The sequence below is a fragment of the Garra rufa genome, chromosome 10 (assembly GCF_049309525.1).
Source record: "Garra rufa chromosome 10, GarRuf1.0, whole genome shotgun sequence".
Classification (NCBI taxonomy): domain Eukaryota; kingdom Metazoa; phylum Chordata; class Actinopteri; order Cypriniformes; family Cyprinidae; genus Garra; species Garra rufa.
In genome coordinates, this window is record NC_133370.1 from 7,316,966 (window position 1) to 7,388,626 (window position 71,661).

Sequence of the window (71,661 nt, forward strand, 5' to 3'; positions counted from 1 at the left end):
CATTTAAATAAATAATTCGGGAGCACAGGCAAAATTTCAGGAGCACCTATTAGACTCAGTTTCTACCTCTGTAATGGCATTTTTGGCAACTTGTCATCTTTTATGTATGTATGTAATTTTTTTTTTAGAAATTATATTTTTTAACCTTTTTAAAATTTCTAATTACAACAACAGAATTAGAACAAGTAGAATAAGAATAAGTTACCAATCAAATTAAATTATTATTAACACAATTTATTTGTACCACAGAGGTGGCACAGAAGAACACAAAAGTGGCTTGTAGGTGTATTTTCATGTTTAATGAGGCTCAGAGGTGGCATGAGTGCAATCAAATGAATAAATTCATGTTGAGATTAATGTTTTAAATATAAAATTTAGAATACAGAAATATTAAATGATTTAAATAACTGAAAAGATACTTTAAAATTAAATTAAAACTGCCAGCAGTTTAAAAATGCAGGTTAGTTCATAAGCGAAACAGTAGGTGGTGGCAAGTCACTGATTCACTGAATCATATCATTCATTTGATTCGTTCGAACAGCTGATTCATTTAGGAATAAAGCAAGTGACAGTCTTTATGAATGGGAAATTGAATCATTGACTCACTAGATTTGTTTAAAAATGCAGGTTAGTTCATAAATGAAACCCAGCTGTGTTTGAATGGAGATGCGCAGCGGCTGAGTTGTTTCAGACCATTTTTGACAATGAAATAGAGCAAAATCCGGCAATAGTGATTTAGTCAGACAATGTAAGTCACTTAATATTAACTTCTTGTTTATTTAACTGTTGAATTAAATCAATATCTCATTTACAAACAATAAAGCTGTCACTCATCTTAGTTCATTGCGATCTCACAAAGTTCCATTATAATCAATGAAGCTCTCAACACTGCAATCAATCTCTATTTACACTCTCTCTACAGTTTGCTTTATGTAAGGATTTGTTAGATGTGTCTGTTATACATTAATTAATGTTGCAAAAACACGTAGAAACCTTTGAAGCTCCCCTCAGCACAAACACAAATATGCTGAACGGATCAGTTGCACATCGGTCTAAATCAAAAAAGAAGAGTCAATATTTGTCGTACAGCAAGAGAGCTATGAAATGAATGCCAGATCATTTGGTCTGTTTGAGTTCGTGTTAAAACCTGTGAATTTAGATCGCAAATCTGAGAACTGTTTGAGATTTTACTTGTCTTTAGAGGTTTTAAAATGAGTGATTGTTGGGATCAAAAATCTCATGAGAACAATACTTGCATCTCGATTCGCTGTCCGTTTAATCTCCTTTCTGTTGAGGAGAAACAGTACTGCTTTATGAGAAGGTAGTCCGTGTCTGCTTTATGTTAGAATGAAAGGAACAAGTCTTAGAAATGTGGGCAGCTGGTTGTTGAGAGTTTGGAATTTGGAGATTGTGAGAGAAAAGTCTTGAGAAAACAGAAGAAAACATGTTGAGGGGATTGAGCACAAGGCCATTTGGAAGAAACACATGGTTCTCATTTTCAGTGTTTATTCAACGTCACTTGGACTGAATCCACATGCAGGGTCCGCATTCCTATTGGTCTTGATTGAATTTTTTCTGTGGCAAAGTACTAGTGATCACTGATCATTTGATATTATATATTTTAATGGCACATCTGTCAATGGAAGCAATGCTGGGAAATTCCTGTATCTTTAAACAGCATGCTTAAGTTTACGGCCCATGACCAAATAGGCAACTTTAACAACACCGTAGAGAAACACAGAAGTATGGGGATTTTTCTTTCCATGGTGGCTTTCACATGCTGCTGAACTTTTGGATTATGTAACATGGGAGAAAGCGTGTTTGGAATGGAATGCAAAAATAATTATTATTATATGTGACCCTGGACCACAAAACCAGTCTAAAGTAGAAATATTTGTAGCAAAAGCCAAAAATACTTTGTATAGGTCAAAATGATCATTAGGATATTAATGTTTCATGAAGTTTCATGAAGTAAATGCCCTAACGTAAATATATCAAAAGTTAATTTTTGATTAGTAATATGCATTGCTAAGAATTTCATTTGATCAACTTTGATCAATTTGTTCAACTTTTCTCAATATTTAGATATTTTTGCACCCCCTGATTCCAGATTTTCAAATAGTTGTGTCTCGGCCAAGTATCGTCCTATTCTTACAAACCATACATATTTATATTAAAAAAAAAAATACTTATAACTGGTTTTGTGGTCCAGAGTCAAATAAATATACACAGTACACACACATATGTGACCCTGGACCACAAATTAAGTCGCTGGGGTATATTTGTAGCAATAGCCAAAAATACATTGCATGGGTCAAAATTTTTGATTTTCCTTTTATGCCAAAAATCATTAAGAAATTAAGTAAAGTTCATGTTCCATGAAGATTTTTTGTAAAATTCCTACTGTAAACATATCAAAATGTAATTTTTGATTTGTAATATGCATTGTTAAGAACCTAATTTGTAACTTTAAAGGTGATTTTCTCAGTCTTTTTGATTTTTTTGCATCCTCAGATTTCTGATTTCAAATAGATGTATCAATAGAAAGCTTATTTATTGAGCTTTCATATGATGTATAAATCTCAGTTTTGTCAAATTTAACCTTATGACTGGTTTTGTGGTCCAGGGTCACATATAGTATACAAACATTAAAAAAATTAGCAGTTCTAATACTGACTAATTTAATTTCCATTACCATTTGTATCAAGTTTGATTGCAATTATTGCATTATGCTTTTATCTAGTGTGTGATTCATACTAAATGCATGTGTATGATTCTTATTTTGATCTTAATGAAGTGCTAATTAGTCACACCCACATTGCTCGGGAAAAGAAATAAGGCAAAGGGCCTTAACCAATGAAAAATCTCATACCTTAGTAACCTTACTATTCTTTAAGCCACACCTATATCTATATGCAACATTGTAGTTGCTTAATTATAGGAGTTGCATCCAGTTACTATCATAAATCCTTTATTTTGCATTTTGTTAAATCAATTTTCAGTAAAAAGTTTTTATTTTGTGCAAAATTTTTATTATGGCATGCATTTAATGAGTTGTTCTTTTTAAGTTTGTTTGCAATTATTGCAATATGCTTTTATCTAGTGTGTGATTCATGCTAAATGCATGTGTATGATTCTTATTTTGTGCAATCTGAAAAGTCTGTTTGACCTTAATAAAGTGCTAATTAGTCACACCCACGTTGCTCAGAACAGAAACAAAGCAAAGGGCATTGAGTTAACTGCAATAACGCAAAATGTCACACCTTACTTTTCTTTAAGCCATGCCTATATCTATATGCAACATTGTTGTTGCTATGTTTCATGAGTTGCATCCAGTTACCATCACAAATCCTTTATTTTGAATTTTATTAAACCAGTTTTGAGTAAAAAAATCTTATTTTGTGCAAATGATCATCTCTTGATGAATGAGAACATGTTAATTATGGCATGCATTTAATGAGTTCTTCTTTAATAAAATAAATATGCTGACTAATTAAGGGGAGACACTGCAGGTGAATAGGGTAAAAAAAATTAACTAATAGTTACCTACCCAGTTGATTGATTACATTGATAATTGCAAACATTTTTTGTATTACAAGTTTTCTAAAATGTTAGGTTTGAATATGCAAATGAGGCATTATTTAATGAGATATGCGCTAATTTGCATACATTTCTAGTACAAAAATCTAAACACTGGATGAAGTCATTTTCAAAATTCTTGTTTAATTTTTTTGACATATTAGAGTCAAAAGTTTTTACAGAGGGAATTTTGGGTATCTTATTTTGTCATGCCATAATTCAGAAAAAAAAAAACAGAACAGACAGGAAACATTTTTTTACCATTTTTTTTAGGAAATAAAATGTATAAAATCAAGCAAATCATATATGAACAAATCCCTCTGAAGAAACCTTCAGTTTGGTGTGTGTAAGTGCTACTGAAGTGGAGATTTATGACCCTGTGCAGAAGAAAAAACTAATTTTGAGAAAACAGCCTTTAAAAATATGTATTGTAATTGAAATCTATTGACACAAATAGATAAAGTCCTACAAAAGAAACACTTAACAGTGTTTTTTGGATGTTTTCTTTCCGCTAGTCTGAAAAAACACTTTATGAAAAACCAAAAAGCCCAAAATCTCAAACTTGATGGGTGCATGAATAAACAGCATTTTTTCCCTGCAGTGTCTCCCCTTAATTTCCAATATTTGTATTTCTGTGTGATTCATAATGAATGCATGTGTATGATTTTTATTTTTTTCAAACTGAAAAGTCTGTTTGACCTTAATGTAGCGCTAACTAGTCACATGCACGTTGCTCGAGAACAGAATTAAGGCAAAGGGCCTTGGTTAAAAGCAAGAGCAAAAAATGTCACACCTTACTTTCTTTAAGCCACGCCTATATCTATATATAACTTGTTTTGTTTCATTTCAAGGCTACGAATGTCACTCTTGACTCTTGAGAATCCCATGTTCATTCATTCTCTTTAAATTCACTTTGCAATTAACCATTATCAACAAATGCATTGCTAAACATATGTTGTCTGCTGATTCCAACGTTGTACAGCATTTTCCATCTCTTTATTTTGTATGATGTCTTTCAGGATGCCAGGTGAAAGATTGTCAATCCGAGATAACTCCTCTGTCGGCCGTTTCCACGGTGTTTCTGCCAGCAATGGTGAGGCCGTCCCAGAGAGACACACTGAGTCCACAAAGAAGAAAGAGGGCGGATGCCGACGTTGGTTTCGAAAAGCTTGTCCATGTTGCATTCGGCGACAGAACAGCTCTTATGATGTGACCAATGGCACGGATGGTGTGGTTGTTGGAGATGGAAATAATGAAGGACCGACGACTCCTCTGACTGTCACTGGAGATACAGAGCTGGACGGTCAGGAGTTCAATATTAGACAGACTGATATTGACATGATATTAGAAGTTCCACAAACTCAATCTTTTTCTTTTTCTCTCCATCTTTTCTCATCAGAGTTGACTCTAGCGGTGCATTCTGTGAATCTGCTCAGCGGGAAATCCGATCGGAACAAGAAGGAGCATCACACGGATGAATACTGCAGCGACGAGCTCATCATCCGCAGAGGCCAGACTTTCCAAATGGAGCTTGACTTCTCACGACCTTTCAACCCAAACACAGATAAACTTCACCTGGAACTGAAGACAGGTGAGCCTGAAGTTTATCTCAGTTAATATATGGTCAAATTACACAAATATGTGCTTTTGTCAGATTTTTTTTATTTGTAGCAATAGCCAAAAATACATTGTATTAGGTCAAAATGTTCAATTTTTCTTTTATTCCAAAAATCATTAGGATATTAAGCAAAGATCATGTTTCTTGAAGATATTTAGTAAATTTCCTACTGTAAATATATTAAAACTAATTTTTTTATCAGTAATATACATAGCTAAGAACTTCATTTGGACAACTTTAAAGGCGATTTTCTTTTTTGTTTTAATCATAAATAAATATATAAATAGATATAAATATAATTTAAAAAATATATATATTTTATTCATTTAATTATTATATTATAAATATTATATGTAATTCTCCAAAAATACATCGTATTAGGTCAATATGTTCAACTTTTCTTTTATGCCAAAAAGTATTAGGATATTAAGCAAAGATCATGTTTCATGAATATATTTGGTAAATTTCTTACTGTAAATATATAAAAAAAATTTTATTAGTAATATGCATAGCTAAGAACTTCATTTGGACAACTTTAAAGGCGATTTTCTTTTTTGCTTTTAATCATAAATAAATATATAAATATAAATAAATATAATTTAAATAAAAAAAATTATATTCATTTAAATATAAAATTATAAATATTATATGTAATACTATTATATGTAATACTTTTACTGTTTAAATGTTGCTGAAATGCCAACTTAACAACTTGACTAACATTAAAAATTCATACTTCAAATTAAGATAATATTTGTCCAAATAAGTGTAAGTGCCCCACTTTGTGTGAACCAGTGTTCAGTGAACCTGGGTGATACTGGTGAAAACACAGATTTCACTTCATGTTTAAAACAACATACACAAATAATTGTGCTACTTATGACTGTTTTTTTGGTCCAGGGTCACATATTTTGTGACAAAATGCCCCAATTGAGTGTCTATCAGTGTTTATGTACTGTTCCTGGTCAGTAACAGTGGAAATATTCAAAACACTGTTGTTAAAAGCTCAAAGTATTTGACATTCAGAAATGAGCGCAACATGAAAGATATTCACCAGAGTAACAACTAAGTGTGACATAAGCCCCTGGCCCGTTCATGATGACCTATACTTGTATGCTCATGAACAAAACTATTATATGTTGTTTTTCTTCCTACTGTTATTAGTTTTAGACTAGCAGTGCTCATCTCAGCCTGTTACTCATCTCAGATAAAGGTGTAAACACACATGTTTGAAATTTCTTTCTCAAACCACACCTATTGATACATCTCACCTCTGGTGCAAAGACAGAGGAAGTCAGGGAGTGAGAGATAAGAAGGAATTCATTCCTGAAGCAATACAAACCACTTCACACTGATAACAAGATAACTCAACTCTTGAAATCTGATGTGGTTAGGTTCACTACCCATCTCACTTCCAAATTTCAGATTGAAACTTTCAACCCCAAAAAACTGTAATTTATTGGATAATGAAAGTAGTGTTTCATCAAGACACAACTTGACTCTCCTTTTTTCCTGTGAGGTCATGTGCATTCATTTTCAAATAGACAGCTATTTTCATGTTTCACGTCTGACATGCACACATTTAAACGCATGACGTTTTTAGCTATTAATAAATTGTAGATTTCATGTGCATGAAAACAGGAATTGAAAAAGGAAAGATCAGGTTTCATATGTGCGAGTCTTTTTGTGTTATATGAATTATTTTGGCTGGCCATGTGTGAATGAGTCACAGTATTTCAGTATTTCAATCTCAAAAGACATGCCCCTAGTAATCCCTTTCACCGGCCATTGACCACAAAACGAAATCACGGTCAATCTCAAAAACGGCTCGTTTGTCGAAATTATGCTTTTAGATATAAGTTTGTCTCGTTTACAGTAAAAAAAAAAACAGCCCAGGTTGCATTTTGCAGTCCCTCCAGAAAAACGCGGCGTTTTTTTGTGATTGTTGCGGGCAAAAATTCTTGATTATGCGGCACGTTTTCTTAAAAAATGCGATTGAATATGCGGGATATTTATGCAATTTTATGCGATGAAATTGCGGGAACTTGCAAAAACTGCGGGAACTTGCAAAAACTGCGGTTTGGTGAAAAAGAGAGAAAAAAGTGATTCCCCCAACACACTTATTGCCAGATGTAGCACCGTAAGGGGTGAATTTCGTTATTCTGGACTCAATTATAATAATAACATCAACTACTCCACCCTGGGAATCTCTCCCAGGGAAATAATGGTCAAAGACACCCAGGTCTGTTCCCACAAGAATAGAGCAGAGACGTGAATATAGAAAAAAAGATACAATATTTTATTATTACTGGGATCAAAGCTAAACACAGAGACACAATTTAGGACACAAGGGGTTAATATGGCTTCCAAATCAAAACAAAAAAATAAACAAATTAGACAAATCAAAAGTAACACATCAGATGGCAAGGAGAAATAACCAACCTACCCCAATTCCACTTCACTACGCACTTCAAACGTACACTAATGTACTCATTTTACCACAAACACACGTGTATTCAGATGACACGTGTAAAAATCAGAAGATCAAAATCACTCAGTGAACAAGGGTACCCATTAACATGGACCTAGAGTGGTCAGCACTCCTTAGCCCGTCCAACAAAATTAACAAAATCAACATCAAATTGACACAAATCAATAAACACACACACACACACACACACAAAAAAAAAGATTACAATCAAATAGTCATAAGTCAAAATCATCTAAACACACACAAAAAAATAAATAAAATGACCATAAATCAAATCAAATCAATTAAAAAACAAATAAAATAAAATAAAAAATAGATCAACAAAAATAGAAAAGCAACAAAATAACAGATGCAATCACATTACACCTGGTCCATCAACAATATACACACAACAAAATTTACTCCATAAGATCACGCAAACTCACAACCCTTAGTACAGATTTCTCACGCTCACACACTCGTACATATACACACTCGCACACGCTTCCAACAATAAACAAACAGACCACACTCAAACCACTCACATCAACTTATAATTTCATCCACACAACAATCTAATGGTACCATACGAACCCCACAAACACAGTCCTCCAGTTGAAACAGTGCGGGGATGGCCAAACGGCCACACGGATTAATATTCGGGTCTCACAATCTCTCGATGTCCAATACACTAGATGTGGACTGGTCAGGCTCGCGAAAATGAAGTGAGGCAAGACAGAACGTCGCGGCAACGCGCGACCACAATAGTACTCGAAAGAACGAAGACAAAGACCCAAACGGAAATGGGATTATGAAATCATGCAAGCCCGCATATTTTGCGCGCGGAAATCTGCAATTTATGCGGCGAAAGTGCGGCGTATTTGAAAAAATGCGTCCCCCGCATAAATATGCGGACTTTGGCTGATTATGCATGGAATCATGCGATCGCATAATCGCGTTTTTCTGGAGGGACTGATTTTGGCAATAGTTATCCTTTAATGTTTTAGTATTTTTGGTATGTTGTTTTATCAAAATAAAATATGTTTAATTTTGTTTCTATTTTAAAGGAGAAGTTCACTTCCAGAACAAAAATGAACAGATAATTTACTCACCCCCTTGTCATCCAAGATGCTCCTGTCTTTTTTCTTTCTGTTTCTTGAGGGGAAAAAAAAAATCAGGATTATCTCCAAATAGTGGACTTTAATGGTGCCCCAAAGTTTGAACTTCCAAAATGTAGTTTAAATGCAGTTTCAAAGGGCTCTAAATGATCCCAGCTGAGGAAGAAGGGTATTATCTAGCAAAACAATCAGTCATTTTCAAAACAAACTGACAATTTATATACTTTTTAACCTCAAACGCTTGTCTCGTCTAAGTCTCTGTGAACTCTGTTTTTCTGGTTCAATACGGTCAATACAGTTAGGATATGTCGAAAAACTCCCATCTTGAACATGAACGTGAACATGCAAAGTAGATTAAATGCCCTTTACAAAAAAAAAGGTAAAACAGTGATGTAAGATGATTTTGGCGTTGAAGAAGAAAACAAGATGGGAGTTTTTTGACATACCCTAACTGTATTGACACAGACAGATGACACAAAACAAGCTTTTGAGGTTAAAAAGTATATAAATTGTCAATTTGTTTTGAAAGTGACCAATCGATTCGCTCAATTCTTCCTCGACTGGGGTCGTTTAGAGCCATTTGAAGCTTCATTTAAACTGCATTTTCGAAGTTCATACTTTGGGGCACCATTGAAGTCCACTATATAGAGATAATTCCTTAAATGCTTTCCTCAAGAAACATAATTTCTTATAAACTGTATAAACTGAAGAAAGAAAGAAATGAACATCTTGGATGACAAGGAGGTGAGTAAACAAAAATCTGTACATTTTTGTTCTGGAAGTGAACTTCTCCTTCTCCAGTTTCAGTGAACTACAATAACCTTGATTTCACCATAGTTGTGTTTGGAAATGATTCAGCTAGAATCCTCCCTTGTGTAATAATTTCCCAGAAATTGGAACCAAATTCATCACGTTCTTCTGAAGGCCGGTTGAGCCTCTCCTTAAACCATGTGTTTCATGTCATCATTCAGGGCCGCTCCCACAGGTGTCGAAGAAGACGCATATCATCATACCGCTTGTGGATGAGCTCCAGGACGACCGATGGGAGGCAAAAATTGTGGAGCAGAACGTCAAACGGGTCAAGCTGTCTGTCAACTCCCCCGTCAGCGCTGTTATCGGAAAGTACAAGCTGACCATCGCAACGCAATGTCAGAAGACGGGCGAAACTACCACGCATGACCCCAACAAAGACATTTACATGCTCTTCAATCCCTGGTGTGAAGGTAAAACCAAATAGTTCACCCAAAAATTAAAATATGCTGAAAAAGTACTCACCCTCAGGTCATACAAGATGCAGATAAGTTTGTTTCTTCTTAGGAACAGATTTAGAATATGTTTGCTCACCAATTGATCCTCTGCAGTGAATGGGTGCCGTCAGAATGAGAGTCCAAACAGTAAATAAAAACACCACAATAATCCACAAGTAATCCACACCATTCCAATCCATCAGTTGGAGAAGTTCACTTCCAGAACAAAAATTTACAGATAATGTACTCACCCCCTTGTCATCCGTTCATGTCTTTCTTTCTTCAGTCGTGAAGAAATTGTTTTTTGAGGAAAATGTTTCAGGATTTTTTTTCCATATAGTGGACTTCTATGATGCCCCAAATTTAAACTTCTAAAATGCAGATTAAATGTGACTTCAAATGATCCCAAATGTGGTTGTAAATAATCCCAGTGGTGGAAAAAGGGTTTTATCTAGCAAAACAAACTTATTTTTTTTCTTTAAATTACAATTTATATAGTTTTTACCCTCAAATGCTTGTCTTGTCTTGCTCTTGCCTGAACTCTGTTTTTTTCCTGGTTCAAGGCAGTTAGGGTATTTCGAAAAACTAATTTTCTCCTTCAACTTCAAAAATGTCCTACATCGCTGTTTTACCTTTTTTGTTAAGGGTTTTTGATCTTTTTTGCTTGTTCACTTTGCAAACACTTCTGCAGCGATGTAGGATGATTTTAAAATGATTTTTGAAGTTGAGGGTAAAATTAAGATGGGAGTTTTTCAACATACCCTAACTGTCTTGAACAGGAAAAAAACTGTGTTCAGGTAGATCAAGACAAGACCAAAGTTTGAGATTAAAAAGATAAAAATTGTAATTAAATGACCCTTCTTCCTCAGCTGGGATAGTTTACAACTGCATTTAGGATAATTTAAAGCCACATTTAAACTGCATTTTGGACTTTCAAACTCGGGGCATGATAGAAGTCCACTATATGGAGAAAAATCCTGAAATGTTTTCCTCAAAAAACATAATTTTTGTCAAATATACAGATGCAAATAGATAAAAGTGCCATAAAATGAACACTTCAATATGTGTTTTAGATGTTTCTAGTCTGAAAGAAGTATCCCAATAGCCCAAAATCACAGTAGTGTATTACCTTAAGATGATATTTGATGCACTTTTCTGTATAAACTCAGAGAATGCAACATGTTTGCGAATTGCGATATGCCACATGCAGTGAGGCATGAAATCAAGCTTGTGTAAAAACATGACTCCACACCTTCCTTTTAACCAAACTCATTCACAGACGAGAAGCCAACGCACACCTCCACTGAAGCATGTCTGGGAAACACTGATATATTTAGGCTAAAATATTGCACAGGCAGCTGTTGAATGCAATATAACATGAAGGTGAAAGTTTCCATTTGCATCCCAGTGACTTACGTCATTCTTCAGGAGGAATGAACGTAATCTTCCAATCCATTTGTGTTCCAGCAGGTTTGATTAACAGCTGCTTTGGCTTTGACACTACTACTGGCTATAACTCAACTAATCTTGTCATTACAAGAAAAGTCGATTTTAGTTTTACAACATCTGTCAAGCATACAGCTTTTGTAATGCTTGAGTTGCTTTCTGTATGATTGTTTTTTGAAATATAAGATTAGATGATGGTTGTTATGGCCATTTTGTTAATTTACTTTAATGCTTTTCCAATTTCCATGTTGATTCCACTGCAAAATGTTTATTTATACAGACTTTTAAATAACTTTTTACAGTTTTAGAGGTGGTGAAGTTTAACTATATATTAAATAACAATAAATTAAATAAAAAATGTGCATATATATTTGATTTATAAATGTTTTTATTAAATAATACTTAAAAAAAATGACTGATCTCTGTTACAGTGTTGCATTTGATAAGAATCGTACTGTAAACTAGATAATGAAATAATCAAACATTAATGATCAAGAACAACTAAATAATATTAAAAGGTGAACTTATTCAATGCATATAGTAATAATGTAACATTTGTATATTTTTAATTCTATATTAAATAATCAGAATGCAAAAGAAATTACACTTTTAAGCTTCATTCTGCATTGTTTCGAAGTGTTTGGTTCTGGAGTCCTTATTAGTCTGTTATTTTAAAGCTAGTTTTCTTGGGTGGTGCAGGCTTGCATTCCTGCACTGGATGCCAGAGATGTTTTGTAAGGAAAGAGAGAGAGGTCTGCCCAATCACCTTTCACTCCAAACATTGTAATCTTTTCTCTTTTACAGCTCCACCTCATCTGGCGATTCACATGTCAAATATATCTTCCCTCTCCCGCGTTCTTTCTCTCCCTCCTTGGCCCTTTTTTCTCTCCAGGCCCCTTCCTGTCATTCTTTACTGCTTTCTTTCAGACTGTTGTATAACAATTTTTATGCTCTGTGCTTTTGTTGAAAGCTGCTTGGTCATTCCTGTCCTGGAGAACATGGTAAACTCTGTAACCCTGTATGAATGTGTTTTAATTCGAGGAAGTGTTTTAATAACAGGGTGTTGCTGACTTTAACTTGACATAACTTGATTATATACTCAAAGGCAATAAAATTTAGATGGTGCCTTAGAGGATGCAAATAAAGAAGTAAAGTTAAGCATTGCTCACTTGGTGTCAAATTGATAATTATGGACCTTTTTTGTAACCATCTGTTGTCATTTTAATATAATTTTTGTTAAAAATGTGCTGGGTAGGTATGTTTTGAAGCAAGGTGGATGATTTGAGGAGGTTGAAGCTGGTCCTTAGTTGGTCATGAGTTGGTTTAATATGGTCCTGAGCTGGTTATAAGCTGGTTATGAGCTGGTCCTAAACAGGAGATAGTTGTTAAGGACCAGCCCATGACCAGCTTAAACCCGCTCAAAAACATCTTATAAACAGCTCAGGGCCAGCTTAAACCAGCTTTCATGCTTCAAATGATACCTAACCAGCATATGCTGTTTTTTTTTCAACAGGGATCATACTGATTTCTGTAACTTTATCTAATCTATCACTAATATTTACTCATGTTTATTCAGTTTTTCTTTCAAAACGAAGTCACTTCTCGGAGGATAATGTCATTAGGAACTAGCTTGTGTTTATTAAGGTTATTTTACAAAAGACTAACTAACTAAAAGCATGTAGGAAAAAGCTATTAATAAAACAAGTGACTAATTCAAACAATATTCCCATGAAAACATGTTTATTTTGATTTGAGAATACATTTTGATTAGAAAAAGGGGAAAAATAAAGACTAAAGGTCATTGAGTAATTTTCGTATAAGCTTTTTTTTTTTTTTTTCTCACATATGTCATCCTTTCCTATCAAAATGCTTGTTATGGATGCGAAAATTTAGAAATTCTAACCTGATCCGATTTTTTTTATAACAGACAAAAGTTTCTTACTCAGTTTGCAATGACCTTTAGACTAATAAGAAAAATTCTTAATTGTTTTCAGATTTCATTTAGATTTTAGTTTTAGTAATTTGATGTGCTTTAGTCATATTTTATTTATTTATTTATTTAAATTTTATATCCTTTTAATTTTTATATTTAAATTTGAAAGTAATTTTAGTACAATGTAAAAATTCTAACTAAATAAAACAGGGTTATTGGAGAATGTTTTACAAGTGCATTATTGAATAGAAAATTCAGTGTGTTATAATTTTATTTGTAATAATTTGTAAACATTTACTAGCAATTTCAGAGTAAATTTTTTATTGTACTAAACATTTTATTTTGGTTTGTTGCGAAATTTTTAGTTGTTAAATTTTAGATTAAAAAGTAAATTTTTTTCATCTAATATTTTTGTTTGATTTTATTTCGGCTGTATTTAAATTAATATTAAGCAAAATAAATAGTTTTAGTTTTAAATAGCAATTACAACACAGTTTTAGAATTTGTAAAAAATGTACAAATGAACATTTCATTGTGATATTGTGTTGAACAACTAATATAATTTACATCTTTAAAAAACAAAGTTTACTGTCTTGTCCAGTGTGTAAAATCTCCAACATAAACTACAGTATGTCTAAGCCTGCTGCGTTTTTCTATCTCATTGCTTCACTCTTTCTGGCTGCTTTCCATTACACTTTCTCAAGCCATTTTTCCAGTCATTTCGTAATCTCTTCAGTCCTCTAGTATCTCTTACAGTCATTTCCGATACTTTATGCTGCCCCTTTTTTCCCTTTTCCCATTTGATTGCACAGAACCTCCCTCTTGTTCAGACCACCGCCCATGTGTAGAACACAGAACATTCCATGGAAACAGAACAAAACAGATTCCAGACGCCCTGCGGTGGCTCACGTTGATGACGTCACTAAAACACTGCTTGCTTTTAAAATGACCCGAACAACCCTATCAAATCCTGGAACTGTATGTTCATGCTCACTCATGACTCTGTCTCTCGCTCTCTCTCTTTTCAGATGACTCGGTGTACATGGAGAATGAGCAAGAGCTGAAGGAGTATGTGTTAAATGATACTGGAAGAATCTACTATGGCACTGAGTTGCAGATCGGAGCTCGTACGTGGAACTTCGGTCAGGTGTGAATATCAAAATAAAGCACTTTCTTTATCTTTCTCGCAAGAACCGTCCACATAGACAGGAAAATGCATCTTATAAAGGACCAAACCGTAAATCTGGCATCAATTATAGCATAATTGTAGACTGGCTTGGAAAGAAACATGTGATTACAGTTCTTACAAAATGGCAAAACTATTTGGGAACCAGAATTTGTTTGCTTAACAAAGCCAGTTTTGGCAAATGTTAATTCCGGACCCAGTTTAGACTTGAGATTTTACCTGATTCTCTTGTTCTCTCTCTCTAATCCAGTTTGATGAAGGAATTCTGGAGGCCTGTCTGTTTGTCCTGGATAATAGTGAGGTTCCTCCCTCAGGTAGAGGAGATCCCGTCAGTGTGGTCCGAGTTATTTCTGCCATGGTGAGTGTAGTGAAATCAAGTAAAGAGTGCCAGATTATTCTGATAGTCTCAAAAAGGACTCTTTACCCACCCTGACCTCAGAAACCCTTATTGAATTTATCTGATTATGTGTCTTAGATCAATTCCCCGGATGACCGTGGCGTTCTGGAGGGAAACTGGTCTGGGAATTATGTGGGTGGGACGTCTCCCACAGCCTGGAGTGGAAGTGTTGAAATTCTCAAGCAGTACCACAAAGAAGGAGGAACGCCCGTCAAATACGGCCAGTGCTGGGTGTTTTCAGGGGTCACGACCTCAGGTGTGTGTGTAGATAACAGCCTCCGTTTGCCATTCTCTACAGTAGTAAAATGTGTGTTTAGGTGTAAAAATATCAAAATTTCATGATACAATAAGAAATGAACAGTTTGTACATTTTAAAATTAAATTCTTCTATCTAATGCACTTTGAGAGTTGAAAATTAAGAGCTCCAACCGATGTTCTTAACTAAGAAAACTTAAGTCAGAAAAAAGTCAGTTGACTTGTACCTAAACTTTAAAAGGGACTCAACCGTCTTTCTATTTGTGGTATACTGTCTCAGTCTAAATTGCATTCACACTGGTGTTTTAGGAAGACAAACAAATTAGAATATAATAATGACATCAATTTTTAGGAATGCACAAATGTTCGGCAACCAAAATTATAAGCAAAAAGGCTGAATAAATGATACCGAAATATGATGTGACGTGATCAAATAGAGGCGTGCACTAATGCAGCGAACATGTTGGCAGTGCGGAAGCATTTAAAACTGTCAGAGAAAGACGCAAAAATCACTACAAGCACTGACAGCGAGAGACTGAACTGCATTGCATATCAAAGGGGTTGTTGTTGCTGTTTACTGTATGATGTCTGAAATCGAAAAATGTCCTTAAACCATTAGTAAATAAACTATGCAACATTATGTTGTGTAATACACACACCAATTGTATGTATTCTAACAGCTCTGCACAAGCTCCTTAGCCAGGGTTCAAAGTCCAAAGCGTGAGGAAAATCTGCGCTGAAACAGCGTAATGAGAATCATTCATAAATTTTATTTTGATGGAAACAGCAGTAGAGCTTTTATTTTGACGGAAAACTCCAGCTTCAAAGAAAACAGGCTTACAAAAATGTCTCACTATAAATCTAGTGAAATCCTGTAATCATTTGTGTCGAAAATAAAACCTAACTGGTGGCCGTTGCGTTTCAATAAACAAATTCACTGCATTCACTGTGAACTGAGCCATTCTAAGGTGTGGAATACACCGGATCACGAGCTGATCGCCTGAACGAAGGACATGTCTTGCTTTGAGACTTGATGAAGGGATATTGTGCTTTTGGTTTTTGTTCATTTGACAAATACTGTGTCAAAACATAATAGCCCTTACCAAAAAGAAGTATGCTTCAAGTATACTTAAGTAGTAAGTATACAAATATCAGTTCACTAGTTTATAGTGTACTATTTCAACACTCCTTGGGATTAAATTGGCCCACTTTCTAGTATATAAAAGTATGCCTTTAAGTATAAAAATAGTATACTTTGAGTATACACAGCTAGTTTTCAGTTTGTACTGCAAGTATACTCGTAAGTTTTCTTTAAGTGAACTTTACGTCATACATTAAGTATACTACTATGTCTTTATTTAGATATTAATTTGTATATTTTGTTATATGAATATCTGTACATACAAAATATCAAAAGAAATAACATATAGTGTTTAACAATGAAAACACAGATTCTCAGACCACAAGTATAGCTCAAATATATATTAAGACTTTTTCTAAGTATAAGTGAAGTATACTTAAGTGTCATTCTAAGTATATTTCTGAGAAGTACATAAAAAGTAGACTGAAAGTATACTTTTCTATTTTAGTTTAAAGGAAGTATACTAATAGCACACTTTAATAAACTTCCTTTTCATAAGGGAGTGCAAACCACAAGTTTAAATACCTTTTATGTTAGAATAAGAAGTTTAAATATATTTTAAAAACTGAAAATCATTTAATAAAATCAATAATATTGTGACAGTTTTGCTATCGTGATACCACAATACTGATAATACCTTTACTAGCATTGATGCTTTATATTCCACAAAAGGATCTTTTACATGATTAAAATGTTCTTCATACTATGAAAACTGGTTCTTTAAAAAATTGTTCCCTGAAAGGTTATTTGAGTATCCAAAAAGCATTTTTGGAACTTTTAATTTCAACAAAAACTGTGACTGTAAAAAAAAAAAAAAATCACAAATAAGTGCTGTATGTATGTAATGTAGCCTTTCAAAACCCCACCCTCTGAAGTGAAACCTGATATCAGCAAATCTGAACACAAAAGATAGCAATTGTGATTGGCTTAAAAATGTGCAGGCCACACCCTTACTTTTTTCTTTTAGTCTAAGATCACAGTAAATCACAGTTACTTTAATCAGACAAATGTTTAGTGAATATTCAGTGAGAATTACTTAGAGAAATGAGGAAAAAAAAATTAAGTTTAATGAATTGTGTTATTGTGTCCAAATGATCAATTCATGCCAAAAATGACTTTGTGACAAAAAATGCTGTCAAGCCATAATTTTAGTGATATCTGCCAGGATATCTGAGGAGATTTTATACGTTTTTAAAAATCATTTGGTGAAATATTGCAATTTAACCATGCATTTCCTTCAATTCCTATGACAAGTCAGCTGCCAACTAGTCTGGCAGACTGACAGACCAAAAAGCATTGTGTCTTTCCATTTCCAGCAATTTCCTTCCATTTCCTGCATTTGACATTTTACACACCATGGTGAAATATAATATCAGTGGATTTTAGGAGGGTATATGATGTCATAGGAATTCACAAATCATCAAAATATGCTATTGTTTACAAGTGTAAGTAGACCCAGGAATCCTGAGCTGCCAGTCGCAGACTATCTTTACTGCGGTCAGAGTCCTGTGACATTCATAGCTGACCTCAGTTAACAGCACTGCGACCCCATAGGGAATTTAAAATACTCTCGTCTGCATACTATTCATTCCGCACACAGACATTAATAGTATTCGACTGCTTGAGACTTGTGCGCTCATGTGGGTATCACAATATTTTTGTTTGGACGACATACACTAAAAGTTTGTCTGTAATGCCTGTCAAGGCTGCATTTATTTGATCAAGTATACAGTAATATTATAAATAAATAATAATTATTTATTTAAATATATTTTAAAATGTAATTTAATTTTAAATTTATTTAAATTAATTCAAATAAATATTTGAAATTCTAATTATTTTTCGATGAAAGTATTCAAGTGAATGTTTGAATTTATTCCTGTGATCGAAAGCTGAATTTTCAGCATCATTTCTCCAGTCTTCAGTGTCACATGATCCTTCAGAAATCATTCTAATATACTGATTTGCTGTTCAAGATTTGCCATTGCTGATTTATATTTTTAATGCATATACAGTAAAAAAAAAAAAAAACAGCACTTATTTGAAATATAAATCTTTTCACTGCAAAATATGCTTTTCTTTAGATTTTTTGTCTTGTTTCCAGCCTTAATATCTAAAACTTCTTAAATCTAGACAAGTAAAAAATTGTCTTGTTTTCAGAACAAGTGAGTTTTTGGTTAAAACAAGCTAAATAATCTGCCAATAGGGTAAGCACAATTATCTTACTTCAAGCAGAAAACTTATTTTTTTTGCTTACCCCATTGGCAGATTATTTAGCTTGTTTCATTTTCACTTTTTTCTAAAAACAGACAATACAAGACAAAAAATCTAAATAAGAAAAGCATTGTTGAGTTGTGACATTATAAATGTCTTAACTATCTCTTTTAATCAATTTAATGCATCTTTGCAGAATAAAAGGCACATTTATTTTCCAAAAAAGCCTGAAATTTTGAACAGCAGTGTATATTATTAAATTGAATATATACAACAAAATAAATAACCCATGCGCTCTCTCTCTCTCTCTCTGTATCTGTCCCAGTATTGAGATGTTTAGGTATTCCCACCCGTTCCGTAACTAATTTCCAGTCTGCTCATGATACGGATGTGTCCCTGACAACAGATGTGTATTTTGATGAGAACATGGAACCAATCCATCATCTCAACTCGGACTCTGTATGGTGAGCGTTTGTGCTTTTTCATGGAATAATTACATAATATAAGTCTGAGACTGCTGTTATATCGGTATATCATTATTTCTTTCTTTTATCAAATCTGTCTAAATCACTGATTTCCTCCCTCGTCCTACAGGAACTTCCATGTTTGGAATGATTGCTGGATGGCCCGTCCAGATCTGCCTCCTGGTATGGGAGGCTGGCAGGCCGTGGATTCTACACCCCAGGAAACCAGTCACGGGACCTTCCGCTGCGGCCCGGCTTCACTGGCCGCTGTTCGCTCTGGACAGGTCTACGTTAAATTCGACACACCTTTCGTCTTTGCCGAGGTAAGCCCAGCCACATAAATGTTCAAATTGTCATTATATATGTGACCCTGGACCACAAAACCAGTCTTAAGTCGCTGGGGTATATTTGTAGCAATAGCCAAAAATACACTGTATGGGTCAAAATTATTGATTTTTCTTTTATGCCAAAAATCATTAGGAAATTAAGTAAAGATCATGTTCCATGAAGATTCTTTGCAAAATTCCTACTATAAATATATCAAAATGTAATTTTTGATTAGTAATATGCATTGTTAAGAACTTAATTTGGACAACTTTAAAGGTGATTTTCTCAGTATTTTAATTTTTTTGCACCCTCAGATTCCAGATTTTCAAATAGATGTATCTCGGCCAAATATTGTCCTATTTAACCTTATGACTGGTTTTGTGGTCCAGGGTCACATATATGTATATATAACACTCAGAAAAAATCATCCACATTCCCTCTGTCTAGAAAAGTTCATGTTTGTTTAATACTTTACTGCACACAAAAAATAAAAATTAAATTGGTACCAGTTTCTTTTTACCATATTTTTTTTAATATAAGCCATCATTTTAATCATCTTAAACATGCTGCGACTTATATTCCAAAGCAACTTATATTCAAATCTATTATGGATATTTAAAAAATAGCTCACACTTTGTGTTTATAATGTTATTTATAATGAATGCTCTATAATGTTTGTTTTTAGTCATATATTTTAAATTCATGTTCTGCTCTGAATACGATTAATGTTTTAAGAAGGGAGAAGAACTAAATTAAATTCTTATAGTGTTTATAATATTTTAAAGGTTTTATTTACAGGTTTTTCATACTATTTCTGAATTTTAAAATAAAATGTGGCATGCACGGATGTGACTTACCTGTGTATGTTTTTTTAGCAATGCAATTTTGATGGTATGACTTATTTTCATGTGTGGCTTATTTGTGCATGTTATTTCTTTTTATTTAAAAAATTGCATTAGAATATAATAACTTGCTCCTGTTAACTTCTAACTTCTTAAAACAATCACCATATTTCTTATATATTTCTTATATATGAAATATTATATTTGGGTGTGTTGATTTATCTTCTACTATTTTAGTATGTATTAATAGTTAGATTAACTTTAATTTTTATGTTTTTATTTTATTTTATTTTTTGGAATTCTATTTGTTTTATTTCCATTAAACTTAAACTTGCTTCATTTCAGTTAGCTGCAAAGGCAACATTAAAGTTGTTTAATTTTACGCTTTTCATCTAATATTTATGTTTTATTGTGTTGCAGTTGTATTTGATGACTCCAATTTTTATATAGTTTTTAAGAAACAATAACAACAATGGACATCACAAATTCTTATGTTTTCATTTGATGATATACACTAAAAGTTTTTCTGTAATGCCTGTCAAGGCTACATTTATTTGATTAAATATATAGTAATATTATTACATTTGTTTTTAATTTATTTGAATATATTTTATTTTAAATTTAATTTAATTATTTAAACATTTATTAAAAATGTAAATGAATATTTTAAATTCTAATCATTTTTTCGATGAAAGTATTCATGTGTTTATGACCCCCAATTTTTTATTGTTTTAAGAAACAATAACAACACTGGACATCACAAATTCTTATGTTGTCATTTCCTATTGAACAGAATCACCTTTCTCTTATTTTTTTTCATTAATTAAGAAAAGTGTATAGCTGTTTTACTCACAGTACAGAAGTTAAAAGACTTGTGCATGCTGTTAAATGTAAATGTGCTACAGAACAGGCCGGTCCTGACGTGTTGGCATTCCTTGTTAATATTTTCTTTATACCCTTTAAAAGATCCAGTTTGAAACCTGCTCTTATCTTGACAGACATGTCTTTTTAAGGAGTTTCGGCTGTAAACCTTCTGCTTTTTTCTGCTGCAGGTGAACAGTGATAAAATCTACTGGCAGAGGAACCTGGATGGCACTTTTAGTCAGATCCATAGCGAGAAGAAAGCTGTCGGCCACTGCATCAGCACTAAGGCTGCGGGCTCTGACGAACGTGTCGACATCACAAACCTTTACAAATATCCTGAAGGTGAGAGACACACACTCACACATTTCAGACGTCAATCTCAGTGTCTCGTTTTGCCTGTACCTGAATGAAATATACAGACTATAGCTGTCAAAAGAAGATTCAATGGGTTAGATACAAAAGCCAGTAGAAAAAAAGTATGAGAAAAAATTCTCACAAAAACTGAAGAAATTTCATATTACTACCACAAAAAAAAAAAGAAAATATATTTTTTGTTGCATAAAGTTTTTTTTTTTTCATAAAAATAAAGAACCCAACTTTGGATTACAACTGTAAATACACAAACATATTATAATTATAATATACACATATATATATATATATATATATATATATATATATATATATATATATATATATAAAATTACTTTTAAGAATAAAAATAAATATTTTTTACATTTAATACACATAAATAGATCTAGATAAATACATTTATATATACAAATGCAGTATCAATTATGTACATACAAATACATAATAAATAAATAAATACATAAATAAATATTTTGTACTGTAAGTTAGGTAACACTACAATAAGGTTCATTAGTTAACATTAGTTAACTACATTACTAAACACGAATAATCATTTATTAATCTTAGTTAATGTTAATTTTAGCATTTACTGATGCATTGTTAACATAATATGAACAATAAATGACTGTATTTTTATTAACTAACATTAACAAAGATGAATAAATAGTGTAATAAATGTATTGTTCATTATGGTAAAAGATGCTTAAAATATAATATTAATTTAACAACTAACTAATAATAATTTTTTAATTAATATATATTTTATTTTAATTTATTTTTATTTCAGGAGTTAAATTCATGTCCTTAGTCAATGCTTACCAGAGCAACTTAAAACACCAAGCAGAAATTTAAGGCTAATGGCAGAACAGTGGCAGCCAAAAACACACAACACCCATTTAAACCAGTGATAAATGTTTTAACATTCCTCTACCGTAATCACTCAGCTTATTCACCAAAATACCTGTCATTATCTCCAGACTAGTTTATACTTAACCGAGTTCCACCCACAGGAAACAATATCAGCATTGTCTCAGTTACTCAGCTACACAAAATATAAACAAATGAAGCAATAGACTTAAAGGGACAGTCCACCCAAAAATCTACTGTAAATTCTCTCATCATTTACTCTCTCTAAACTTGGTGCAAACCTATATGAGTTCCTATATTCTGCTCAACACAAAAGATTATGAAAAATGTGTGAAATATATACATACCTGTTTTTTAATCTCTCACATCAGGTTCAGAGGAGGAGCGTATTGCAGTGGAAACCGCCTGTCGCTATGGCAGTAAACCGGACGTCTACTCCAGTCCCATTGCTGAGGATGTGCGGGTGGAGGTTAGGATGGAGGGAGAAGGTCCTCGCATGGGAGGAGATGCTCAGCTAAAGATCGTGATGAAGAACACAAGCTCTCAGCCACGCAGAACCACCCTCCACAGCCAGGTGGCCGTCATGTACTATACCGGCGTGCTGAGGGACACCGTGAAGAAGGACACGCTCAATGTGACGCTCAATCCAGAAGAAGGTGAGTTTGGAATTGTTCAAATCATGGCATACTAGTATACTATTCATACTACTGTAACAGTATGCATACTGTGTGCAGTATATGGTGGAAGTTTTTTCTGCCATGAAATAAAATATAAAACAAAAGTAACTGCAACTTTTTATCACAAGTTACAAACTCAGAATTATGAATTTACATCTCGCGATTTTGACTTTTTCTTTTAGAATTCTGAGTTTACATCTCATAGTTTAGTTTAACTGCATGTTTATATCTCACAATAGCAAGTTATACAAATAGTATACAAATTTTCTGCTTCCATTTATGATAAACCATATTTAACGTCATCTTTAAAATCTTTTAAAGTCTGTATTTGGACTGCCAAGATATTTCAACAAAAAAATGTATGCTAATCTCATTCATTTAATTTATTTTAGTCATTTTTGTACTTAAAAAGTTTAAACAATGCATTAATTTTTGAAATAACTTAATGCAATTTGCTTAACATACAATTAAGCATGCATAACATAATGAGGTTCATGTGACAGTGTATCATACAAATTGTGAGATTATTTTCATGAAAATGATAATCCACTCACATTTGTATTACTATTGTAAATGCATACATATTTGCTACTGTAAATTTAAAGTAAATTAATTTTTTAAAACTACTTTAAATTAAATAATAAAATAATAAAAAATAAACATTAATGAGCCAACGATTCATTTTCTAATAATTTTCTTTCATATGCATTTGTATCAAATTGTAAAAACATAACCATTGCAGTCTATTTTACATCCTTTTAGAAAATAACTCAAATTTGTATTACTGCTGTAAATAAGTGTATACATGTTTAAATTGCTACTATTTTTATTACTTTATTTATTTAATTCACATAGCATTTAAAAATAGACAGCACACTACCAGTCAAAAGTTTTTGAACAGTAAGATTTTTAATATTTTTAAAGCACACCAAGACTGCATTTATTTGATCCAAAGTACTGCAAAAAAGAGTAAAAAAATTGAGATTTTTATTATTTAAAATAGCTGTTTTTTATTTAAATATATTTAAAAATATTTTATATTTTAATATTTTATTTTATTATTATTTTAAAAGTCATTTTTGGGGGATTCTTTAATTAGAAAGATTCAAAGATCAGCATTTATCTGAAATAAAAAGCTTTTATAACATTATACACTATTCAATTAAAACGCTTGGAGTTGCTACAATTATTTTTTGGGAAAGAAATTAATACTTTTATTTAACAAGGATGCTTTAAATTGATCAAAAGTGATGGTAAAGACATTTATAGTGTTACAAAAGATTTCTATTTTAGATAAATGCTGTTCTTCCACCCCAAAACATTCTACTCAGCTTTTTAACATAACAATAATATATATATATTTTTTGCAGAAAATCTAAATATTAGAATGATTTCAGAAGGATCATGTGATTGAAGTAACGATGCTAAAATTCAGCTTTAAAAGCACAGGAATAAATTACAATTTAAAATGTATTTAAATAGAAAGAAAGTTATTTTAAATAGTAAAAAAAAAATCAAAATTGTACTGCTTTTACTGTACTTTGGATCAAATAAATGCTGGCTTGGTGAGCAGAAGAGACTTCTTTAAAAAACAAGAAAAATCTTCCAGTTCAAAAACGTTTGACTAGTAGTGTATATACTGAGGAATCTCTCATCTAAAGCTCATAAGCATTGCTGATAATCTCTTTCATCTATTTTACGTCTTTTAGAGAAGATCATTGAGTGGGTTCTGCCATACACGCAGTATCAGAATCAGCTGGTGGACCAGGCCGCGCTCATGATGACTCTGTCAGGACGGGTCAGTGAGACCCAGCAGGTTTTGGCCAATCAGACCAGCTTTAGGCTCCGAACACCTGATCTCAACATTGAGGTGAGACATCCAGAACCTTACCATATTAACCTAATGAAATTGAAACAGGTTTGTAAATATGCTTTGTTTCTCATTGTAGCCTATCGGAGAGGCGTACGTGGGTAAGGAGATGTCCGCAAAGATCACCTTCACAAATCCTTTGCCTTGTGCTCTCCGTAATGTGGTTATCCGAGTGGAAGGACTGGGGCTGAGAGACCTGCATCTCATCAAAGTCGGGTAAGAATCTCACAATTATCCAAGATTAGTCATCCAGATCGGAATGTGTGCTGGATTCTTCTCAGAATCTACCATTGGGAAACAATCCTGAAGGATCCTAGTGGGAGTTTCTTACAGAAACACAACACAAAACCTTGATCCCATAGAACCCAAGATTCTCAAAAGGACTGTCATGCTTATTAATTATTTAAAAAACTAAAAATCTAAAGCTCTCTCTATGATTTCCCTTTTCCAATATCATACAATACAAGTGGAGTTTTGTTGAATGTTTCACAATAACCAATAGGAAAGGAATAAAAATCATACAAATATAATATAAAATAATAATTTCCATTTGTAAATTCCCATTAGAAATGGTCCCAAGTTATGGTTAAAATTTAGACAGAATCCATTGTTATTGTAAACTACAACTAGAATAATTAAATTAAAATAATTGGAATAAATTTAAAATAAAATAAAATGTAAAAATTAGATGAAAAACCAAAATTAGAAGTGAATATGCATTTTAGAAATGTAAGAAATGTTTTAAGTTAGAGTACTAAAACTTAAACTGAAAAAAAAAATCTAAATCTTAATAAATAATATACAAAAAATGAATGAAACAGAACAAAAAACTTAAAATTTCAAAAATAAAATGACTAAAATATAAATTAGAATTAAAATGAAAATGAATATCTAAAAATAAAACCTAATTCTAAATATTAATATAGTAATACTGTACTAGGATAAATCTAAACACTATATTATAAATACTTATTGTAATATAACAATTCAGTTCATTGCTCTTGTTCTAATGAAATTACCAAAAATGACATAAAAATTAGATATAAAAACAAATCTAAAAAAAAGGACAAAAAAGCTTCAAAATAATACTGATAATATAAAAATAAATGCAAATTTTACATATTAGGAAATACTGTTATGTAATAAATATAAAAACTTATAAAAAATTATACTAAATAACAACTGACCTTCAGATTCTGTACACAATTCAGTTCATTGAACTGAAAATTAAATTCAGTTCATTGAAAAACAAATCTAATAAAAATGAAAAAATAAAATTAAAATAAACAATACTGATAATATAAAATACTATTTAATATTATACTATAATACATATAAAAACCATAAATTATACTAAATAACAATGACCTGTACTCAGTTCAGATTTTGTACACAATTCAGTTTGAGTTTACATCTTGCAATTTTGTCTTTTTTCTAGTTTCAATTTTGCAATTTAGAGTTTTTTTTTACTAATTTTCTGCCTCCTTTCCAGTCTGATTGATAAACCATATTTAACCAATAACCACATGTTAATAACCAGTGTTATTGTTAACTAAAACTACAACAAAAATAATTTGTATTAATTACTAAAATAAAATTTAAATACAAAATTAGATGAAAATTTTTAATTAGAAATCAATGTACATTTAAGAAAAGTAACAAATGTTGCCTTGGCGATTAACAGTAAAAAATAAATAAATAAAATAAAATAAGCACCTAGACTGCCTTACACTGCATACTGTTCACAATAATAACTCACGAACTTATGGATTCATTTAATGTGCCTTTTGAGCAAATTATTAATATTGAATTCATATCTAGTTGCATTGGTCTAATGCATAATTCAGTTGTATCTGAACTTAATTTTGTAAACTAGCACTGTGCCTGTGCACTATATGAAGACACTTACACTTAATTACACTTACACAAATATTAGGATTCTTTGAAGGAGATAAAACCATATCTAACATAACCTTTTCTCGTTATGTGACTAAAGCCACTGCCATGGCTTTTCCACATTAAATATGCACTAATCGAATTCATTTCTGAAATAACCATGCAATTTGCTGAATTAATTATGCATAACGTAATAAGGGTCATTTGACAGTTTATCGTACCTTTAGTATATGTTTTGTACACAATTCAGTTCATTGCTCTTGTGTCTTTGCTGCTTTGAATTGCATGAATAGATGTTTATATAGAATTGTTTGCATAGTCGCACGTAAAGAAATCCTCCCTTTCTCTTACGAATGAGTGTGTTGCATTAATCTCTCTCTTCCATGTCTTGTTCTCTTTCTCTTTTCTCTTAGTGATGTGAGCAAACATGCCAATGTGACCGTGACGGAGCACTTCATCCCCATGATAGCGGGCCTGAGGAAGCTGGTGGCGTCTCTGGACTGCAAACAGCTGACGCAGGTGCACGGCGTGGCCGACATCCACGTTCACGAGAGCCAATGAATATAGTCTGCTGTCGGGACTTCGCAGTATTATCAGCATAGCTGCACGTATAAGTAGTTTACGCTGAGCCATGTGGTCATTTCTTTACAGAAATAGCCCTCTTTTTCACATACAACTCCTACTGTATGTCACTAATTTGAAGTTTGTTTTTATTTCATTTTAGACATTATTTATTTAAAAAAAATAACAATACTGTGTGTTTTAACTTACTTTAGTTGATTGAATGTTTCTGTTCGCCACTGAAAAAGCTGAATGTATTAACGTGTGGAATCCAATATTACTTTATGTAATCTATAAAAAGATATATTGTCTTGTGGATAAACACATTTCATTTCTAAGCACTTAACACTGCATACTGTTCACAACGTATTAATATTGAATTCGTATCTAGTTGCATTGGTCTGATCTCTAATGCATAATTCTGTTGCATCTGAACTTAATTTTGTAAACTAACACTATGCCTGTGCAGTTCAACTATGCAACTATGTGAAGACACTTACACTTACTGGCATATTAGGTTTGTATGAAGGAGATACAACTAGTTTATGTATGTTTGTATTATTTATGTAATGTTTTTAGTTTGGTTAAAAAAATGACATTTTATTAACAGCATATTTGTTCTCTGTGGTCCTTTTTTGAAGCTGTTTCTTTCAACTGCTTGACCAAGATGAGACCTGTGTGCTTGATTTGGAACTATGAAGTAAAACACTCCCTTGTTTGCATTTGAACAAATGTCATCTGTCATGAGATCAACCTGCTGAAGAGGTTATTAAACAATCTGCTCACACCAAACAACTGCACCTAAATTAGGAGTTGGATTTCAGATTGTTTACTACAATTTAATCCACTCAACCAATTCACATGGAGACCGTAATGTTGAGTATATATTGCAGTGTGGAATATATGGGATGTGTATTTTCATATATTACATCTGTCAAAAGCATACTGCATATAGTATAAAGTATAAGAAAAAGACAGCAAGGACAAGGCAATGACACCTTCAATTTGATACCTTCCATTCCTACAGGTATGTGCAAAAAAATTTGAATATCGAGGGAAATTCCATTTATTTCAATAATTTGTTTCAAAAAGTGAAACTTGTATGTTATATACAAAGTGAAATATTTCAAGCCTTTATTTGTTTCAGTTTTAATGATCATGGATTAAAGAGAAAAAACAAACAAATCCAATATTTCACAAAATTAGAATATCATGACAAAGTTCAACACTGTAGTCTCCCTGTGTCCCAATCTAGCTAATTAATGCAAAACACATGCAAAGGTTTCCTCAGCCTTTAAATGGTCTCAGTCTGGCTTAAGTAGGCTTTATAATCATGGGGAAGACTGCTGACTTGACGGTTGTGCAGAAGACCATCATTGACAGCCTCCATAAGGAGGAAAAGTCTCAAAAGGCAATTGCAAAAGAAGCTGGATGCTCACATCCAGCATCAAAGTATATTAACAGAGTGTTAAGAGGAAGGGAAAAATGTGGCCGGAAAAGGTGCACAAGTAGCCTTGTGAGGATTGTCAAGCAAGGGCAGTTCAGAAATCTGGGAGCTTTAAAGGGGTGGATTGAGGCTGGTGTCAGTGCATCAAAAACCACCACAAACAGACGTCTGCATGACATGAGCTACAGCTGGAGAGACCATTCCTGAACCAAAAACAAGGTCAGAAGCATCTATGCTGGGTTAAGGAGAAAAAGTACTGGACTGTCATCCAGTGGTCCCAAGTCCTGTTTTCAGATGAAAGCAAATTTTGCATTTCATTTGGAAATCAAGGCCACAGAGTCTGGAGGGAGACCGGAGAGGCACAGAAGTCAAGCTGCTTAAAGTCCAGTGTGAAGTTTCCAGTCAGTGATGGTTTGGGGAGCATGTCATCTGCTGATGTGGCTCCATTGTCTTTTATCAAGTCCACAGTAAACACAGCTGTCTACCAGGAAATTTTAGAGCACTTCCATGCTGTACTTGATTGGCTGGCAAACTCGCCTGACTTAAACCTCATTGAAAATCTATGAGGTACTGTCTAAAGGAAGATGAGGGAACAGAGATGCCGAAATGCAAATGAGCTGAAGGCCAATATCAAAGCAACATGGGCATAACACCTCAACTGTGTCAAAGGCTGATCGCCTCCTTGCCACGCTGCCTTGATGCTGTAATTAGTGCAAAAGGAGGCCCAAAAAAGTACTCAGGACATAATACAGTACATTAATACACTATTCAGAAGGTCAGCATGGGTTTAAGATATTTTTTTTATTGGTCAGATGAAATATTCTAATTTTGTGAAATACTGGATTTGTTTTTGTTTTTGTCTTTAATCCATAATCATCACAATTGAAACAAATAAAGGCTTGAAATATTTCACTTTGTGTGTAGTGAACTAATATAACATACAAGTTTCACTCTTTGAAACAAATTATTTAAATAAATGGAGTTCGATATTCTAATTGTTTGGCACATACCTGTAGTATGCCAAATAAGTCAGAAGAGTAAGAGTAAATAAGTCAGAAGAGTCAATTATTCGAAATTGAGATTTATACATCATATGGAAGCTAAATAAATAATCTTTCCATTTGGTGTATGGTTTGTTAGGATATGACAATATTTAGACGAGATACGACTATTTGAAAATCTGGAATCTGAGGGCGCAAAACAAATCTTAATAATTGAGAAAAGCTGTCCAAATTAAGTTCTTAGCAGTGCCAGTGGATATTACTAATCAAAAATTAAGTTTTGATATATTTACGGTGGGAATTTTACAAAATAATTTCATGGAACATGATCATTACATATTATTCTAATTAAAAAAAAAAGTTTTGTGGTCCAGGGTCACATTTGTGATTAAGGCCATGCTACCAACATACTATACGACTGTTTGAAACATTTATTGTTGCATACTGCAAACTATTACACATGGCATTTTAATAATAGTGGGAATTATAATGCATTTAGTATGCAATGACCTGCTTGCTAATTCTCTAAAGAAATTAGTTGCATTCTTAGCTCAAAGAGCAAATTAAAATAAATGCATCTAGCGCCTCGGTGTGTCACATCATTGTAATCACAAGAGGAATGAGAAAAGCTCCCAGAAACATACCCGAGTACGTTACTGCTGAGATTACGTTTTTTATTGGGTCAAAACTCTAAATTTAGCTTTTAGCACTATTAGGTCAAGCTTAACGACATAATATGCATTAGTTATGCCCCACTCCTGATTTGTTTAGGCTTTATCCATCTTGATCAAATGGCTCAAGTGTTGCCAAGTCCGCGGTTTTACTGTGGAATTGGACTACTTTAAAAATGTTACCGCAGGTTTGCTTTCATGTCCGCAGGTTAAAGCGACCCCACTAACGTGGTATTTGGCACGTGTAATGCAAATTTTACCACGGGACCCAAGCCAAATGTGTATTTTACCCCCAGGAACGCAATTGTATCCCACTTTTTCTTCAGGTAAGAGTGGGCGCAGCCATTTGCAAATTTTATGAAGTTGGCTTCATCCACGTCTAGCGATGTTTAGCTGTACAAAACAGTTCTTTGGTTGCTTGATTTTGCAAATTGGCGTGTCTTACCATATTATATTAATGTATTATCTTATGAACACACTGGTTTGTAGGGTTTGCACTACATCATGGTTTGGCCAGTTACCCACATATGCGGCCATATTGGGATACCCTGATGTCAGCAACAGTATGGATTGCAAGGTAAATCTATTACTGAATTCATTGTTTGCCAAATTATGCTCTTTAAACTGCAGTGGTCAAAACACATGGAAGCTGCTAAATCATACAGGGACTTAGTAAGCAGGAAAGGGTGCAATATTTTGACAAACTAATGTTAATAGGTGGTAAAGATACATACGAGCAGTATTAATTAAAATATTAACTTAATATTTCACCTACCTGACCAGAAATATTAGAAAAACACAAATGTTGTCAAAATTCTATCCCTGGAAATCTTGGTTAGGTTTGGCCAACCACAAACACGTTTTGTTCCTCAGGCAGTTTTTTGCAATCTTCTACTTGATTTGTACTGACTTTTGGCAGTCTATTGTACTTCAAATATTTTCCTGGTCCAACCAATAAGTACAGCCAAAACTATGACACTAATTGACCATTTTCAGCAGCAGTAATCAGCAAAATATACACGTTTTAATCGGTTCAGTGGCTTTGTGTATGTTCTGTGCCGCCAATATGGATAATTAATGTTGCGTTGTGAAAACACTCTTTAAAGACTCTATGAAGAGAAACAGACACCTCTTATTGAAGGTACAGCAATGTATTTAGATATGCACATTATAAAAACAGACTGTTGTTTAAAATGTTAAATATATATTTTTAGTCAATATGACTGTCCCAACATTGTCAATGCATTAATGACACAGGTTTAACAGGTAGCGTGACTTTCTCAGTGCATGATTGAAAAGGAATCTCAATAAAATACATATTTGAACAGTGGTTCTCAACCATGTTCCTGGAGGCCCCCAACACTGCACATTTTGCATCTCTCCTTTGTCTGACACTCCCATTTCAGGTCTTGGAGTCACTACTAATGAGCTAATGATCTGAATCAGGTGTGTTTGATTAAGGAAACATGGAAAACATGCAGTGTTGGGTTGGGTGGTTGGGAACCACTGGGTTAGAAAATACTAATGAAACCAGTTTCCATTAAATCCTGCAATACAAACACAGAACCTTTCCACATTAAAGGCCACAAATAGTAAAACTTGAATATGAAGCATATGTTTCTTTTAATCTGATCCCACAACCCTGGGACAGACCTCTTTCAAAAATAGAAATGCCCACACCCATGAACAATTGTGCGTCATATTTAGTCTACTGTATTACAGATATTCTCAACCACTCGGTTGAACTCTTCTGGTTGGTCGGCGTAGACGTGATGGGAAGCATCTTCAATCAGCTGTAGAGAGAAAATGCAGATTTGATCTAATTTTCATATATTTCTGACCTCTACCATGAATTTAAAACCATCCTGCATTGCAAACGCAATCATTTCTCACCGTGATAGTAGTGAGGCTTTTGTCTCTGATCTGCGCAACTGTGTGTCCAGTGGATGCGTCCACCCAGGACAACGCGCCGTACAGCATGCTAACAGGCATCGACGGTGGCAGTAAATGAACACGTTGAACCATCGGCCTCTTGGCCCAGCCGAGAGACTCAGACATGGCTTTGAAACCCACCTCACCGCTGAGAGGAAAAGACAATTTAATATACAGTTTCTTCTGCATCTTTAGGAGAATGCATGTGTAGAAAAACTGTACCTCGGGCTCTGGGCGTTACAGTGGTAAATGTACTGCGTCATGGTGTCGTCGTCAAACAGATCCTCAAACTTCCTCTTGAAGTCAGGCCGGAATCGGTTCACCAGCCCTGGACCTACATGAACACAAGTGATGTGATGACTTAAATCAAAGCAAATCTTCACTTGCTCTTGTCTCAAAACCTAGCAAACTGCCTACAAAGACAGCATTTAAGCCGTTAAAAGGGAAAGTAGCATTAGATATCCAATTTTCATTAAAGTCTAAGGCATAACTGCATGTGTGATTCATGAAGAAGCCAATCCTATAATGCACTGAGACAGCAAAAAAATACAAAATGGAAGAGGAAGAAAGAAAAATGCTGATAAATATATCCAATTGGACTATTTTGCTAGTTTTGAGTTATGTATTTTTATAATTATTATAGAGCAGTGGTTCTCAATATATATTTACATTTTAAATATACATTTGCTGATACTCACCCCAGGGTCCAGCTGCTCTGATGACGGCCAGCGGGTTGAAGAGGCTGAACACTGACGCCAGAGCTTTCACCCAGCGAGGTGGTGAGACCCTTTTAACCTCTGACCCTTGACCTTCTGACCCCTGTAACTGAGGCTGGGGTCGCTCAGGGAAACCCCAAGCATCCACCAGGATAAGGTGACTGACTCTAGTGGACAAAAACACAACTGATGTTGGTCATGTAGTTTATTACATTAACAATTATAACAAAGTCTGGCAACCAAAAAATATCCTTTTTGTCTTAATTTTAAACAATATATATAGCACTATATAGTTGTTTAAATATCAAATTAATTAAAAAAAAAAAAAAATTTCATAGTGTGCTTGTGGAATATTTCTTTAAAATAATAGTCACTTAATCTGATTTTTGTGTTATTTTATTTTGTTTTATTTATATTTATTTATTTGAATTAATATACATTTAGCCGACATTTTCAACCAACTACAGTATAGCTCAGTAATTTTTTGTTGTTTTTATTATTTTATTTTATATTAATTTTCTTTTTATGATTTGTTTTGCATTTATATTTTGGTATTATACCTTTTTTCTTTTCAGTTTTTTTTTTTACTCTTAAATCTTTTTTTAAATCTTTTTTACTCATTATTTGATCAGACTGCCAAAAGGGGATATTTGTAAACAAAATCTGATAATGCATGACATAAAATCAAACTTTTAAATATTTTATTGTAATAATAAAAGTATCAGTAAACATTCTAACAAACATCTTTTGTGTTCTATGAAAAAAAAAAGATTATTTGGGGGAGTATTTGCATTTTTCTTGAAAGGACTGTGAAGATATGACAGGAAGTGAGTGGGAGAGAGAGAGAGAGATGGGGGCAGGAATGGGAAAGGTCCATGAGGCAGGACTCAAACTCGGGACACCTGAAGCGCAACTGCACCACATGTCGGCACGCTACCCACAAGGCTATTTGCATTGAAAAATCATATGGATTTTACATTAACTACAGCTTAGTCGATGGCAACTATAAACTATTGCCATTATTGTTTTATAAGCTTTTTTTACATACCTTTCGGGATATTGGATTGTATAGGACGTTGCTAGATAACCTCCCAAGCTGTGGCCCAATAGGATCATGCGCTCCAGGCCCATTGATTGTCTCCACTGCTCTATGGAAGTAATAAACTGCTCCTCAGCTAATAAGCCGTCGGTCGGGAACGATGGGCGAGAGCTGCGACCGAAGCCCAGCAGGTCAAAGGCATAGACAGGTCGAGAACGACTCAAAGCGTCCAGATTACGGATCCAGAGACCGACGCCCCCTCCAAACCCATGAACCATCACTAGGGGCGTCTGAGCACCTATAGAAAGACAGAGTCAGAGTGAGAAAATATGAAGTGTGCAAAATACTTTTACAGCCACTGGAGAAGAAGATTAGAAACACTACCTTGATCTTTATGCTTGCGTGCTGATTTATTGGTGACTTTAAGGGTCCATATTCTGTTTTGATTTGGCAACGTCACAAATCTGGACCAAACATCATTCTGGATACCTGAAATAAAATAAAATATTAAAATATTTTAATAAAATGCAATCTCAACAAATATTATTTTTCGAATAAAATGTGACATGGGACCACAAAACCAGTCTTAAGTAGCAAAGGTATATTTGTAGCAATAGTTAGAAGTACATTGCAAGAGTCAAAATTATCGATTTTCTTTTTAAAGCCAAAAACCATTAGGATATAAAGTAAAGATGGTGTTCCATGAAGACATTTTGTAAATTTCCTACCGCAAATATGTCAAAACTTAATTTCTGATTAGTAATATGCATTGCTAAGAACTTAATTCGAGTCTTATGACTGGTTTTGTGGTCCAGTGTCACAAATATTATAATAGGATACCATTTTTAAGTATTCTAAAGGGACAGTAAGGATCTTACAGGCAAGAATTTTAGCCTCGGCACTTTTCAGTAATGACATGGATGTTGGTCTCCAAGAGGGCCACCAAGACCAGTTCCCAGAGGTCTGTCTAAAGAAAGAGAAAAATATAAAGTCAGTGAATGAATAAGAGCAGTAGGAAGGACTATGAGACTCCATGTCATCAGTCTGTGTACATACAGCGTTACGTCAGTCGCCTTTATACACAGTACAAGCCTGTCACCTGCTGGCAATAAAACTGGTATTAATGATGCTTTGAGGGCAGAATTCATATGCAAGCAAACAGAAGAAAAAAATGGTTTAAATAAAGAGTTAAGTCCTGTTGAGAGCATCACTTTATTATACAATTTAAAAAATAAAATTGTATTTATGTTCAGTAATACTGTTCAACATATGAATCAAATTTAGCACAAAAACTTACATTTTACTCTTTATTTAAAAATCATTACTCCAATAATCAATAATGAGACAAAAAAAAAGTTAAATAAGGAGAATGACTTTATTATAAATTATATTTTTATTTATGAGCAGTACTGTACAACATATATTCGGAAGTTTCCATTAGCACTTAAAAGTACATTTTATATAATTTGTATACTTATAGGAGCAAGGTCTGTATTGTACGCCACAAGTTGCCACAATCGCTAAAACTTGAATTTTAGTCTTAGATTTAATAATCATTACCCTAATAAACAATAAAAAGACAGAAAAGATAAGTTAGGGGAATTAACTTATTATGAAATACATTTTTATTTATGGTCAGTACTGTACATTATATATTTGTTCATTTATATTAGCACTTGAAAGTAAATTTGTCATAAATTTATTATTTTCGGAGCATCGCTTTATAAAAAATATGTTTTATGGTCTGTACTTTTTTTGCCATTAGCACAAAAACTTATATTTTATTCTTTATTTAAAAATCATTACTCCAGTTAGCAATAATAAGTCAGAAAAGTTAAGTTAGGGGAGGTTTATTTGGAGGTTTCCATTAGCACTTAAATGTAAATTTTAGTCTTTAATTTATACTTTTAGGAGCATCACTTTATAATAAATTATGAATTAAATAAATAAATTAATTAGGATAATGACTTTATTATAAAATACATTTTTATTGATGGTCACTTTATAAAATATATATATATATATATTTTTTTATGGTCTGTAATGTATGCCATATGAATCAAAGTTGCCATAAGCACTAAAACTTAAATTTTAGTCTTAAATTTAAAAATCATTACTCCAATAAGCAATAAACAGACACAAAAGTTAAATTAGGAGAATGACTTTATTATAAAACACATTTATTTATGGTCAGTCCTGTACATATATTTAGAGGTTTCCATTAGCATTTAAATTAGGGCTGGGACACGATTAATCGCGATTAATCGCATCCAAAATAAAAGTTTATGTTAACATACTAAATGTGTGTTTACTGTGTATATTTATTATGTATATATAAATACACACACATACATGTAAAGCCTTTAAAAAATACTTATATGTGTGGATAGTTATATTTGTATTTAATTTAATTTAGATTATATATAGAATTATAAATATTTTATTTATTTTAATTTAATTTTTATTTTCAGTTTTCTTTAATATACATGTTTGTGTGTGTATTTATACATACATTATATATACACACAGTACACACACATACAGTATGCAATCATAAACTTTTATTTTGGATGCGATTAATCGCGATTAATCGTTTCCCAGCCCTAATTTAAATATAAATTTTAGTCTTAAATGATACTAATATAAGCAATAAAAAGACAAAAAGTTAAGATGTAATGTATTTTAGGAGCATTAGATTATAATAAAATATTTTTCATGGTCTGTACTGTACAACATATGAATAAAAGCTGTCATTAACATTTAAAATACATATTTTTTGTCTTAAATATAAAAATTAATACTTTATGAGAAATAAGACAAAACAATGAAGATGTTTTGTTATGAATTCATACTTTATGAACTGTATTGTACACTATATAAATGAAACTTTCCATTAGCATTTAAATGAGCATTTTAGTCTTAAATTGAACAATTAACTCTCTTATAAGAAATAACACAGAAAAGTTAAGCTGTTCATTACTGTAATTGTTATTCAGCTCAAAAACCGAGATCATCACTATAGTGATGTAACAGCTCAGCATGACTTTGCATAACGTTATGAAATCATCCTGAGCAAGTCAAGGCAGACAGAGTATGAATAATTCCATCACTTCATTTCAATCATTTACTGCACGGATTGTGAAATAGTCGCGTGTTAAACATACAGTGTTTCAAAATAAAAGGAAACTACTTGTTACATGAACGACTCGCATCTCAAGTGTGTAACGTTATTATGATTGTATATTTAAAGACAGTACTCACTCTGTATCAGTCTCGTCTTGCATTGCGGCGTTTGCAGGAGACATTAGTATCAAACATAATACAAGAAAAACCCACGAGGACAAACTGGCATACTTTACATTCGTGTATTCGCTACCGGATCTTCTTCTTCTTCTTCTTCTTCTTTGAATGTTTTATGGCAGTTGGCAAACCAGATAGATGGTGCATTTACTGCCACCAACTGGACAGGAGTGTGGAGCGTTGATTGGGAGTTAGCGAGAAAAATAATAATAGTAATAATAGTAATAATAATAAAGATAAATAAATAAATCATAATAAAAAAAAAAAAAAAAAAAAAAAAAAAATTCGGTATAAATCTATATTCTGTGGATCAATCCAGTTTCTCTGAGGAAAGAAATTAGTACTTTGCAGATCCTAGAATCTTTCTGTGTGCTTTTTAATATGTTCGATACTGTCATTTCCTTAATTCCTGCGTTACTAAGTGATTCTGAAAAGTCCTTTCTTTCCCTGTTGTACTTCATACACTGAATCAGTACATGTTCAATAGTTTCTGGTGTACCACATTGCGCACAGTTACCGGATTCGCTTTTACCTATGGCGTACAATGAGTGTTTAAGGGCTGAGTGCCCTATTCGAAGTCTGGTAATGATAGAGTCCTCCTTTCTACTTCCATAAGTATTTCTCTCAAACCCCACTTTATTTTGAATATTATATAAATGTCTCCCCTTTTTCTCATTATCCCAGTTCTTTTGCCATATTCTATGTAAAGCTGATTTAATTATTCCTTTTATTTCCATTTTACTTAGAGGAATACTGATATCTATCGCAGCACGCTTTAGAAACTCCTTGGCTACATGGTCCACTTCCTCATTGCCTTCTACCCCCACATGTGCTGGAACCCATAAGAAGGAAATGTTCACTCCAATTCTGTATAATCTGTAGAGATGTTGTAAGATTTCACAAATAAGATCTTGCCTAGATGCTGATTTTCCACTAATTAAACTCATCAGAGCTGAATATGAATCCGAGCAAACTACCACACGTGTTGAATGGACTTCTTCTACCCACTGTAGAGCCGTTAAAATCCCAATCACCTCAGCTGTGTATACAGAGGCATGATCTGTAATTCTTTTCCCGATACTGTGCTTGATATGGGGAATAAAAACAGCTGCTGCTACACGCCCTGATTCTGGATTCTTTGATCCATCAGTAAATATTTTAATCATATTGTAATATTTCTGAAGTAGATGTTGATTTACTACCATATTTTTTGATACCCAGACTTCCTTTGATCTCAATTTGACTTGTAATGATAGGTCTACATCTGGTTTGGGAAAAAACCATGGAGGGATTGAAGGTATTACCACCGTAGGACTAATGTTTATGTTCGATATTCCTATTTCCTGGCGCTACCGGATCTGTCAAACATCAGTCATTTTAAAGGCCCGTGTTTGCGTTTTGTAACACTGACGTCATCGTATTTAAAGGAGCCGCGCCACAGAAATAAAAGAAGTGGGTGAAATGTCATAAAACAACTCATGTTTTAATTTGTGAACGTATTTATGTTTAAACGTTGATGTTTCAAATCGTCCGTGTACTAATGAGGTGATAAGGAATAATTTTTGCTCTGAGTAATTATGTTTTGGTGAAAAAATTCACTACCAGTTAAAAGTTTGGAACAGTAAAATTTTTTTAAAGAATTATTTTCTGCTCACCAAGCCTGCATTTATTTGTTCCAAAGTACAGAATAAATATTAAAATATTTTCACTATTTAAAATAACTGCTTTCTATTTGAATATATTTTAAATTGTAATTTATTCCTGTGGTCAAAGGAAAATTTTCAGCAACATTACTACAGTCTTCAGTGTCACAGATCCTTCAGAAATCATTCTAATATGCTATTATGTATAAAAAGTATAAAAATATATACTTTTTTCGACATAATAATAACAAATGTTTTTTGAGCAGCAAATAGTAGAATGATTTCTGAAGGATCACATGGCTGGAGTAATTCAGCTTTGAAATCATAAGAATAAATTACATTTTATTTTAAAAAGTAAATTTGACTGTTTTACTGTACTTTGGATCAAATAAATGCATTCTTGGTGAGCAGAAGAAACTACTTTAAAATATTATAAATCTTACTGTTCAAAATATTTTGACTGGTAGTGTACATTATGAGAAGAGAATTAAAACAAATGCTTAATTTGTTTCACAAGTGTCTTCGGCTGTTCTGACTGGATTTGGACAATTATACTGAGAGAAAATTCCTTTGTATTGAACGCGAACGCTTCACAAACACCGGAACTAAAATTCAGTTCCTTCAGTTCCAGTGAGGAACATTTAGAGGACGCACACCTGTCTCTCTCTTACACGTCATTCATTTCCTTGCTGCTTGATTTTCTGGGGTTTCTGTGTACATCACCTGCAGAAATCATGTCGAATTCGGTGTTTTCAGTTATATCGCGTTTTGTGGAGGAGTACAGGAGCAGCACACCGAATAAGCTGAAGATGATCGACGCGTATCTGTTGTACATTTTACTGACCGGAGTGTTTCAGTTCCTGTACTGTCTGCTGGTGGGAACCTTTCCCTTCAACAGCTTCTTATCTGGATTCATTGCATGCGTGGGATCCTTCATACTGGCTGGTATTTATACTTATTTACTCATATATAACAGAAATGGTTTTATTTTATGTTTCTATGTACGTATGGAGTATGTGTGAATGCATGTTTGGCATATATCATATTTAAATATATATTTCAGAATATAATATCATTAAGAATGCAAAACGGGGCATCTTTTAAATCATTATTTCTTTAAAATACATTGTTTAAATATATATTCATGTATCCTTGGGGAGGGTGGAACTGAGGCAAAGGGTTAAAGAATGCTTAATAAAAGAATGGCAGAAAGGATGGGAAAGGAAATCAAGGGTAGACACTATTTTTCTATTCAACCCAAAGTTAGGAAAAATGATTGTATCTGTCCATCCCTTAAGGACTCATTAAACTGTGTAGATTGAAGTTGGGGCATTGTAGGTTCAATTATTTTTTGCATATTATAGGCAAGCATATTTCTGGTCTATGTGAATGTGGGAATATGGAACACGTTTTCTGGGAATGCAGATAGTATAATGTAGAAAGAAAAACACATTTTGGAGTGAAAGTACATGTGGACGACAGTTATATGCCCAGTAGTGGCTACACTGCCGGAAAGATAAGAAGAAGAAATACATTGTTTTTTTGTGTTTATATGCTTATTTATCTAATTATTATGTAAAAATGTCTTGTCTGTTGATAGTTTGTGTCTTTATGTTCTTCTTTCTTCAGTGTGTCTTCGCATCCAGATCAACCCTCTGAATAAAAGAGATTTCCTGACCGTCTCTCCTGAGAGAGCCTTTGCTGATTTCCTCTTCGCTCACACTGTTCTCCATCTAGTGGTCGTCAATTTTGTTGGCTGAACACATCTGCTCTGTGCCTCTTGAAGCAGGTGCGTGTACCTGTGACACCTAATGAATAGTTCACTTCCATGTGTGTAAAGTTAACACACAGCATGGTACTGGTAATTTACTTATTATATTGCTGCATCTTATATTGGACAATTGCCATATCCTTACTCCATAAGCTTATTCCTTAAAGAATTACGCCACTTTTAGAATAAAAAAATACTAATTTGCTCACCCCCATGTCATCCAAGATATTCATATCTTTTTTTCTTCAGTTGCAAAGAAATAATTTTTTTTGAGTTAAACATTCCAGGATTTTTCCTCCATATAGCGGACTTTAATGGTGCCCAACAGATTGAAGGTTAAAAATGCAGTTTAAATGCAGCTTCAAAGGGCTCTAAATGATTCCAGGTGAGAAATAAGGGTCCTATCTAGTAAAAAAAACTGTACAATTTATTGACTTTTTTTTTTTTTTTTTTTTAAATGCTAATCTTGTCTAGCTCTGAGATGTGCATGGGTACTCTGTGCACTCTGGTTCAAAACAGTTAAGGTATGTCTTAATTTCACCCTACGTCGCTGATGAAGTGCTGACCCAGTGTTTACAAAATCAACATGCAAGAAAAAAAACCCGGTAAAAAAGTGATGTAGGACAAGAGCTAGACTAGATGAGCATTTGTGGTTAAAATGTGCATAAATTATAATTTTTTTAAGAAAATGGCTGATTGTTTTACTAGATGAGACCCTTATTCCTAGGCTGTGGTTGTTTGGAGCCCCTTGAAGCTGCATTTTTAACCTTCAATCTGTTGAACACTATTAAAGTCCACTATATGGAGAAAAATCCTGAAATGTTTTCCTCCAAAAATGTAATTTCTTTGCGACTAAAGAAAGACAGATATCTTAGATGACACGGGGGTGAGTACATTATCAGGAAATTTGGAAGTAAGCCTATGGGTGAGACTTCTGTTTCATTAGCTGCTATAGAGAAATAACGAGAAGAATAACAACATTGAGTAAATGGTGAAACTGTGCATTACAAACCAGTGTGCTCATAATTAAGATAATACATAAAAATAATATAGTGAGACATACCAAGCAAAACGAGCTGTTTTGTACAGCTAAGAATAGCTGGATGCAGATGAGACCGGAAGTCAAATCCACATCCATAAAATGTACAAAATTGGCTGTGCCCACTCTTACGGGAAGACAAAGGTGGATTTTCTGGTGTTTTTGAAAAAGAGTATGTGTTAAAGGTGTTTATGTCTCATAGTTCAGACATCAAAAAAGATAACAGAGCACCAGAATAGCAGATATTGGATAAAGGATCATGCCCAAATCCTTTTAAAAATACGTTTTAAACTGCTTGCTCAGTATAAACTAATTTCTCTAGAAATTTTCTAATTGATAGATAATAAACTCTTGGCTGCCTGATATAGAAGAGTGACCTGATAAAGCAGTACATGCTTCCTCCTTTGTGTCATGTATTAATTTGTGTGCAATGAAATATGCAGACGCACAAAAGTTGTAACCTAAGGTTAACATTCATTGCTTTATTCTGCATTTTGTGTTCATGTTCCTGCATAAGGTTTTCAATTGCCATGAATTTAGAGATATGTAAAACCATCATCATCATTACATTGTCAATAACTAGTTTTTAATCCCTGCAAAAGACACATATATTTTAATAATTAGTGGTTGACCGATATGTAACACCAAAGCCAATATATCAACAAACATTTGACATTTTTAAATGATCAGCATCAGCCAATTAGGTTTTCTATTTGGCTAATAAAAGTGTTGGACGCAGCTTTTATTTTGATAGCAACTGGACAGTGCTAGAAATGCCACACCTGAGGGCAGACGAATCTTGAGGGCAGTCTTGAGAAAGCTTTTCTGTTTGCATTCTATCCAGTTTGCTGCTGTCATATTCAAGTCATATGTTACTGTCTGCTGAGTGGAAGATTGACATTACGTCCTATGTTCCTATTCAATATTTGGCAGAGATACAACTATTTGAAAATCTGGAATCTGAGGGTGCAAAAAAATCGAAATATTGAGAAAATCATGTTTAAAATTGTCCAAATGAAGTTCTTAGAAATGGATATTACTAATCAAAAATTAAGTTTTTATATTTATGGTAGGAAATTTTACAAACTATCTTCATGGAACATCATCTTCACTTAATATCCTAATGAATTTTGGCAGAAAAGAAAAATTTACTTTGATTACTTACGACTGGTTTTGTGATTCAGGGTCACATATGCATTACTTGCTCTGTGTTTGAAATCAAGACTATTTTTCATATTGATTCAGTTTACAATTAAATATTTATAATTGAGCAATTATCTAAAATAATTCTGTATTTCGTTGCAATTAATAAAATCAATCTCGGTCAAATTGTCTTTTACCATCTTCTATAACAATGATAGGATAAATTACTGGAGCTTTAGGAAGAAAAAAAACACAAATGTTTTTGTCAGTTGTTTCCAAATGTATTTTCTTTTAAATTTTTTTTTTTTTTTTTTTTTTGTCAAAATGAACTGATCTGGTATTTTGCGACCAACTCTGATCATTCTTGTTTGTTTTTCACAGATCTGAAGACCAAATGCTGCAGCTCAAGTTCAGAACAACTACAAACAAACACATCTGTCTGCAGATCTCTCTTTGTTAATATATGTTTTGACAGAATTGTCATTTATGATGAGCTCTTGTCTTGTTTCTTCATTTTTCTACTTTTGTAAAACTCTCTGGGAGTTGTTGAAAGAAATTAAATTCCTTTAAAAACAATTTAATTTTGTGGTTTTTATTCTAAGTAACACAACTTGGTTTTTATTTTATTAAAGTGTAAATGAAACCAGAAGCAGATTTTTTGTCTGTGTGTTACTGTTTATAGGCCACTTTCTTTATTACACTGAACACAATTGCAGTGTGGAGCCCAAATGGTTAAAGCGAACTCCCACATCTGGACATAGTTTGGGCAAAAGGAAGTGAGAGTGAACGCAGAAATATTCCTTCTCAGAACAGCTGTTATTAGGAAAGAGAGGCGCTGATCTTGTATCACACTCAACCTCAGCGATGATTCTTCCACTACTTCTAATTGTTCTTGTTCTTTGTGAACTGCCAGGTGAGCTTTAATCATTACTTTTGCAAAAACGGCTTTAGCTTCAGCTGTTTGAAGACATTTTCCAAGCAGTTTATGAAGTTTAGAAAAACAATTTGCAACTAAAATTGGTCATTTATTAAAACTTTCTCTCCTAAGCATTGTATTGAACTGTTTGGAGTTTTAAAAACCAGAATGGAAAGTCTTCTAGCAGCAGCTAAATAGGTTTGCATATGAAGGAAAACACTTTGACCCAAATTCTACAAAGTGCGTCAGAGTGCCTTCAGTTAACTTTTCCAAACAGGACGTTTTTAACTTTTACATTTTCATTAGAATATGCATGTGAAAATATGTTATTTGTCTTTTTTCTGCTTGGATTTTTTGTTTGAAAGAATAATGGACGACAACTAACAGATGTTTTGAATTTTATTAGTTAAATGAAAAACTGTGAAGTAAATAAATTGGCAGTGAAAAGCCGGTCCGTTGCCCACTCGTTGTTTAGTTTTCAATAACTTCAATAAGCAAAACATTTGCTTAAGTTAAGCAAATATGTTTTAGCTTAGGAAGACTTATTCTATTCCAATTATGATAAAGGTCAAGTGACTTATTTGTTTTATTTTTGCTCTTAATAATGCTTCTGTGTAAATGAAACCACAAACATTCTGACTTTCTGGCATTAGTGTGTAATCCTCCATTGCCAATATATTCAGTTGAAGTCAAAAGTTTACACACACCTTGCAAAATCTGTGAGATGTTAGTTAATTGACCTAAAAAGAGGGATCATGCAAATTGCATGTTATTTTTTTAATTTAGTTTTGACCTGAATAAGGCATTTCACATAAATGATCCACAGCTGTTTTTTTGTTTATACAGTAGTTGTTCATGAGTCCCTTGAATGTCCTGAACAGTTAAACTGCCCGCTGTTCTTCAGAAAATCCTTCAGGTCCCACCAATTCTTTGGTTTTTCATCATTTTTGTGTATTTGAACCCTTTCCAACAATGACTGTATGATTTTGAGATCCATGTTATCACACTGAGGACAACTGAGGGACTCATATGCAACTATTACAGAAGGTTTAAATGCTCCAGAATGAAAAACAATGCATTGAGCAGGGGATGTGTATTTTTTTCTAATTTTGCCTAAATATAATTTATTTATTTTTTATTTTTTTTCATTTAATTCTGACTTTCAGAAGATACTTGTTTCCAGAAGACAAAATCAGTTACATTTACCATGATCTTCAAATTCAAAACATTTTCACTCCTGGCTCTTAAAGCATTGGGTTTCCTTCTGAAGCGTCAGTGAGCATTTGAACCTTCTGTAATAGTTGCATATGAGTCTCTCAGTTGTTCTCAGTGTGAAAAGATGGATTTTAAAATCATACAGTCATTGTTGGAAAGGGTTCAAATACAGGAAAATGCTGAAAAACCAAAGAATTTGTGAGATCAGCTGGCAGTTTAATTGTTTAGGACAAACGAAGGACTCATGAACAACTATCACTAAGCAAACAAACAAATAAACAAAACAGCTGTGGATGATTCATGTAACAAAACTGTATTAAGAAAAAAGCATATGTAAACTTTTGAACAAGGTAATTTTTATTAATTCAGCCATTATTTTCTCTTGTGGACTATATGTAAGTGTCTTTAATGTGAAATATTTTATTCAGGTCAGTACTAAATAAAAAAAAAACATGCATTTAATATGATCCCTCTTATTTTGGTAAAACAAGTAACATTTAGCAGATTCTGCAAGGTGTGTGTAAACTTTTGACCTCAACTGTATAGCAACCCCTGTTTCTGTAGGCTATAATAATATTGTTATTCATTAAATCTAGAGTATACACAGTACATTGAACTGTATCTTGTTCTGTCTTTCATTAGGTTCTCACTGCACAGTGAGCACTGTGGGAGATCTGGCTGTACTGGAGGGTGGATCGGTCACTGTCCCGTGTCACTATAACCCGCAGTACATCAGTCACGTGAAGTACTGGTGTCAGGGCCGGATGAGGGAGTTCTGCACCAGTCTTGCGCGCACCGATGACCCCGAATCAGCCCCTAACGGGAAGGGAAAGGTGACGATCGCTGATGACCCCACTCAGCACGTGTTCAGCGTGAGCATGCGGGACCTGACCGAGGAGGACTCAGGCTGGTACTGGTGCGGAGTTGAGCTCGGGGGAATGTGGGTTTCTGACAGCACTGCCTCCCTATATATCAGCGTCATTCACGGTGAGTTAAAAAAAAAAAAAAAACCCAGAATAGAATTTTAATGTAAATAAAACAAAACATCTATTAAAAAAGAAATAATATACAAATAACAAAAAAAAAGTCTCACACATTCTTTGGTTTTTCTTCATGTTCGTGTATTTGAACCCTTTCCGACAATGACTGTATGATTTTGAGACCCATGTTTTCTCGCTGAAGACAACTGAGAGACTCGTGTGCAAATATTACAGAAGGTTCAAACGATCACTGATGCTCCAGAAGGAAAAACAATGCATTAAGAGCCGGGGATGTAAACTTTTGATCAGAATGGAAATGTGTACATTTTTCTTATTTTGCCTAAATATCATATTTTTTTCCATTTAGTACTGCCTTTCAGAAGCTACAGAAGATACTTGTTTCCCAGAAGACAAAATCAGTTACATTTACCATGATCTTCATGATTGACCATTTCCTGTGTGATACGTTTTTAAGGTTTCTTAGCTGAACAGCAATTTATTATTACTTAAATCAATTTACGCATTCTTACTGAATGAAAGTATTAAAACAAAAAGTACCTCACACTTTTGAATGGCATGGTATATTGTTACAAAATATTTCAATTTTGAATAAATTCCTTTCTTTTCAACTTTTTATTCATTAAAGAATCCTATAAAGGTTACAAATTTAGATTCTGATATCAGCATATTAGAATTATAGACTTAGAAATAAAGTCTAGTTTAATACTTTTAAGCGTTTTGCAATGTGACTGTGTTTACATTATGTTCTTAAATACTATTCAATTATATAAATATTATTAATTTAATAACAATTGTTCACATTTACCTCATATATTTGTATTACCAATAGCATTCTCATTATTGCAATGTGACGAAAATAATACAGTTATGTGTTTAAAATATTTTTTTAAGTATTTATAAATATTTTATACATCATGCTAGAATTTCTTGTACTTCCTTTAATTTATGCTAATTTAAAATAATGTCTAAAATAATAAAAAATTAAGATTTGGTGGGGGAGAGGGGCAATTTTATTTAGAAAATATTATTATTATTATTATTATTATATTATTTTCATTATTATTATTATAATTTACTGTATTTGCATTACCACAATGCAACAAAAAATATTATTACCGCAATGTAAAAAAAAAAAAGATTAAAATATTTGTAAATAATTATATTCATAAATATTTTGCACATCATAATTGTTCATGGTTCTACTTATACTGATTTAAAATTATATTAAAAAATGTGGATTTGTTGGGGAAGTGAGGGAATTTATGCATGTATGTTATTTTTTTCATGACAGATGTATTTGTTTTTTACTTTCTATAGTTTATGCTGATTTAAAATTATGTGAAAATGTGGTTTGGTGGCGTAATGCCAAAAAAAAAAAAAAAAAATCCAAAATTACTCCAAAACTAATTGTATGTTAATTAATGACTGTTTATTATTGAATTATATGCAATGTAGCCTTATTTGCTTACAGTATAGGTTAATAATACTGGTTAATATTACCATTTGTTCGTTGTGGTATGCAGGTATGTCAGTGGTGAGCACTATGCTAAATGCAAATGAAGGCGGCAGCGTCACTGCTCAGTGTCTCTACAGTAAAAACCTCAGGTAACCTACTGTATATCTCTAACAGACTCATCTAAGAGATGCAAGATGTATGAATATCACATAACCTGCAACATATTTAACATTAATATATACAGTGTTAAAATCCTTGTACCGGTGCTGTTTTCCCTTCAGGTCCAATGAGAAACGGTGGTGTCGCAGTGGGAACCTGAACTCCTGCATGGTGACGGACTCTGAAGGAACATTCAGCAGCAAAAACGTGTTCATCCATGATGACAGGAACCGCATGTTCACAGTGACGATAGAGCAGCTGGAGATGAAAGACTCGGGCTGGTACTGGTGTGGAGCCGGTCAGCAGCAGGTGGCTGTTCATGTGTCAGTCACAGCACAGACCACAACACGTGCGTCACACAGAGATCACATCTGACACCACAAACTACATTCTTACATATTCAGTAACATGAGTGGTGTACATGTGCAAATAAAGAGTAACCTATTGAAACAGATTGCATAAAAAAATCTCTGCTCAGCATTGCATTTGATTTCTGTACTTATTTCAGTGAGTGCAACATCTCCCATCCAGAATCTAAAGACATCAGTGAAGAATCCAACTGTATTGAGCTCAAATGACCCTCACAGGTGACCTTCTGCTCTAATACCAGCACACTTCTGTATACAATTTTTTTATGAATAGATACAAACTTTTTAGCTATCAGTTGTGTGATATACAAACAGGTATTAATTAAACATTAATTTGGTATTTGATTCACATTGTGTCTGTTTCAGTCGTCCTATTTGGGAGTCTTCTCTTGTGGTGTGTGGGGTCGTACTGCTGGTCATGATTGCGCTTTTGGTACTTTGGAAGTTACGGCAACTATATAGTAAGTTTCCAAGGTTATTTGTAGTTTTGTGTGTGTGTGTGTGTGTGTGTGTACCTGGTATTCATCACGTTGTGGGGACCAAATGTCCCCACAAGGATAGGAATACCAGTAGATTTTGACCTTGTGGGGACATTTCTCAGGTCCCCATGAGGAAACAGGCGTATAAATCATGCCCAATGAGTTTTTTTGAGGAAGTAAAAGTGTGCACAATCTCCTGTGAGGGCTAGGTTTAGGTGTAGGGCCATAGAAAGTACAGTTTGTACAGTATAAAAACCATTACGCCTATGGAATGTCCCCATAAAACATGTAAACCCAACGTGTGTGTGTGTGTGTGTGTGTGTGTGTGTGTGTGTGTGTGTGTTTATAAATCTTTTTTTTTTAAATATAAGTCTTATACATTTGCTGAAAAATTGATGAGTCATTAAAGTCTCTGTATTCCTTTCAGATATCTAATAAGCATGTGTTTTCCTCAATTTTACCTGTTTCCGATCAAAGCATAATGGATGAATTCAATTTTTTCTGTGATTTTTCATTTTGCAGAGAAAAAGCAGAAACATCGAGGGCCAGTTGAAATGAACGACAATCTCACAGTCAGTGCATTTTATCTCTTATTTCTTGGTCAACATTAACTAAAAAATTGGTGTACATTAATAAAAAAAGTAAATAAAAAAAACAATTGGTAAAAAACAATTACAATTTGTAATTGGTGGAAAGAATAATCCGATGCATCTGATGAAGCATTTTAAAAAAGATTCAAGTGAATGAATGTCCTTCCCGCTTTTTTAAAAGTTGGATCACGATTGGATCAGTTCAATTCCTCAATGAACCATTTAACCAGTTCATCGAAAGAATTGTCTCAAAAGAAGTGGGTCTTGATTTCTTCAGTTGGAAATGATATGCTGTCTATGCAATGTTGTAGAGTAAAAAGATATTATGAAATATTATGTTTTTGAATATAGTGAAGTAGAAGTTCATTTTCCCAGAATGAAAATACACTGATAAAGTACAGATGCATTTTTTTCCTGACTGAATGTCTGGTTTCTATTGAAAACATTATGAACGTTAAATGGGTTGTACCTTACAAAAAATGAACCATTGTTTTACAAAAAAAAAAAAAAAAAAGTTAAACCCGAGTGTGTTCAGAGGATTATAAGGCTAAAAATCGGTAGAAACTGTCTTTATGTCTGTGGTCTCCCATGGTTTTCGAATCGGTTAAGATTTGAAAATCGTCTAGTGTGCAGCCAGCTTTAGTGAGCACTTCTCCTTTGCCGAGATAATCCATCCACCTCACAGGTGTGGCATATCAAGATGCTGATTAGACAGCATGATTATTGCACAGGTGTGCCTTAGGCTGCCCACAATAAAAGGCCACTCTAAATTGTGCAGTTTTATCACACAGCACAATGCCACAGATGTTGCAAGTTTTGAGGGAGCGTGCAATTGGCATGCTGACTGCAGGAATGTCCACCAGAGCTGTTGAATGTTCATTTCTCTACCGTAAGCTGTCTCCAAAGGCGTTTCAGAGAATTTGTCAGTACACCCAACCCGGCCTCATAACCACAGACCACGTGTAACCACAGCAGCCTAGGACCTCCACATCCAGTATCTTCACCTTCAAGATCGTCTGAGACCAGCCGACCGGACAGCTGGTGCAACAATTGGTTTGCATAACCAAAGAACATCTGTCAGAAACCATCTCAGGGAAGTTCATCTACATGCTTGCCATCCTCATTGGGGTCTTAACCTGACTGCAATTCGTCGTCGTAACCATCTTGAGCAGGCAAATGCTCACATTTGATGGCGTCTGGCACTTTGGAGAGGTGTTCTCTTCATGGATGAATCCCGGTTTTCACTGTACAGGGCAGATGGCAGACAGCATGTATGGCGTCGTGTGGGTGAGCGGTTTGCTGATGTCAACGCGATGGGGTTATGGTATAGGCAGGCGTACGTTATGGACAATGAACACAGGCGCATTTTATTGATGGCATTTTGAATGCACAGCGATACTGTGACGAGATCCTGAGGCCCATTGTTGTGCCATTCATCCACGACCATGACCTTATGTCGCAGCATGATAATGCACGGCCTTATGTTGCAAGGAACTGTACACAATTCCTGGAAGACATTGCATGGCCAGCATATTCACAGGACATGTCACCCATTGATCATGTGTAGGATGCTCTGGATCGGCGTATACGACAGCGTGTTCCAGTTCCTTCCAATATCCAGCATCTTTGCACAGCAATTGAAGAGAAGCGGACCAACATTCCACAGGCCACAATCAACAACCTGATCAACTCAATGCGAAAGAGATGTGTTGCACTGCATGAGGCAAATGGTGGTCACACCAGATACTGACTGATTTTCGGACCCCCCCCCCACACACACACCTGTGCAATAATCATGCTGTCTAATCAGCATCTTGATATGCCACACCTGTGAGGTGGATGGATTATCTCGGCAAAGGAGAAGTGCTCACTAACACAGATTTAGATTGATTTGTGAACAATATTTGAGAGAAATAGGTCTTTTGTGTACACAGAAAAAGTCTTATATCTTTGAGTTCAGCTCATGAAAAATGGGGGCAAAAAAAAAGTGTTGTGGCAAAAAAAAACATGGCTACTGTTTTACTATAATAAAACTGTCGTTAATTTTATTAAGGGGTGATTGAAGTTTGTACGTTGACATTAAACTTTACACATTACACATATTTTTGCAACTTTGGTACCAGTGTTGCCAAGTCTGCAGTTTTTCTGTGGCATTGGGCTACTTTCATACTGTTGCCGTGAGATGAATTTATTGTCCGTGGGTTGAAACGACCCTAATAACGTAATATTTAGCCCCTGGATTGCTAATTTTTAAACGAGTATTTTACCCCCTGAAATGCAATTGGGCTACTTTTGTGCTAGTTTTGAGAAGCAATTGGGCAGGTTTTGTTGTGAAAACCTGGCAACCCAGTATGGCACTCTCTACAGTTAAGTGTCTGAATTCATCGTTGCTGTCTGAAAAGCAGTCTGCGTTATTCGTGTAACTATCACACATTTGAGAAAGAAATATTCGCCTTATTAAAAGTCATTGTACAATCAGAATGATTTTCAAACTGATGTTTCAAGGTGAATACAGATATACAGTTGCTTTAACAAGAAATTAAACAATGATGTTGTGTCTGGTATCGAGCTGTGGTGAAATGTTTTTCTGCTGTGTTTAATATTGTTTTACTTGTTTTCAGATTTGTCCATGGAGAGAAGGAGACTACAAGAACACCTCTGTGATTTTCCTGAATGCTCCAGCTCAGGCCCAGATGCTCTAACAGAGCAGCTTCATAATTGGAAACACAAACTCATGGACATTAATGATGATAAAGGGAACTGATAGACACTTTGACACTTATGAAGTCTAAAAGAGTCCTGCAGACTAAAGAAACTGGAGACTGGGGTAATATTTGACATTTATTCATGTTTAACAGTTGGATGATCATCTTTCATTCATGTCATGTATTTCACATTTATCTGTTTGTAAGCACAAGCCTTCATGGTGTAAGGATGTTTTGACCGAATGAGCAGTGGTTATTCGCAACTAACTACAGAAAATGTTTAAAAGATGGTGAATGTTTACAAAAACAAACAGGAGTAGCACTGAGAATGTACCCATATCTCACCATATCTCACCAACTCATATTAGAAGCTATTTTTTGTCTTGTCACGTGTTTGACCAGCTTATAAATGATGTACAGTATGTGTACAGAGTGCATTCACATCCTGTTTCAAGTCTTACTAAAATCATGTTCGTCATCTCCTGCATAGGTCTATAAATAAATGTAAGCAACCTACTTCAGCGTCAATCTCAAGAAACATCAGTGGGAAGCATTTTGACTGCATTGCATGTAAAGTAAATCATTCTAATCGGATTAATCTTAAATGCCTCAACCAAATGATGCATTTGTGATTTTTAGCAACATTGGCAATCAACCAATATTAACATTTCAGTGTAAATCAAGTTTTTGTGACAAGCAACCGAAGAGCAAGAAAACTGGAAGTGAAAGTCTGAGACAATGCCAATTTAAGATCATATGCGTCTCATTAAGTGATCAGTTGTTTCTGTAGTAATAACACAAAGAAAAAGTACATGATGAAAATGCAGAGAGAAGAAACATCGCAACTTTTTGACAAAAGGAATGTCAGTTTGAAGAAGTTCATTGTGTGTTTCCTTTGGCTCATAACAGGCAAGTGTCTCTGTTTATAATTCAGATTGATGACGCGTCGTGAAAACACTGTATACGTTTATATTAATTTTGACCTAAAATCTTGTGCATGGTTTGCATCGATAACCTGTATAAGTTATATGCTTCAATGTTAAAAGAAAACTTTTAACTACTAAAGCACTTTTTTGTTCTAAAATGTGTATTGTTCTATCATTAACACTGACAAAAAAAAAAAAAAACTAAAGTTGATCTTTTCTCCATCAAGACCCTGAATGCAAAACAGGATCTGCAACAAGAGTGTTAACAGTTCAGACTGGTGGATCACTCTTTATTCCATGTTATTATGACAGGAAATACACTGAACACAAGAAATACTGGTGCTTTGATGCCGGGTCATCATACAATTACTGCTCTATTCTGGCATATGCTAATGAAACCAAAGGAAAGGTGTCAGTAACTGATCATCCAGATCAGAGTTTCTTTACTGTGACTATGAGAAACCTGCAATATGAAGACACTGGAACTTATTGGTGTGCTGTGGAGATTGGAGGAATAATTGATGTGGATACGACAGAGCAGCTTCATCTCACAGTTCAATCAGGTATGAGATGAGTTTGACACTGAATTGTAAAATCCTACTAATTCCTCAGAAATCACAATCCAAAATGACTGTTGTGTGTTCAGCTCCTGATGTGTCTGTGGTGAACAGCAGTGTATCTGGACATGAAGGTGGTGATATCAGTGTTCAGTGTTTCTACAGTTCTGAATATCAGAATGAACTCAAACGGTGGTGCAGATATCAAGATCAGAGCTGTTACACAGTAGGGAGGACTGACACATCCCAGAATACATCAGTTGAGATCAGTGATGATGGGAGAAGATCGTTCACTGTGCTGATGACTGGACTGAGACTGACTGATTCTGGCTGGTACTTCTGCTCTGTAGGAAAACGGGAGGCACCTGTTCAGCTTAATGTCACTGGTAAAACTCATTCACTGATCACATCAACACAGGGTTTCTTGTTGGACTATAAAGAGAAAAATACTAAAATAAATCTGCATCTTTTCAGTTCCTGATCCACAGGTTCCTGTTCTCACTGTCACTGAACAAAAAACAGGTAATACAAACTTATCCTGAAGGGTTATGGCATTAATCAATTTTGATTTATTCCCATTTATTAAACATTATTTTCCATTCCTGACAGCAACTGTGAGCACAGACACCAGCTCTGAGATGAACATGTTAGTATTAATATGGTTTCATTATTCAGATTCATTAAAACACAGTGTGAGCAACATATTTAACAATCTGTTTTACAGTGCATCCTAACTTGTTCAGCACTCATATTTGCATCTCTGTGCCATTGTCATATCTTTCTACCTATCCTGTCTTTCAGGAGGCACACAGAGGAACGTTTCTGTCTGTCACAGAATTAGATATCACAGATTGTTCCTGAAGGACTTTTGAGTGTCTAGATGTGTCTCTGATTGGAGGTGACCATCTGATTGACATGTAAAGCAACCAATCACAGTTCAGTTTGTATTCAAATGCTGTTTAGGGGCAGGATTATTTGAAATCAGTTACTGTGATAGACACAGATGCAGAAAGATTAATTCAAATAGGGGTGTGACAGACTCACACCATAAAAGCAGTGATTACAGATCACAATATGAAATTTTCATGTGAATTTTCTGAGACTCTTCACAGAATCAGGCTGAAAAACAAAAGAACTATTTGTCTGTCTATATATCTGTTTCCTCAATATATGAGACACTGTATTTTTTCCTTGTTCAATTTGTACTCTTTTCAGTCATTTCTACTAATAAATCCTATTATTTCCATCAATCTCTGTGTAAGGACTGGATGCAGTACTGATAAAATGTCAGTATTTGGAGAGTTTTCCTTTTTGTCCTTTTATGGTCATTAGTTCCTGTTTCCTGTTTGGATGTTAAATTATCATCAAATGATCATCCATATCTCTCATTTTAAGTTCTAGGTCTGCAAGCTAAATTAGGTTGTGTATCATCACAAGTGAATTTGCATAAATAATTTGTTAATCAGCATAATAAAACTGTATGTATAAAAACAACCCCAGGTTTTTAGTTTATGGACTCTGTAGACATGAATGCAAAATATCCATTAGCTGGGAACACTTAAAATAAGGTTCAGTTCATTATAATTAGTTAAAGGGTAATCGGGTGCCACTTTCACAAGTTATTTGAACTGAAATATGTGTTAGGAGTGTGTGTTCACAACCATCCTAGAATGACAAAGATCCACCCAGTAGTTTTCTTTTAATTTAGTAAAATAATTTGCCCTTTCTCATATCGAGCCGTTCTCAGATGCCGGTCGGTGTGACATCACACCGACAGAGGCCGCTCCCATGACAGCTGATAGACAGTCCCATAGTTTTAGCATAGACCCACCCAGAGTGAGAAGTAAACTGCCTAAGCGAGTGTGGAGTACAGTTGTTGGGTGTAACAGCGAACACAGCAGTTGTCATTTACTACCTACATCTGAACCGCTGAGGACACAGTGGCTGATTTTTGTTTCTGAAGGGAATGTGGCTGCCAATCTACCTAAATGGGTAGACTGCTTTATAAACGAGAGTCAGTATAAAGCAGTTTTTGCTAGAAAGCTGCTCCTGAAAAACAGATGTACCAACTATTCGTGTTCCTGCTTCATCTTCACCAGAAGTGAGTGTAATTTATTTTTCTATGAATCTTTGCTAATCGCCTTTTCTAATAATGTGCTAAAAATCACGCTTCACGATGAATGAAAGTGTAACTTACACTCTCGGAGAACATGGTTATGTCGTCTTCTCTATGTACATCCGTCTCAATATAATTCATAATCGCACGTTTATGATGAATAATGCATTAAGGTGATTGTCTAGTTACAAACTGTGTACGTTGTCTTAAAACTACATTAAGCTTAGCTTTGTAAGGCTAGATGGTTTAAAACGGTGTCTGTTAATGATTCGGAAGTCATGTACAGTTATTTTAAATAGTTTTGGATCAGTTATAACTGCATTAAGAATGGTAACTTTAACGCAATACCCGCAAAACAGTGTTTACAGTCTGCAACTGCATATGAGTAAAGACCATAACACCATACACTCACGCATTTATGTATTTCAATATTACGACGGGGTAAGTTAACCGATCACTTATTTGCTCTTGTTCAGTCAGCTATACCTCAGTAAACACATCACGTTCGTATCTCTCTCAGTATACCCTGCCGGTACATACAAAGATAAATCAAAGTGACATTAAGTTTACTAACCATCAAACTTATATGGCTGCACACATGTGTTTTCAAAGCCTCCCGCGACCATTATTTCCCCAAATAATACCCTCAACTGTTGTCTAGGCCAGTGGATTTCAATCCTGGTCCTGGGGACCCACTGCTCTGCACATTTTGTATGTATCCCTTATCTGACACACTCAGTTAAGTACATGGATCTCTCTCCTAATGAGCTGATGATCTGTATCAGGTGTGTTAAATAAGAGAGACACACAAAATGTGCAGAGCAGTGGGTCCCCAGGACCAGGATAGTAGTGTCCTAGCATGGAGTCGCACGCCGATTGAATTCCCGCGTCTCGCCAGAAGATGGCGCCCTCAGCTGAATCATCCATCCGTTCATTTTATAACGCGCTCGTCCACTGCGTACAACAGCGTACAACACAGGTACAAGTTTGTTGTAAATTGATTATTAAATTGTTTAACTAGGGTTTATACATGATTTCCGTGACATAGTTCAAGATAAATCCTTTAATCTTACTATTGGAACTGCCCGTTTTAAATGATTATTAAACAGCAAGCAAAATATTCAAAAGTCCTTCCAGGGCACTTAGTATCCGAATTCACTCACTCGTTTTCATTCACTACTTCAAGTGAACTGTAGGAGTGGACTAATGTAGTACATAGTGAATAGGGTATTGGGGGGCGATATCAGATACAGCCAGAGTCATGCGCCGACTCAATTTCCGCGTCTCGCCAGAAGATGGTGCCCGCAGCTGAATCATTTATCCGTTCATTTTAATGTACTTTAGTGTACTTAGTGTACAAATTTACTCATTTTCATTCACTACTTCAAGTGAACTGTGGGAGTGGACTAATGTAGGGAATAGTAAATAGGGTATAGGGGGCGATTTCAGATACAGCCAGAGTCAGAGGCTTGATTAATCAGAAATGCACAGGTGTTCTTATCAGGATTCAGTCCACCAATCAGAACACAGCAGAATTTTCTACACCAATTATCAGTAGTTATGTAGTTGTCTAATGGAAAAAAAAAACAGTAATTCCTTTGATTACTCGTACTTAAAAAAGTAATGCTGTTAGTAACGTTGTTTATTTATAACAACGTTATTCCCATCACTGTCCATATCTCACTCTTTAACATATTAAAGGATATTTTATGTATCGCCATGCATTAGGCCAGCATATAAATGAACAGCTTTTGTCCATTATAACCTCTGTACAGAAATAGTAATCAAAATGCCATCTACCCTAAATAGTACTGTTCAGTTTCTCGCAAAAAACGATCGTTTCAGGTCGTAGGACATCAATGTATCGTCACGAGTCGCAGGGTGTAATTTGGATTTGTCTGTGCATGTTTTTGTTTACTTTAAAAGGTTTGGTGCCCATCCGCATCCATTATTTGGCTGGCAGACTGCACCGGTTTTCGTTAAAAAACTTTGTTTGTGTTCTGCTGAGGAAACAAAGTCCCCTACTTCTTGGATGCCCTGTCCCAGTCTTTAGCCATTTGAGTCCGAGTTGAGTCCGAGTCCAACTGAACACTACTGTTTGTCAGTATCTTAACCTTGTTTTAACCTTTACAACTAGAATAAGGCAATGACAATTTAAATGTAAAAAAGCAAACAGCTATTGCATATTGCTATTTGGATTTTTGATTTCACACCATCTTATAATTAGTGTCCTGCTCAGCAAACTTTAAAGTCATGTAACAGAAGTTATAACTTATGTATTGTGACATATTTCAGAATGAAACAGCTTTTAGAATGTGACAAATTATAGGGCAGGACAGGACTTGTCTTTATTTGCTGTTATATAGTAAATGTATACATTCAATGGGGTGGGTAGGAAGCTTTGTGAATGAGACCTGAGGAGCAGAAAATTCACCTCTTATCTCTGATTTTGGCTGTTTTGGGTTTTATATGATGAATGTTAAGACCTTAGACAGGGTAGATGGCATTTTGATTATTTTTTTTCTTGGATGAAAATGACAGTTTTTAAGAAGCAGTCTATGGAGGCCATGGAATAAAAGAGTAAAAAAAAGTACATTTGAGTTTATATTTAAAAATTCTGACTTTATTTTCACAATTCCGAGATTATATTTCACAATTTTGATAAGAAATGACATTCTCCCTTTTCCCCTCAGCTCAAAATCGTGAGTTTAAATCCCACACTTCTGACATTTTTCCCCTCAGAAAACTCTGAGTTAATTTGAGTTATAAAGTCTGAAATACAACATATAAAAAAAAAAAATTCTGAATTGTGAAAACCTGAATACTGAATGTCACTTTCGTAATAATGCGAGTCAGTAAAATTTACGTCAACTGTCCCTGGACTCGGCTGGACTCGGCAATTATTCCCGAGTCCGAAAAACTTGAGTCCGAGTCAAGTCCGAGTCAAAACGCATCCGAGTCCGTGACAAGTCCGAGTCCGCTAAAACTTGAACTCGAGACCGGACTCGAGTCCGAGTACAAGTCCGAGTACCCCAACTCTACCTGGGGGTCAGCAGATAAACATCAAATTTTCATTTTTGGGTGAACTATCCCTTTAAGATCTTGTTAGTCATCTACTGCAAAGGCCTATAAATACATGTAACTAACTTACAGCAGTGACCCACTCCAGTAGTTCTATAATTGTAAAATGAGAACTAGAGAATGGAACAGTGTTAATACCATGAAACCTCGGAGGGAAACATTTCGACTGCATTGCACATGAAGTATTAGAATGTCTTATCTGAATAATCTTAAATATCTCGACCAAGTGATGCATTTGTAATTTGTGATTTTTGCAGAAGTGACATTTTTTTGTATTTAAACTTTTTGTGACATTAACCAGGGGATTTTAAACCTGTCCTGTCAGACCCAGCACTGCATTCAGTGTGTCTCCCTCATTTATCACACCTGATTCCATTCATAGGCTTGTTAGCAGAGACTGCAAGACTTGAATTGGGTGTTAGATGAGGGAGACATACAAAATGTGCAGAGCTGGCTGAAGAGCACAGATGCAGGAAGTGACAGTCTGAACAGTGAATGTAAGATCATATCTTATCTCCTTGAGTGATAAGCTGTGTAGTAATAACACAAAGACAATGTACATGATGAAGATGGAGAGAGAAGAAACATCGTCACTTTTTGACAAAAGGACTGTCAGTTTGAAGAAGATCATTGTGTGTTTCCTTTGGCTCATAACAGGCAAGTGTCTTCGTTTATAATTTTGTTTATTCATGCGGTCAGTTGACGTGTTTTGCTGTATGACACGCTATACTCTGTTATGTCTAAAACTATTTTAGACAGTGTTTTGATCATTCTTTTATAATTACAGACTTTATTAATAAAGACTATAATCAATGTTTAATGTTCTGGTTATTTTGACTCAGAGAGGGTTTTCTTTTGGGCGAGAAAAAACAAAAAACAAACTTGTTCTAACTAAATGAAAAGAAGTTGACTAAACAGTTTGAATTCAAAATTTGTTGATAACATAGCATTATAAGAGATTTAAAAAAAAAAAAGTTTTTTTTTTTAGGTAAAGGATCTTCAGCATACCACTAGGGTTAAAATGAATTTAGTGAAGGCAATTGCATTGGTTTTGCATTGTCTTCCTGTAAGTTGTTTAAAATAAAAATACTGTTACTTAAAATAAATCATATATTAATCTATCATCTGTTCAGGCATCTGAACATGATTGATCATTCATCAATATTAACAAAAAACTCAAACTAAAGTTGATTTTTTTTCCCCCACCCTACATCTATAGGTCCTAAGTGCACAACAGGATCAGCAAGCAGAGTGTTATCAGTTCAGACTGGAGGATCAGTCATTATTCCATGTCATTATGACAAGAAATACACTGAACACAAGAAATACTGGTGCTTTGACGCCGGGTCAGCATACAATTACTGCTCTATTCTGGCATATGCTAATGAAACCAAAGGAAAGGTGTCAGTAACTGATCATCCGAATCAGAGTTTCTTTACTGTGACTATGAGAAACCTGCAACATGAAGACACTGGAGCTTATTGGTGTGCTGTGGAGATTGGAGGAATAATTGATGTGGATACGACAGAGCAGCTTCATCTCACAGTTCAATCAGGTATGAGATGAGTTTATTCTGATATTTGTTAAATCCTACTAATTCCTCAGAAATCACAATCCAAAATGACTGTTGTGTGTTCAGCTCCTGATGTGTCTGTGGTGAGCAGCAGTGTATCTGGACATGAAGGTGGTGATATCAGACTTCAGTGTTTCTACAGTTCTGGATATAAGAATAAACTCAAACGGTGGTGCAGATATAAAGATCAGAGCTGTTACACAGTGGGGAGGACTGACACATCCCAGAATTCATCAGTTGAGATCAGTGAAGATGGGAGAAGATCGTTCACTGTGCTGATGACTGGACTGAGACTGACTGATTCTGGCTGGTACTTCTGCTCTGTAGGAAAACAGGAGGCTCCTGTTCAACTTAATGTCACTGGTAAAACTCATTCACTAATGAGATCTACACAGGGTTTCTTGCTTGAAGAAAAAAACTAAATTTTTGTTTTATCTTTTCCCGTGTCTCTAGAAAATCCACAGGAGTCTGTTCTCACGGTCAGTGAATCAAAACCAGGTAAGACAGACTCTTACTGGAGGTTATGGTATAAATATAACAAATCTTTTTAAACTTACCTAACTTCTATTTGACAGCAGTTGTGACCACAGAAGGATTTGAGAGAAACAGGTTAGTAGCTTATTAAAATATTAATGAAAATATCATGGGCTTGATTCGATACTTGTATATGTATCAATATAGTCTAATATAGTGTCTTTCTTAATTTTTGGTCTATTTTTGTGACTGGTGTTGTTGCTTATTTTTGTCTTCTAGTCAGATTAATTTTTGTTCATATTTCTCTTGTTAGCAGAGATGCAACTACTATGTCATCTACAACACCGGTTTCAGTAAACACCTATCAGACAGCAAGCAGTGAAGAGCAGCACAATGAGTATTGAAATAGGATTTTCTTTGCTTAAATAGATTAAAACACCAAAAAGTTTCTCTGCAGCAAGTTTTTGCAGTGTTGAACAGTGTAGCCAATCACAGACCTGCCTGTTGATTTTATGAATGCAATCGTCAATCAGTGGTATTTAAGTTAGTCAAGTCAATTCACTTTTATTTTATAGCATTTTTTGTGTTTGGACCCTTTCCACTTATGACTGTATGATTTTGAGTTCTTTTCAGGATGAGGACAACTGATGGACCCATATACAACTATTATAGAAGGTTCAAATGCTCACTAATGCTCTAGAGGGAAAAAACATGCATTAAGAGGCAGGGGGTGAAAAGTTTTGAATAAAATGGAGTTGTGTACATTTGTCTTTTTTTCCCTTTTATATCATATTATTTCATTTAGTATTGCCCTTCCGAGGCTACAGAAGATAGGTACATGTTTACCAGAAGACAAAATCAGGTACATTTACCCTGTTCTTCATCAAATTCAAAAATGTTTTCACCCCCCTCCCGGCTCTTAATGCATTGTTTTTGCTTCTGGACATCAGTGAGTGTTTGAACCTCCTGTCAGTTGCTTATGAGTCCCTCAGTTGTCCTCAGTGTGAAAAGGTGCATCTTAAAATCAAAGTAATTGTTGGAAAGGGTTCATATACACAAAAATGCTGGAAAACCAAAGAATTTGTGGGACCTGAAGGATTCTTCTAAAGAACAGCAGGCAGTTTAACTGTTCAGGACAAACAAGGGACTCTTGAACAACTATCACCTAACATAAAAAAAAAAAAAAAATAGCTGTGGATCAGTCAGGTAAGAGCACAGTATTAGGAATCAAGGGGGTGTAAACTTTTGAACGGGGTAATTTTTATAAAAAAATATTATTTTCTCTTGTGGATTAACATCTTTCATGTGAACTATTTTATTCAGCTCAGTACTAAATAAACAATAACATGCCTTTTTAACGATCCCTCTTTTTTGGTAAAATAATTAACGTTTTGCAGATTCTAAAAGGGGATGTGAACTTTTGACCTAAACTCTACAGTAGGCATGTAAATGAAGGTCTACATTTCGGTGTCTCTCCATGTTAAACTAGTTAAATGTAAATTAATTTAATCTTACACTGTGGTACATGAACAGTATTGATCTGCGATCAAAACAACCGTAACGTGTTCCTCTCGCTGTAACAAATAAAGTATAGAGACTATCATCATTATAATAGAAGTTTACTTTGCTCACTTTCTATATTTTTATTAATAATTCATAACAGAAAGTGTTGTTTTTAATGCTTCATGCCCTAAAAATGCTGTTGCAAGTAATGACTTCTTTCACTGTGCATTGCTATTCTTGTTTTGGTGGTGCTCAGTTTGGTGGTTCTCTGTAACCATTTATGAAAGTTTATGATGCCATTGCCTTCAGATATTTAATTCCTGTGGTGTATTTCAGACTTTATTTTTATGTGTTTTGCTTTTTTGCTGCTTTTCTTTGTCTGGTGTAGTTATATCAGTGAGCTCAACTTCTTTATTTGCATGTATGTTTATTTTAGTTGTCTATATGTCGATTTGTAGAATTGCAATGTCTTTTTGTGGTGAGTGTGAAATGAGTTCAGAAACAAAACACCACTTTAAGGGTGTTTGGACAAGAATATTTCAGTTATGGTCACACTGTATTTTTTTTCTTCACTCAAATTTCTCAAAGTCTTTTGCACTGTTGGTTATCACAGGGATTTGTATCTGGAGGTGTGGATTCCAGCGGTTGTGCTGCTGATGGTGATTGCGATTGTCATGTCAGCCGTTATTCTGAAGAAACGCAGTCAGTATTAATAACCTTTCTTAATATATGACAGATTACATTAAAAAAAGTGTGTTCATGATCAGTTTATGTACCCGTAGATTTGCACGTATATTTATAAGCTTCTTGTTGATGAACAGTTCCACTAAATAAGTGATAACATTATTTATTTTCTTACTGACAGACAATGAACACATCACAGAGGTGAACAGAGAAGAAGCCAATGACGCAGTAAGTCTGAGTTAAACAATTTGAGTTAAAACTCATAACTGAGAGATTTAGAGCATCAGATGTGTTTATTTTCAGGGAAATAGTGTCAGTTCATCTTCAGCGGTTGCAGAGAATGAAGTGACTTACTCCTTTGTGACAGTACGACACAAAACTAAAGCAGTAAGTGAACACACAATAGCATAAATAGAAAATATCTGATCTCAGTTGTACTGTAATGTAATTTTCAGTATTCCTTATTAATCATCTTCCATATCTCCAGAGAAGCCCAGTATCTGTGGAGGATGAGGTGATGTACAGCTCTGTGCACAAGCAGGTGAGATGTTACAAGTTTTCTGTTTTCAAGTTCTCAAGTTAATAATCACAGGATGTTTTACACACACACACACACACACACACACACACACACACACACACACACACACACACACACACACACACACACACACACACACACATGTTGGGTTTACATGTTTTATGGGGACATTCCATAGGCGTAATGGTTTTTATACTGTACAAACCGTACTTTCTATCGCCCTACACCTACCCTACTCCTAAACCTAGCCCTCACAGGAGATTGTGCAAACTTTTACTTCCTCAAAAAAACTCATTGTGCATGATTTATAAGCCTGTTTCCTCATGGGGACCTGAGAAATGTCCCCACAAGGTCAAAATCTACTGGTATTCCTATCCTTGTGGGGACATTTGGTCCCCACAACGTGATGAATACCAGGTACACACACACACACACACACACACACACACACACACACACACACACACACACACACACACACACACACTAAACATGTGATTTCATCTCACTGTTTAATCTCTTAATTACAGGTTAACCACTAAATACCTGAGCAAAATAGGAACACAATGGTACTGAAGTTGAATCATCCTAATATATAGTTTGTTTTTTTCTTCCAGGAATAATTACAAATAAAGCATGCAAACAACTAATTCTGATGAAATTGTGCTTTCATCTCTTATCATCTGTCAATATCCCTTGTACACTCTAAAAATGCTGGCTTAAAAACAACTTGGCAATTTTTTTTACTTTGAAGGTTATTTTAAGTAATAAAAATGCACTCTAAAATCTGAAGAACAGATCATTTAATGTTATAATTGTAATTTTATTTAATGTTACAATCATAAAATCTTTAAAAACTTCAGTTAAAATCAGTAAAGGTTTTAGGACGAGACAGGAGCAGCAAGAACAGCCAATGAGAATCTGTGGGAAAAAAATTGCTATCAATATGCTGTTCCAGTGCATTAAATGGCTAGTAGCCTACTGGGGGTAACGTATTACAACTAACGCGAGTTACGTAATCAGATTACTTTTTTAAGTAACTAGTAAAGTAACGCATTACTTTTTAATTTAAGAAAATATCTGTTTTTTTTTCTACTTTTTTTTTACTTTGATTTGAGATTAAAGGTGAACATGCAAAAAAAAGTGTAGTGGCATTGTGCACATACTATTGCATTGTAAAAAAAAAAAGGTTTAAAATTAAGTTTTAGTGTTTTACTGAACACTTCTTTAGTAATAAGTGTGTAAATTGTTGTGATGCTTGCTTTTGATTGACAATAAATAAAATCTATATTTGTCTATTTGTGAATGTATTTTGCAATTTCTACTTTTAATCTGTTGAACATTTTATGTATGTAAACATATGAACATGTATGTAAACATGTGAACATGTATATAAACATATACATACTTAAGCCCCTTCACACTTTAATGTTTCAGATCATCAAACTAATTTAAATATTAATCAAAGATAACACAAGTAAACACAACATGCAGTTTTTAAATGAAGGGTTTTCTTTTTTTATGAAGGAAAACAAAATCCAAACCCACATGTGTGGAAAAAGTGGCCAAGTGGTTAAAACATAACTGTGGTTTATCACACCTGAGTTCAGTTTCTCTAGCCACACCCAGGCCTGATTATTGGCACACCTGTTTGCAATCAAGAAATCACTTAAATAGGACCTGCCTAACAAAGTGAAGTAGACCAAAAGATCCTCAAAAGCTACACACCATGTTGAGATTTAAAGAAATTCAGGAACAAATGAGAAAGAAAGTAATTGAGATCTCTCAGTCTGGAAAAAGTTATAAGGCCATTTCTAAAGCTTTGGGACTCTAGCGAACCACAGTAAGAGCCATTATCCACAAATGGTGAAAACATGGAACAGTGGTAAACCTACCCAGGAGTGGCCGACCAAAATTACCCCAAGAGCGCAGCGACGACTCATCCAAGAGGTCACAAAAGACCCCAGAACAACATCTTAAGAACTGCAGGCCTCTCTTGCCTCAGTTAAGGTCAGTGTTCATGACTCCACCATAAGAAAGAGACTGGGCAAAAATGGCCTGCTTGGAAGAGTTCCAAACTGAAAACCACTGCTGAGCAAAAAGAACATAAAGGCTCGTCTCAGTTTTGCCAGAACACATCTTGATGATCCTCAAGACTTTTGGGAAATTACTCTGTGGACTGACGAGACAAAAGTTTAACTTTTTGGAATGTGGCATGTTTAGAAGGCTTGGCAAAGGAAAACCTCTTCTATCTAAAAAAAAAACAGGGCAGCACAGTTTAGGTCTGCAAAGTTGCATCTGAACAAAACATTCAAGTCTTCTAGAATAATGTCCTTTGAACTGACAAGACCAAAGTGGGAATGTTTGGCCATAATCCACAGTACCAAGTTTGGTGAAAACCTAAAGAGCATATCAGCACAAACACCTCATTACAAAAGTCACACATGCTGGTGGAGGGCTGATGATTTTGGGCTTGTTTTGCCACAGGACCTGGACATCTCACAGTCATTGAGTCGGCCATGAACTCCTCTGTATATCAAAGTATTCTCAGATTAAATGTGAGGGCATCTGCTATAAACAGCTAAAGTTGGGGTATAATTGGCAACAGATAAAGTCATTCAGAAAATGAATTACTAAATGAATTACTGCTAAAAATGGATCTACAGGCAATTGACTCATAGGGTGTCCTAACTTTGTCACACATGTCTTTTCCTTTCGGCTGTATTTTTGTTAAAGGGGTCATCGGATGCAAAACTGGCTTTTACATGTTGTTTAAATATTAATGTGTGTTAGCAATTTGTGTACACAACCACCCTACAATGATAAAAATCCACCCAGTGGTATTCTTTTAATCTTCAAAAAGTAATAAAATCAGGTCATTCTCAGCTTCTTGTTGTTGTGGCGAAACACAGTTGATTGACATGAAAGTCTTACCTTAGAACCGCCCTCACCGAGCTGAAACAGTCCCAATTCGATCGCCATTCTGTGACTCAGGTGTAGAGGAAGACTCTAATTGAGCGATTGAGGTGTTCTGTTGTTGGATGTAATCATGAACATAGCAGACCTCATTTACTCCCGACATCTGAGCCTCTGAAGACGCAGAGGATTAATGTTACTTCGTTTTTAAAAGGAAAGCGGCGATCCCAATCTACAAATGCATCTATGTTCGTGCGAATTGTTCCTGATGCAGCTTCACCCACAGCAGAAGTGAGTATAAGGGTTTTTTATGCATCTTTGCAAATGGCCTTTCTTAATAATGTGCTTGTTGGCAAGTTTCGCTGATAAGCGCAGCTAAACGCGGCTAAAGTAAACATTACAGCTCCTAATCCCTCAGCAGAGAGGGGCTGGGCGAGCAGAGCTTATTTGCATTTAAAGGGCCCATGTGTACAATGAGCTGATATTTTGCAGAGCTCATTTTGACAAGGTAAAAGGGTGTTTTTTTACACTACCACTGAGAATTTTTAACCAAAGTATATTACAGACTTTTCATTAAGACCCTAAAGAATCATATGTACTTGTGGAAAATGGGCATCTGATGACCCCTTTAATCGAATCACCATTTGACATGTTTCGGTTTATTAAAACAATAACTCATAAGCAATAAATCAAAAATAACAGCGAGAAAGTCTTCACACACACACACACACACACACACACACACACACACACACACACACACACACACACACACACACACACACACACACACACACACACACACACACACACACACACCACTCCTGGTATAGGTAGAGCTCTTTGGTTTTCATGACAATCCAAGCACAGAGTATGTTTGTCCTTTCATTACAGTATCAAAAATTCAGAAGGCAATTTGCAGTAACTTCTCAAAAGAGCAAGCATATCTATGTCTATTTTAATATATCAATAATAACACCTCTAGCTGCATGAGCAAGGCATACTTATTAGCATATAGCTTTCTTGTTCCCCTTTTACGCCTCCAAAGAACACTTTTATGAGGCTGAGGGGAAAATCAAAATACAAAGTGTTTAATATAGGCGTTCCATTTGCAACACTTGTTGCAAATGCATCACCTAAACAAACCATTTTTGTTAATAAAACATATGTTGCAGTATCATATATTATTAACCACAGGTGAGCTATTCTCACCGTTTGCAGTTTACAAATCATAACTACATCTTAAACAGAGTTTAATTCAAAATAGAAGTAATTCAAAGCAATCAATACTTTTACCAATCTCGTTATTTTTTTATTTCTATCGTCTTGTCTTCTAATCAATTGAATAACTTTCCCTTAGTTTAAAGAGGATTCTCTGATGCTTTTGGCTCTTCTAGATATGTGTAAATATTTGTGTGCAATTTATGCAATTAAAACACATTTCATGACATATAAGCTCTCTAATGGAATGAGTTTCCAGGTTCCACTCCACAGCTGTATGCACATGCAATGCAAATATATATAATCTGACTCATTTTTGCAGAAAGTTCAGACCATTTCCTCTCCTCTGTATGGTGTGACGCTGAAATTCATAAAATACAAGAGGAAGTTGACAGATCCAAATAGCACAGAAATGTGCAAAGAAACATTATTACAACGCTTTGACAAAGGAACGATCAGCGCCATGCAGTTCATTTCAATTTTTCTTTGGCTCATAACAGGCAACTGTTTTCTCTTTCTGTATATTTATTAATTTTTATATATATATATATATATATATATATATATATTGATATTTTTCATAAATGTGTTTTAGAAATATAATCATGCCAACGTAATATTTTGTCATGTTTGCTGATCTTTTCTTCACCCAGGTTTTAAGTGGGAAACTGGATCAGGAGGCAAAGTGGTAACAGTTCAGACTGGAGGATCAAGCATTATTCCATGTTATTATGATGAGACATATGCAGCAGAATATAAGAAATACTGGTGCTTTGATGCAACAGCATCATACCGTTCTTGCTCAACTCTGGCATATGCTAATGAAACCAAAGGAAAAGTGTCAGTAATTGATCATCCAGATCAGAGTTTCTGTACTTTGACTGTAAGGAACCTGAAGCATGAAGACACTGGAACTTATTGGTGTGCTGTGGAGGTCGGAGGAATATTTGTAAAGGATGCTATAGAGCAGTTTCAACTCACAGTTCAGTCAGGTATGAGATGAGTTTTCATTCAAATAAAAATTGTTTTTAATTTCTGATAAATCACAATCTCAAATGACGTTTGTGTGTGTGTGTGTGTGTGTGTGTGTGTGTGTGTGTGTTCAGCTCCTGATGTGTCTGTGGTTAGCAGCAGTGTATCTGGACATGAAGGTGGTGATATCAGTGTGCAGTGTCTCTACAGTCCTGGATATCAGAATAAACTCAAACAGTGGTGCAGATATAAAGATCCGAGCTGTTACACAGTGGGGAGGACTGACACAGCCCATACTCCATCAGTCCAGATCATTGATGATGGGAGAAGATCCTTCACTGTGGTGATGACTGGACTGAGACTACCTGATTCTGGCTGGTACTTCTGCTCTGTAGGAAAACAGCAGGTTCCTGTTCAGCTCACAGTCTCTGGTAAAACTCATTCACAATCAAATCAGCACATGGTTTCTTGCTGGAACATTAAAAGAAAATGACTAAAATAAGTCTGCATCTTTTTAGTTCCTGAGGTCTCTCGAGAAGATCCACAGGTTCCTGTTCTCACCGTGACTGAAGCAAAAACAGGTAATACAGACTTTTCTTGAAGGGTTATGACATTAAGTCATAATCAATGGTTGTAATCTTTGCTTAATTTTTTATTCACCAGTTGTAACCACAGACGGATTTGAGAAATACAGGTATCCTTTTAAAATATAATTAAGATTTATATATATATATATTTTTTTGTCATGGTATTTATTCTATTTAATTTTTTTGATGCATGATAGAGTTGATTTTTTTGTCTTTCTAAGCATTTTTTTGTGTTTTTGCATGTGGTGCTGTCTGTGCTTGTTATTCCATAGTTTTGCAAAACCAGGTAATTTAAACTGATTGCATAACATATTTAATAAATTTTGATTTATTCCGATTTATTAAACATTCTTTTTCATTTCTGACACCAACTGTGAGCACAGACACCAGCACTGAGATGAACATGTTAGTATTATTATGGTTTCATTATTCAGATTTATTCATTTGTTTTACTATGGCCTGGTTTCACAGACAGGGCTTAGGCTAAACCAGGATTAGGCCATAGTTCAATAAGGACAATTAAGTAATTTTTATAAACATGCTTGCAAAAAAAAAAAAAAAAAAAAAACGTATTGGTGTGCATCTTAAGACAAAACAAAGGCACATTTTAAGATCAAACAGTGCAATTTTATTTCAGCTGAAAAAACTCAGACTTACATTTTAGTCTAGAACTAGGCTTAAGCCTTGTCTGTGAAACCGGGAGAGTGTGTCCTAAATCTACATTATGTGACTTAATCAACACTCATATTTGCATCTTTGTGCCATTGTCATATCTTTCTACACATTCTGTCTTTCAGGAGGCACACAGAGGAACATTTCTGTCTGTCACAGAATTAGAGATCACAGATTGCTCCTGAAGGACTTTTGAGTGTCTAGATAAATTACTGAGATTTTGTGAAACTCACATGAGATTTGGTTTTGCTTGATTGGAGGTGACCATCTGATTGACATGTAAAGCAACCAATCACAGTTCAGTTTGTATTCAAAGGCTGTTTAGGGGCGGGATTGTTTGAAATCAGTTACTGTGATAGACACAGATGCAGAAAGAGTAATTCAAATAGGGGTGTGACAGACTCCCACCATAAAAGCAGAATTTTGCATGTGAATCCTTTGAGACTCTTCACAGAATCAGGCTGAAAAACGAAAGACCTATTTGTCTGTTATTGTCATGACTCTGGGCTGTGGGTTTTTCCTCCTCCACCGGAGGTCGCTGTTCTATTCCCTCCACACTCCATGCCTCATCTCACACACCTGTCACTCTGATCACACAGCTGTTCCCCATCACACACAGACTATATTAGTCTTCACTCACCCACCACTCGTTGAGTTTGCATTGTTTGGATTGTTTTGAGTTTGGTCTGTGTTTGAATCTGTCTTGCTTTTGTCTTAAGTTCCAGTAGTGTTGTGCCGTGTTGGCCCTTTGGTTTTGTTTGTTTTATTATTATTTATAATAAATTCACTCTTCCCTGCATTTGGACCCAGATCTCCTTCTCTAAACGTGACAGTTATACAGACAATATTTTGTCTGTACCCACATATCTGTTTTCTCTCTCTATACAAGACACTATATTTTGTCCTCTCTCAATTTGTACTCTTTTCAGTCATTTCTACTAATAAATCCTATCATTTCCATCAGTCTCTGTGTAAGGATTGGATGCAGTACTGATAAAATGTCAGTATTTATAGAGTTTCCTTTTTATGGTCATTAGTTTCTGTTTCCTGTTTGGATAATAAATGATCATGTGATCATCCATATCTCTCATGCAGCTAAATTAGCTAAATTAGGTTGTGTATCATCACTAAGTGCATTAGCATAGATAATTTGTTCATTAGCATAATAAAACTGTATCAACATTTTATTCTATCATTTATTATTCTAAATTTATCTTAATGTGCAAATTTTTAGAAAATAAGGTACAAAACTGTAGTTGGGGTGGTATCCTTTGAAAAACTAGTAATATGTACTATTTAGAGGTAAATAAGGTACAAATACTAAGGTAGACTTTTGTACCTTGTAATGTCCTACTGGCAAAGCAAACACAATTTAAAGGGGAAGTGTTTTCAGTGCATGTATGCTGGGTATAAACAAGGAAACCAATAAAACAGCAGACATACGATACCAAAAATGTATTTTCACAAACTAATGACACTGAACTGAAACAACACACCATGTACAAAAAGTCCTTGGACTGTTAAAAGCTTAGAGTCTGCTGGGTTCTTTACCATAAAACTGTCTTGAGGAAACTCCATGTGTTGACAGTCCAATGTGTTCACGAGTGTTTATGAATTTAAAGTGCAAGTGTTAGTCCTGGAAGGGTAATTGTCCATCAAAGTATACTTCACAATCCAGGTAGTAAATGACGTCGACCCGAATCTTATTGAAGTGTCAGCCCCTTACTAGGTCATGCTGCTCCTTTCATATTTAGCCAGTGAAGTGACGCCACTTCCTAGTTCCTGTCAAATGCTTGTCACATGACAGAAAGAGTCCCATTTTTCTTAAAGAAAAACTCCCCATTTTAAGAGGAGTTCAAATGGACAGGGAAAAATGCAAAACCATTTAAAACCCTGATACACA

General features: G+C 34.5%; 7 protein-coding genes across 8 annotated transcripts; 6 read left to right on the top strand and 1 right to left on the bottom strand.

Moving 5' to 3' along the window:
* The first annotated feature begins 4,579 nt into the window (after nt 1–4,579).
* tgm1l1 (transglutaminase 1 like 1) lies at nt 4,580–27,956 on the top strand. Of its 2 annotated transcripts, XM_073848798.1 has the most exons (13): nt 4,580–4,882; nt 4,979–5,170; nt 9,757–10,008; nt 14,440–14,558; nt 14,848–14,955; nt 15,073–15,250; nt 18,930–19,068; nt 19,199–19,391; nt 21,290–21,443; nt 22,712–22,996; nt 24,727–24,887; nt 24,967–25,103; nt 27,197–27,956. In XM_073848798.1, exons 1-13 carry the CDS (start codon nt 4,585–4,587, stop codon nt 27,342–27,344), a joined length of 2,364 nt encoding a protein of 787 aa, XP_073704899.1. In that variant the 5' UTR covers nt 4,580–4,584; the 3' UTR covers nt 27,345–27,956. The 2 variants fall into 2 exon arrangements, with proteins under 2 accessions (XP_073704899.1, XP_073704898.1); XM_073848797.1 differs by having other exon boundaries at nt 4,580–5,170.
* A 3,639-nt stretch (nt 27,957–31,595) lies between these two features.
* Nucleotides 31,596–37,537, bottom strand: abhd4 (abhydrolase domain containing 4, N-acyl phospholipase B). Its single transcript, XM_073849218.1, has 8 exons — nt 37,412–37,537; nt 35,029–35,117; nt 34,535–34,639; nt 34,160–34,448; nt 33,094–33,278; nt 32,618–32,729; nt 32,357–32,543; nt 31,596–32,256 (listed from the first exon to the last, which is right to left on the bottom strand). The coding sequence occupies exons 1-8, from the start codon at nt 37,453–37,455 to the stop codon at nt 32,167–32,169; spliced, it is 1,101 nt and encodes a 366-aa protein (XP_073705319.1). The 5' UTR covers nt 37,456–37,537; the 3' UTR covers nt 31,596–32,166.
* A 2,209-nt stretch (nt 37,538–39,746) lies between these two features.
* On the top strand, nt 39,747–43,622 carry dad1 (defender against cell death 1). The gene is made up of 3 exons (XM_073848554.1): nt 39,747–40,038; nt 40,723–40,882; nt 43,428–43,622. Exons 1-2 carry the CDS (start codon nt 39,828–39,830, stop codon nt 40,851–40,853), a joined length of 342 nt encoding a protein of 113 aa, XP_073704655.1. The 5' UTR covers nt 39,747–39,827; the 3' UTR covers nt 40,854–40,882; nt 43,428–43,622.
* A 142-nt stretch (nt 43,623–43,764) lies between these two features.
* pigr (polymeric immunoglobulin receptor) lies at nt 43,765–52,912 on the top strand. Its single transcript, XM_073848553.1, has 8 exons — nt 43,765–43,959; nt 45,820–46,164; nt 47,702–47,783; nt 47,916–48,142; nt 48,302–48,380; nt 48,528–48,622; nt 49,163–49,212; nt 51,852–52,912. Exons 1-8 carry the CDS (start codon nt 43,911–43,913, stop codon nt 51,930–51,932), a joined length of 1,008 nt encoding a protein of 335 aa, XP_073704654.1. The 5' UTR covers nt 43,765–43,910; the 3' UTR covers nt 51,933–52,912.
* Nucleotides 52,012–53,960, top strand: LOC141343862 (polymeric immunoglobulin receptor). Its single transcript, XM_073848532.1, has 4 exons — nt 52,012–52,057; nt 53,089–53,424; nt 53,508–53,804; nt 53,893–53,960. The coding sequence occupies exons 1-4, from the start codon at nt 52,012–52,014 to the stop codon at nt 53,958–53,960; spliced, it is 747 nt and encodes a 248-aa protein (XP_073704633.1).
* Nucleotides 53,961–59,169: 5,209 nt separating this feature from the next.
* Nucleotides 59,170–63,932, top strand: LOC141343863 (polymeric immunoglobulin receptor-like). Its single transcript, XM_073848533.1, has 9 exons — nt 59,170–59,272; nt 59,835–60,170; nt 60,255–60,551; nt 60,642–60,714; nt 62,779–62,867; nt 63,031–63,077; nt 63,153–63,236; nt 63,337–63,390; nt 63,921–63,932. Exons 1-9 carry the CDS (start codon nt 59,170–59,172, stop codon nt 63,930–63,932), a joined length of 1,095 nt encoding a protein of 364 aa, XP_073704634.1.
* A 3,842-nt stretch (nt 63,933–67,774) lies between these two features.
* On the top strand, nt 67,775–69,923 carry LOC141343864 (polymeric immunoglobulin receptor-like). Its single transcript, XM_073848534.1, has 6 exons — nt 67,775–67,802; nt 68,181–68,519; nt 68,634–68,923; nt 69,026–69,080; nt 69,163–69,193; nt 69,884–69,923. Exons 1-6 carry the CDS (start codon nt 67,775–67,777, stop codon nt 69,921–69,923), a joined length of 783 nt encoding a protein of 260 aa, XP_073704635.1.
* The last annotated feature ends 1,738 nt before the right edge of the window (nt 69,924–71,661 follow it).

Coding starts and splice junctions, on each gene's coding strand:
- tgm1l1 (XM_073848797.1), top strand. CDS start 4,585: ATGATGTCTTTCAGGATGCCAGGTGAAAGATTGTCAATCCGAGATAAC. Junction 5,171..9,756: donor TCACCTGGAACTGAAGACAG/GTGAGCCTGAAG, acceptor GTCATCATTCAG/GGCCGCTCCCACAGGTGTCG. Junction 24,888..24,966: donor CACCTGATCTCAACATTGAG/GTGAGACATCCA, acceptor TTCTCATTGTAG/CCTATCGGAGAGGCGTACGT.
- abhd4 (XM_073849218.1), bottom strand. CDS start 37,455: ATGTCTCCTGCAAACGCCGCAATGCAAGACGAGACTGATACAGA. Junction 34,640..35,028: donor CGAGGCTAAAATTCTTGCCT/GTAAGATCCTTA, acceptor ATTTTATTTCAG/GTATCCAGAATGATGTTTGG. Junction 32,544..32,617: donor TGTAACGCCCAGAGCCCGAG/GTACAGTTTTTC, acceptor TTTTCCTCTCAG/CGGTGAGGTGGGTTTCAAAG.
- dad1 (XM_073848554.1), top strand. CDS start 39,828: ATGTCGAATTCGGTGTTTTCAGTTATATCGCGTTTTGTGGAGGAGTAC. Junction 40,039..40,722: donor GGGATCCTTCATACTGGCTG/GTATTTATACTT, acceptor TTCTTTCTTCAG/TGTGTCTTCGCATCCAGATC.
- pigr (XM_073848553.1), top strand. CDS start 43,911: ATGATTCTTCCACTACTTCTAATTGTTCTTGTTCTTTGTGAACTGCCA. Junction 43,960..45,819: donor TGTTCTTTGTGAACTGCCAG/GTGAGCTTTAAT, acceptor GTCTTTCATTAG/GTTCTCACTGCACAGTGAGC. Junction 48,381..48,527: donor AGCTCAAATGACCCTCACAG/GTGACCTTCTGC, acceptor TGTCTGTTTCAG/TCGTCCTATTTGGGAGTCTT.
- LOC141343862 (XM_073848532.1), top strand. CDS start 52,012: ATGAAGTCTAAAAGAGTCCTGCAGACTAAAGAAACTGGAGACTGGG. Junction 52,058..53,088: donor TAAAGAAACTGGAGACTGGG/GTAATATTTGAC, acceptor TTCTCCATCAAG/ACCCTGAATGCAAAACAGGA. Junction 53,805..53,892: donor TGTTCAGCTTAATGTCACTG/GTAAAACTCATT, acceptor GCATCTTTTCAG/TTCCTGATCCACAGGTTCCT.
- LOC141343863 (XM_073848533.1), top strand. CDS start 59,170: ATGTACATGATGAAGATGGAGAGAGAAGAAACATCGTCACTTTTTGAC. Junction 60,715..62,778: donor GACTCTTACTGGAGGTTATG/GTATAAATATAA, acceptor TGGTTATCACAG/GGATTTGTATCTGGAGGTGT. Junction 62,868..63,030: donor CGTTATTCTGAAGAAACGCA/GTCAGTATTAAT, acceptor TCTTACTGACAG/ACAATGAACACATCACAGAG.
- LOC141343864 (XM_073848534.1), top strand. CDS start 67,775: ATGAGTTTCCAGGTTCCACTCCACAGCT. Junction 68,520..68,633: donor TCAACTCACAGTTCAGTCAG/GTATGAGATGAG, acceptor GTGTGTGTTCAG/CTCCTGATGTGTCTGTGGTT. Junction 68,924..69,025: donor AGGTTCCTGTTCAGCTCACA/GTCTCTGGTAAA, acceptor TTAGTTCCTGAG/GTCTCTCGAGAAGATCCACA.